Source organism: Mercenaria mercenaria, unplaced genomic scaffold (genome assembly GCF_021730395.1).
Source record: "Mercenaria mercenaria strain notata unplaced genomic scaffold, MADL_Memer_1 contig_4719, whole genome shotgun sequence".
In the NCBI taxonomy this organism is placed as follows: Eukaryota; Metazoa; Mollusca; class Bivalvia; order Venerida; family Veneridae; genus Mercenaria; species Mercenaria mercenaria.
Window position 1 is genome coordinate 999 of NW_026462969.1, and position 72089 is coordinate 73087.

General features: G+C 35.2%; 1 protein-coding gene across 10 annotated transcripts; it reads right to left on the reverse strand.

Moving 5' to 3' along the window:
* Positions 1-1091: 1091 nt before the first annotated feature.
* Positions 1092-43534, reverse strand: LOC128554103 (probable inactive protein kinase DDB_G0270444). 10 transcript variants are annotated; one of them, XM_053535338.1, is made up of 24 exons: positions 43368-43534; positions 42197-42369; positions 41310-41406; positions 40196-40227; positions 38741-38860; positions 33202-33244; positions 32282-32338; positions 31746-31823; positions 31194-31280; positions 30717-30761; positions 29819-29896; positions 29392-29478; positions 28893-28937; positions 24689-24766; positions 24263-24349; positions 23763-23807; positions 19015-19092; positions 18538-18582; positions 16621-16677; positions 13097-13186; positions 11706-11752; positions 10947-11021; positions 1693-1758; positions 1094-1371 (listed from the first exon to the last, which is right to left on the reverse strand). In XM_053535338.1, the coding sequence occupies exons 8-24, from the start codon at positions 31785-31787 to the stop codon at positions 1119-1121; spliced, it is 1305 nt and encodes a 434-aa protein (XP_053391313.1). In that variant the 5' UTR covers positions 31788-31823; positions 32282-32338; positions 33202-33244; positions 38741-38860; positions 40196-40227; positions 41310-41406; positions 42197-42369; positions 43368-43534; the 3' UTR covers positions 1094-1118. The 10 variants fall into 10 exon arrangements, with proteins under 10 accessions (XP_053391321.1, XP_053391314.1, XP_053391313.1 ...); XM_053535337.1 differs by lacking the exons at positions 40196-40227; positions 41310-41406; XM_053535339.1 differs by lacking the exons at positions 19015-19092; positions 40196-40227; positions 41310-41406 and having other exon boundaries at positions 1093-1371.
* Between the last annotated feature and the right edge of the window lie 28555 nt (positions 43535-72089).

Genomic DNA, 72089 nt, shown 5'->3' on the forward strand with positions numbered 1-72089 from the left:
TGTTACAGTTATCTAAATGTATAGAGGTCAAGACAGCCCCTTGCCAATTTGGCTGAATAACCAATTGCCAGCTGATAGACAATATTCTCCTGTTACAATTTACAAAACGGCTATCCAGTTAAAACGAAGTGTAAATATGCAAAATACATTGTAGATTGAAATCATTTTACACTTCAATTTCAAAGTCGTCTTACATGTACACGTACTTACAAAAAATTGCATTTACCATATCGAGGATAATATACCTCTTTCAAAGGGATACAGTCATTTAGTGAAACGTTTAATTGTGATTGTAAATATTAATATTCAACACTTTAAAGTAAAGATCAGCCTCCGCAACGACCAGGACAGCTGTTGCCATTCGCGCAATTAACCAACTGCCTGCTGGAAGGTTGTTGGTAACTTACATTTTGAAAGAAAAATGCACCTCTTTCAAAGGGATCAAATCATCCCATTTCATGCTTGATTTTCTCTAACTTAAAGATATTAATGTGCAACTCATTGAATGTATATATCTCTTCGCAGTGATCAGGAAATACAGTTTGAAATTCACACGCGAATAACCGATAGCCTACAGGTAGGCAGTAGCTGGATATTCAACGTTTTTCAAAAAATGAGTTTTTCAATCGAAAATGAAAAGAAACTCTTCAATTTACCTTTTATTGTTCTAAAATATTGATATTAAGCCCTCTAAGGACAATCAGCAGTGCTTGCAACGATCAGGAGACCCAGTTGCCAATTCGCGACGTGATTCAGAAAATCTTTTTTCAGACATAAAACGATAAAATTATGCAACTGGACGCTTAATTGGCTCTAAGATATTCAGAGCCAACACTTCGATACATAAAACAGTTTTCAGAACAGTCAGGAAAGCCTTCTAGTAGAAAAATTGTTATTCGACATTTTTGTTCAGAAATATTAAAATTAAACTAATTAAATGCAATTAGCAGTGGTAACGCTTTGTTTGCTTATCCATATCTAACACATTAAACAAAAAGCTATGTCTTCAAAGCATTCAGGAGAGCCGTGCGAATAACCAACTGCCTCCTGGGACGCGAATTGGCAACTGGCTCTCCTGATTTTCATGAAGACTGTTCTATGTGTATACTTGAGATGTTCTATGGATCACGATGTTGAATGTCATCTAAGTAATTTTCATTTACGAGAATAACATACATGTACATACCAGCATTCGATCCAGCTAGGCGGTTCATTAAATAAGACTTGCCCGTCCGGTACAATCCAGCTATTGCAACGACAACTAATGGACAATCAATTTTTTTAATCTGGTTCAATGCATTTTCTTCCACTGAAACGTTTCCTTCCTCATTTGTTGATATTAAACACATTGGTCTTTGAAATATCTGCAATCTAAACGACAACACAAACGTATAAAATATATATGCTTTTATTACCAGGCGACAGTACTTTATTGAAAGTTGATTTAGAGATGTCGTAAGTGATTACTTTCTGATACTGTTTCACAAGCTCAGTCTTGCACGATATCATACAAGACATTGAATTTAAAAGCACTTTCGTTATCACAATGCATTATGTCTGCCGCTAGGTTTAATCATCATTGCGCATTTTTCTGCTTTACAAAGTTGATGTTTTATTTTCATTGAAAAATACTTCGGTAAACTTTTCTGAGTTACTTAATACATAATTTATAAGAACGCTTATTGAACTCACTTGCACCATTGTTTTGAAGAAAGCGGTGTATCTACATTTGGTATGTCATGTTTTGTTTTCGATGATCTGAAAAGTTAAATTTTCTCTTATCATGGGGAACATTTATGTCAAGTATTATTGTAATACCTTGATGGATGACAGAGTTCTGGACCGGACAGGAAAAAAACCCTTGTGACGGTTGACGTCAAATTGTGACCTTGACCTTTGAGTTAGGGTTCTGGGTTTTGCGCATGGCAAATTGTTTCATCATGGGAAACATTTGTGCCAAGTAATATTAAAATCCCTTCATGGACAGCAGAATTATGGACCGAACAGAAAAAAGCCCTGTTGATCTTTGTCCCCAAATTGTGACCTTGACCTTTAAGCAAGGGGTCCTGGTTTTGCGCACGACACATTGTCTCATCATGGGAAACATTTGTTCCATGCGATAATAAAATCCCTTTATGAATGACAGAGTAATGGGCCGGACAAGAAACAGACCCTGTTCATGCCATGTTAACTTTTGACTGCTAAGTGTGACCTTGTCCTTTGAGCTAGGGGTCTGAAAGTTGTGCATGACACATTGTCTTATTATGAGGTACATTTATGCCAAGTAATATTAAAATCCTTTCGTGGATGGGAAAGTTATGGACCAGACAGGGAAAAGCGCTGTTGACGTTTGACCTCCAATTGTGACCTTGACGTTTGAGTGAGGGGTTCCGGGTTTTGCACATGACATGTCGTCTCATCATGGGAAACATGTGTACCAGGTAATATTAAAATCCCTTCATGGATGACAGAGTTATGAACCGGACACGAAATTTCGGGCGGACGAACGGACGGAAGGACGGACGGAATGACGGAAAAGCGCATTCCTATAGTTCTCGAAACTGGTTTTCAACCAGTGGGGGACTACTAAAAACGGATATAATTGAAAATTGTGACAGGAAAGGCCGTACCGGCGACAGTAACCATCAAAACAAATCAACACCCTTTACAATATTTACAAATTTATTACATAAGATGATTATTAACAATGAATAGATATGAAAAGAAAACAAAAACTGATTATAAGAAAGAAAAAAAAGAAAGTTCAGTATCTCTAGATACAAAAGTTCTTATAGTCCATTCTAATCTGACGTGACACAGGTCTTTAATGTAATTGTGAACTTTAAGTAGCACAAACAAAACATAGCTTCTAAATTCAAAATACAGTCCCTTTAAACCGTGAATACGTTGATTCCGTGTTGGCTCCCTATGGTGGTAGGTGATTGCATCCCTGAGCTGACTTCAGAGGATAACAAAAATCATCGAAAGCTCTGCGCTGGGAATATCACATCCAGGCGAGTGAAGACAAGTGAACCTCGGGCATTGTACTTCCGGGTTATGACATCACCAGGAAAAATCGTCTGGCGGAAGAAGCTAAAATATATAACATATGGTAAGCACCATAGCAAAACAAATAAGTCAGGGCATATAACTGCTCCTTTGGGTACACCATACCTCCGTAGGCTCCCATAAATAATACGTGCTACTTATACAAAACATATGTGCTACTAAGTTCAAACGTCACATGATTAAAATACGTCACTTATTACTTCCATTATTACAAAGATTACTTACTTAAAAGACTAAAGTTAAAGTATGAGAAAAATATGAAAAGTATATGATGAAACATTATAGATACGGACATGATAAACTGCAGCCATTATTTACAACTACAAATTAACAAATTCACTGTCAATCAAGAACGTTATATGATAGTGGCATCCATATAAATATCTAATGCCATACACTACAACGGACATTAATTAGATGTGCTATAGACCTGGCAACACACTTACAATTACAATAATATATTACATACACATACTAACTTTTTGCCATATAGATTTATATACATAACAATACAAGGCGTAATGGCGTTTCCATAATTAACAAAAATGTTTGACATAATTTTTGAAACAAAGACTTTATAAATATCATGTTAACAAATTTCAGTATAAATCTACATCTTATTAAATGAAACAATTTTAGATTCCTCTTCGAAATATTTACAAAAGTCTGAAAAAATTTAATAAATCATCCTGACATAACCGAAACTAGCCAAAATCATGTGCAAAATGTAAATTTACGAATTCTGGTAGAATGCACAAAAATTTACCGAAATACAGAATTCTAATGCAAAAATCGTACAAAAATCTAACAAATAAATTTCTTACCTCGATCGAGCATAAAATTTCTAGCAAGAAAATAATTCAGACATAATTCGTCCTATAAAGTCCGTAAGGTGTGTGCCCAAGGCATATCTAGTCCGTCTATTTAAAGGATAATGTCCCGCCAAATACTAAATTTCAGGGCTTCACGGCTAAGCCATGGTACTCCCGACTATTTGTGTTTCCACGGGATTCATCGTTTATAGCCGGGGAATCTAACTACTTTGGCGCGAATTTTAACATTGACTATTTGAGGCCCATTATAGTGGTTTTGGGGATAAAAACATAAATTTACTGAAGTTTTATAAAATATCAACTTTCTATTACAGACAAATTTGAAATTTACATGGAAAATTTAAGTATGAAATACAGAAAAAATGAGAGATTTTCAGGCGTGTAATCTGACAGTTTACCTCATTACTCAAAAATTTACAAGAAAGAGATGCAATACCGCATTTACACTACATATAAAATAAGGCCCGTATGTCAATTTGTGACACCGTCCCCCCTTAAAAAGAAAATTCTATAATTTTCTTAATTGAAAGCAAAATGACCTACTGAAAATAGCAAACACAAAAAAAAACACACACTGTCACTATCTGTACACCAATAATATAGCCACCTGTCTACACTCTACTCAAATAATCTGCGCCTCCATTTTCTCGACCAGGAATTGCTCTTAATACTGATCCTAATGGCTGCAATGCCAATGCCCATCTCAATCAGCCTGGGAAATGCTAAATTTTCGCTATTCAAATAAGTGAGAGCTGATGATCGTCCTCTAATTCAAAGTCTTTACCGAACCAAATACCGGTGAAACTTAGCAACTTGCATTACTATCGCTAAACACTCCTTCTCTATCACTGAGTACTTTTGCTCCGCTAGGTAGCAATTTCTACTAGCATACGCTACAGGAATTTCTCTCCATCACTTTCCTGAAGCAATACTGAGCCTAAGCCTACATCTGAAGCATCTATCTAGATCTCAATATACAAGTCCTGATCTAAAATCCTGGCAACTTCAAAATAGGCGGAACCCATTAAGCTACCTTCAAAGTCTGGAAAGCCTTTTCTTGACTTTCACCCCACCTACAAGATTTTGGCTGACCCTTTTTCGTCAAATCAGTGAGCGGAACTGGCAATGGCGCCGAAATTTGAGATAACTTAAAAATACAATAAAAATACACATACAAAATAAATATCTGTCAATACATTTGAGAAATGTCTAACAAATCTACTACTTCCTGTTTACCCTATTCTACTGGTAACTTCCGGATTTATCTCTACATCGTTGTACGTGCTGTACCTGCTTTATAGGACACAAAAACTCTATCCTTTTCTACTCTACTCGAAAAATCATCACTACTATTCATATTCGGAGCTAATCTGTCATAATCTCTCTGATCCCCTCTACAATAGCTGCTCCAACCTTTACTTAATATACCCTTATCTGGTATAGACTTACTTCTGTCTGACGTAAACTGCGATCCACAATCGGTAAGCATTTCCTCTGGAACTCCTAATCTACTATGACATTATCTACACTAATGCCTTCTGCTACTCTCCTCATTTCAATACTAGTAGTGCTATAGCTACTGGATATCTAGTAGCATAATCTACCATAGTCAAAAATTAACCTGTTTTTCCCCTATCAGTCATAGGTCGATCGGACCAACGGTATCGACGGCCAACTCTCTTAAAAACGGAGTATCAATCAAAGGCATTTTTTCCTACGGAACTTTACTTACTCTACCCATTAGCTATAGTACGTTTGGACAAATACTACAGGACTGACAGTAACCTCCTAACTCTCTCCATTACTCCTGGCGCAGTAAAATTTCGTCACTAATACCCTATCACAGTTTTCCCTTATACCTAAATGGCCTGACAGTAACGATTCATGTGCAACTCTTTCATCACAGTTTCTCTAAGGGACATTTAGGTAACAATCAACTGTCTACTTTTGTCTAAATTCTGGGCCGGTATACCTCTATATAAGGCAATCTTATTCCGAATCTCAAACCTAACTGAACCTTTACCTCTACACTGCCTTAATCGTACCTTCCTCAGCCTTCTTTCACACAAATCTAAAGTGCTTATCTTACCTGTTTGCTTTTCTAAGAACTCCTCTCTAGATTATCCTACAAATCTGAGACGGAACTTTAAGCTTTACTTGCTTCTTAACTTTGGCTTGGCGCCCTAGTATTCTACTGCTGACGCTTAAACTACTAAACTGAGGTTTCTACAGCTCCCCTCTACATTACCAATTATAACATTAGAACATTGGTAGGATTAATCTACAACCAACGCCTCTACGTACCCTTGAAATACGGACAATCAATATATATTCTAGCTACATCTAGCTAAGTTCACTGAAGTCCCATCTTTGTACTAACATCTACGGGTTTTCTCTAAAAACTGACTTGCTTCTACTAAGTCCCGTTTCACCTATCACACATGTACAAAAAACCTGTATCTCGCATAGCGAATACATCCCTACCAATTACAATACCTGGGTTTTGTAGGACATGTACTTTATCAGCTAAGCATACCTAACTCCTCTACTTCACTTTAGTTCTATAAAACTATTTCACTCTCTGACCTAAGTGACTTCTCCTATCTCTATCTCTATTTCTTCTCTAACCTCCTACTTCCTAGATCGGTCACGCCTCTACCACTATTTCTACTTTCCTACTATTTCTATTCCTCCCCTTTACTACTGCCTGTTCTGCTCTACTTCTAACTCTCTGCTGCATTGCACTGTTACCAGCCGTACTTTCCACTCCTACAGTAATTGAAAATTAGCCCTATTCGACCACACTTATTACACTTCAGTAACACCAAAGGGTTTGAAACCTCTACATCTATTAAGCAACATGCTACTACCTCAATTACTATGCCTACATTACGACTAATAGGATACTGTCTCTGAGGTGTTTTCATATGTTTATAGCTCCGGTCCTTATTGGTTCGATTCACGACATACTTGGGACCGTTCCACGAAGTCTTTGCAAACAACTCTGCATCTTTTTCTGCTACATCCCTAGCTTTACTAAACCTCTTTTACTAACTCACACAATCTGGTATAGTTCTCTATTCCGACATCTAAAAATGGGTCCCTAAGAATAAAATCTAACAATCCTTCGTACGTTTTATCTACCTTACTCAGTCTAAGCCAACCATCTAAATATCTACTTATTCTGCTAGAAACACCACAAAGTCGCATTAATCCGAGGCCTTTCAGTTTCTAAACTTGTTTCTTATAGCCATCGTCATGAGTTCGAACTGACGTAGCAAAGCGGCTTTTTCAGGTTAACATAATCCTTCATATCTTCCAACGGAAGCCATCAAAAACCTCTCTTGCCGTACCCTTTAGAAGGAAACGGTTTAAGTTAAGTGTCCATATGAATCTCTTTAATTCCAATCCTGCGCATCAGCGTACGTTTCGTACACATTCAAGTACGCATCCAATGGAAATCAATTTTCTCATCAAAGAGCCATCTTAACCATTTACCTTTTTCTTACTCATCTTTTCTAAGTCTGTCTTAAACTTATGCTCTTTTTCTAATCTCCTACTTTCTGCTTCCTCCTTCTCTGTTTCAAACTTCTAGCTAACATTAACTTCTCCTTTTCCATTTCTAACTTATCCTGTTCTAAATTACGACCGTATTCAACTTATCTAATTCTAACTTACGTTCTAACTCTAACCTTCCTACTCACCTCTAAGCTACTAGTCGTCATATTCTATCTTTTCCTTCTGCAACCAACTTTCGAACTCTAATCTTTCCCTAGGCTGCTTCTAATCTATTCTTGTCTGCTTCTACTCTTAAATCTCTTCTGCTTCTAAACTACTAAAAACCCTTTAAACTTTGGTTTTTCATATCTAGTTCTTTTCTTTCTGCACACCTACCTCTAAACTCTAATCTACTTTTCTCTGCCCTGCTCTAAATTTCACTGCCTCTAATCTATCTTTCTCTGCCTCTAAAAACTACTATGGTCTTTCCTCACGTTCCCTACCTTGCTCTTCCTAACAAGTTACGTATCTCATCATCCTTCATAACCTAACTCCTTTCCTACCTCCCGTTACTCTACTACACTAGTCATGTTTTATTACACAACTACGTTAACACTATATAACCACTACGCACGACAGCTACTATAACAACCAGAACACTATAATAAACAATCGTGAGGGAATACTAGCCTTACACTAGTTTTACACACTAAGGCTCTACATGTTACCACTGAAGCCAAACAAAATACTATAACTCTCACGTATATACTACACTAACGTCCTCACTAAAATAATAACACACTAAGTTGCGCAACAGTGACTAAGTTTGTCATCCAAGTTGCATAGGCAACAATCACCAAAGTACAAGGACAGTAGGCTGTAACAATAACCCTAGTACCTTATCAATTATCAATCAACTGTAACCTAGTGTTAACACGTTAGTGTAACCAATAAACACAAATAAATCAAGTGCTTTATCCTATGATAAATTAAGGTATAACACAACTTGTGTAGCACTAAAATTCTTTAAAAGTAAGGTAAAAGTATATGCAAGTAAACAAGCTTGCTAACACACACAAAGAAAAAAAATAATACTGTATCTGGTATGTATACAGCATCACTAATACCTAATACGATTCACTGGGAGAAGTAGGGCGACGCAACAACGTAAGAGTGGAGTAGGATAACTCTCCTTGTCAAGGGCGGTCACACTCAGCCACAGATACTATGATGCTTAATCATAGAGTGACACAAAAACCCAAAAAAAAATAAAAGAACGAAACTCCCTCCCCAGAATCCAAGTGTCGTAAACAACTGTCTATCATCCCTGTGACCACATAAGCTGTTTAGCTGAAGTTACGGATCTGTCTTGTCTGTCGGAGGAAAGACGTCACTCTGAAAAAATGAATAAAACTATTATATGTGTTAACAATAGAACAAAACAAGAGGAATCTTTACAAATTATTGCTGCCGTTAAATGGGTGTTAATAATGTTCGAATAGCTACTGTGTCTGTCCGAACCAATCCCCCTTCCTGACACCATGGACAGGAAGGCCGTACCGGCGACAGTACCAGCACAACAATCAACACCCTTTACATATTTACAAATTTATTACATAGGATGATTATTAACAGAATAGATATGAAAAGAAAAAAAAAACTGATTATAAGAAAGAAAAAAAAAGAAAGTTCAGGATCTCTAGATACAAAGTTCGTATAGTCCATTCTAATCTGACGTGAACTCAGGTCTTTAATGTAATTGTGAACTTTAAGTAGCACAAACAAAACATAGCTTCTAAATTTCAAAATACAGTCCCTTAAACCGTGAATACGTTGATTCCGTGTTGGCTCCCTAATGGTGGAGGTGATTTGCATACCCTGAGCTGAGTCAAGTATTAACAAAAATCATCGAAAGCCCTGGCGGCTGGAATATCACATCCAGGCGAGTGAAACAAATACCTCGGCATTGTACTTCCGGTTATGACATCACCATGAAAAATCGTCTGGCGGAAGAAGCTAAAAAATATATAAACATATGGTAAGCACCATAGCCAAACAAATAAGTCAGGGCATATAATAACTGCCTCCCTTTGGTACAACCAACCTGCCGTAGGCTCCCATAAATAATACTGCTACTTTATACAAAACATATGTGCTACTAAGGTTCAAACGTCCACATGATTAAAATACGTCACTAATTACTTTTCCATTATTACTAAGATTACTTACTTAAAATACTAAAGTTAAAGTATGTGAGAAAAATATGAAAAGTATATGATAAAACATTAGATACGGACATGATAAACTGCAGCAATTATTTACAACTACAAATTAACAAAAAGCAAATGTAAATCAAACGTTATATGAAGTTGGCATCTCCATATACTCATCTAATGCCAAACAACTACAACCGGACATTAATTAGATGTGGCTATAGAACTGGCACACAATTACAAATTACACTAATATATTACATACACAGTACAAGACTTGCCATATAGATTTATACATAACAATACTATGCAGTAATATGGCGTTTCCATAATTAACAAAAATGTTTGACAGAAAGTTTTTGAAACAAAGTACTTTATCAATATCATGTTACAAATTCAGTATAAATCTAACATCTTATATAAATGAAACATTTAGATTTCCTCTTTCGAAATAATTACAAAAAGTCTGAAAAATTTAATAAATCTTCCTGACAACCGAAACTCAGCCAAAATCTAGTGCCGAAAAGTAAATGTTACAGAATCTCTGTAGACTGCACAAAAATTTCCAAATACAAAATCGTAATGCAAAATCTTACAAAAATCTAACAAATAAATTTCTTACCTCGATCGAGCATAAATTTCTAGCAAGAAAATAATTCAGACATAGATTCGTCTATAAAGTCGTAAGGTGGTGTGCCCAAGGCATATCTAGTCCAGTCTATTTAAAGGATAATGTCCCGCCAAATACTAAATTTCATGGGATTCACGGCTAAGCCATGGACTCCGACTATTTGTGTTTCCACGGGATTCACGATATAGCCGGGGAATCTAACTACTTTGGCGCGAATTTAAATTGACAATTTGAGGCCCATTATAGTGGTTTTGGGGATAAAAACATAAATTACTGAAGTTTATAAAATATCAACTTTCTTATTACTGAACAGAATTTAATGAAATTTACATGGAAATTTAAGTTATGAAATACAGAAAAACATGAGAGGTATTTCATGCGTGAAATCTGACATTTACCTCAATAACTCAAAAATTTACAAAAAGATGATGCAATACCTGCATTTACACTACATATAAAATAAGGCCCGTATGTCAATTTGTGACAAAAATGTTAGCAATATAAATCGTAATAAAACGACAACTGTGACATAGAAATGACAATCGCAATTAATTCTGAAAATCCGGGGCAATATTTATTCATTTAGGAAAAGTAAGGCAGATTTCGCTATTGATAAACTGACATATACATGGCGTACTATAATTGGCAATAAACACCCGTGGAGGACATTGATCCTATAAAAGAATATAAAGTTATACTCACTTAAAAGGTTTAGATAAAAATCCTTTCATTTTCTTCCACCTAGACCCTTTCTTTTGAGGCTTGGCATCACCGTATCTAGAGTGTATTATAAGCGGTTAATCCTATTTAGTAATATTTCACATACTTTAGATTTTCAAACATTCTATTACAAATTTATTTAACACTAGGTATGGCTCTTTACATAGTAAAAACTGTGTAGTTTATTCTAATTGAATCTTCTCAAATTCTTTAATATCACGCTTGCTAACAGTAATTTGTTAATGAAATGGTACTAACTTAAAAGTGTAGAAACACATTAGATTCGATGCATTGGCATTTCTTAAACTCGTTTCTATTTGAACAGCTTTCAAAGTATGAATGTAAAATTTTGGATATATTTAGATGAAAAACCTTAATATCTTACCACATTTGCTTTTCGCTTGCTATAAGCAAGCGTGTTGAAAGAGAATATTGATGTTTTCAAATTTTAACCAGATTTTCTGTTGTATTTTCCTTTACTTCTCTAGTCAGAATATATTTGGATGTGTAAAGAATAAACTGATGGTTTAACATTCTATTTTAGTTAGGCTATCACTCACGAAACATGAGAATCTTTTATCACTTCCTTTAATGCTTATATTACGTAAATTGTGTATTAAATGCACATAACACGGTGGACCATCAACTGTAATTAAGATATATTTGTACATTAAGTGTTGGTAAGGAGCCTCAGTGCAATAAGTGAAGGTCATTTGTTCCAAGAGAAATGTTACATTATACCCTTGTATGCTTTCCGAAGTGCTCATATCACCTGCAGTGGCGTCTTCCTGAAATTAGTAGCATGCTGAATAATGCCTAAATATGTACATGAAATATTTCCCTATATATAATGGGTCCAAATACTTTAAACTTTCAGCTCTCGGTAATGTTTAAAAACATTAAATAATGATATGCAATATAAGAGTTGTGCTATGTTTAAAGCTCTTTCAAAAATGAATATGATATATTTTAAGACTTTTATGGTGCATCATATGAAAATTGTTCATAGCAAGTTTGCATATATTTTCTTTCATAAACCTTATTGATGATCCATTTTAAACAGGTATACGATAAATGTGAGAACTACATGCACGTATTTCTTTACATCTCATGCTATTGACATTGTACTGTCGTTATCATGTAACGATACAACATCACAAATCTATTCTAACCACCTCGGTAGCATAATGGTAGAGCGCCGCTTCGGGTATGGGGATCGTGGGCTCGCTCCCTTGTAGTGTCATACAAAAGACATGAAAATTGGTACTATTAGCAGTCTCGCTTGATGATAGTGCTTTGACTGGGCAGACCGTTGTCAGTACAATGTGACTGGGTTGAGCAGTATAAAACTGGACACTATGCTCACTGCTATGTGTATTTCTTAAGATTTTATAAGAGACACCTGTCTGTTTTACAAACAGAATAAAACATTGTCATCAGAAACTGTTTCAAATATCAGATTGCATGTCAAAATACGTGCTGTGTTGTGGAGCGAAGTCAACGTAATCAATTAAAATATGGTTAATTGTAAATGGTTCTTGACATAGTATATATTCAGACTGATTTTTCTTTCGTCTGAAAATAAGAACTGATATAACTATTCCACAGCGAGAAATGACAATTTCCTCCCTGCTAACTGACTATTCCCTTAGTATCATTCAACGAATGTTGAAAGTTATACCAAAGTTTATTGAAAGAATCATTGTGTCATAACGATTAACATTTAAACAAGACACATGCGTTCATATTCGATTTTAAACCAGTACATGGTCCGTTTGAACTAGTTTGCGGTAATGAAAGCAGATGCTCTGAAAGTTCCCTTCTAATAAAATGTCTAATATTGTCTGCCCCAAAACAAGTTTCCTTTTATAGAAAAATATCGATTTATTTAATTATTGATATCAATGATTTATTTTCCGCTACGTGTCTACATCGATTTTCAGAATAACCTTATCTGGTAAGTATTGTCATTTAACAGTCGTGAATATAGGTGTTTGTGATATTGCACATTCGCTTTGGTGCGAGTCATTGTGGTGAAAATGCAGAACAGCATACTAAATATCTTTAATAAGTTTGTATATATTTGATTCACAGAACAAAATGCATAAAACTGAAGTAATAGAAACAAATACCTCTGAGTCACTATAATCAAAGCTTGCATCCTGACAGTTTTCATAAGTACTTCTTTCAAAGTCGGAAGAATGATACGTATCATTATCTCCCTGAATAACAAAGAATGATGCAGATACACAGAATCATAATCACAGATTTTGATGTTCATATCATAAAGCCGTTCTATAAGTTTAAATGTAACAAGAATGCAAGACTGTCACAAAATACGCCTGTCTAAATATTCAGTTATGTGTCAAAAAGGTTATAGTGTTGATGTTGCCTTGTTAACCCCAAAAAGAGTAAGAAGAATCAAAAATTGACAATCGGATCAAAATTGTTTGAATGGACAATGCCAATTCCGCAGATTTCGAATTCAAGGGCCGTAAACCATGAGTGCCTGGGGCTTTTTTGGTAGTTATCGAACTTGGCCGAGATATTATGCCCTAAAACATAGTCAGCAAGTTTGGTGTAGATCAAATGAAAACTCTTCGACTTAAGAGAGCGGCGAGCCTAAATTCGCAGTTTATCGAGTAATTCAAGGGCCATAATCCAAGAGTGCCTGAGGAAATTTGGCTGGTTATCGAACTTGGTCGAGGTATTATGCCCACAAACATTGTCAGCAAGTTTGGTGAAGATCGGATAAAACTGTTCGACTTAGAGAGCGGACATGCTTTTGGACGCCGACCGCCCGCACGCCGTCCGCCACGGGTGTTAACATAATACGCCCCAATCTATCAGAAACGGGCGTAAAAAACAAATGTTAAGCGATTTGAAATGTTTGCTATCCTAAAAAAGTTCTTAGCTATTTCCCCAAAAAAATTCCCCGAAAATGTTTGAATATACTTATATAAATGCCTAACCTTCATAATATGTAAATGCTATGTGCATCGAAAGTTTGTTCTTAATTTATAGACTTGTAAATCATGAAGTCATTTCCACGTATTTTTACACCGGAAAAAATCATGGTTTCACTTCATTTATCATGAAAGCTGAAATTAAACCTGGGTCCAAAATAGGGACTCATACATGTATATGATACCATATGATTTTATTCTACATGTGTATTTTGTTCACTTATAGAGCGAGTATTGTTTCAGTCTTTCTCAGGCTTTTAGCTTTCTAAAAATAGTTGTAGGACATGTCCAAATTGAATAATAGTATAGGCGTTACACGTTTCTTTTCACGTACATGTATTTTCAGAATATGGCTGACAAAATAAAAAATCTTCCGTTTATGGACATGTAAATTGTAATTCAGCTTCGTTTGATTTGTAAACATAATATAGAAAAATGCCAAAAGTCGCACAATTTTAGGAAATATCAGTCCACATGATCTATTTTGAATACTGTACAAGTTCATGTTCATCAGAGATGATGATTCATGAAAGTACATGACGCTTTTTTGAAAAAAAGTAATATTCCGTATAATGAACGTTAACATTAATTAATAAACAAATATTTCAGGCCTTTCAAAGATTCTAACAGTGTGTGCTTCTATTGATTATGAAGAATTAAATACATTGTCGGTTGGTAAATAAGTTTTCATAATATATTCACATTTGACCAGGTAAAACAGATTTTTCGGTCTCAATCGCTGTAGGGTATTTTTTTAAACATAAATAGCAATATTTGAAAAAACTGACGTCAAACGCGTAAATTATGTCCCTACATAAGGTTGCAAAACTAGCATAAGAATTTTCCAGTAATTCAACAATTAAGTTTCCTTACACATTTAGAAATAATAAATCTTCAGTAACACAGCATCGATTTAAAGTACCGTGAACGATAGATAAATTCATTTTATATCTCCTATGGTATCATAATGAACTCGCTCTTTACAACTCAAGAAACTGACGTTTATTGTTGTATTTCTCCTTTGCTATGATCATATCCTTCTTTAGTGATATGTTTATAACTTCAGACAATAAAAGTATAATTGATACAGGCATTTACTGGTAAAGATTTTATTAAGTAGTAAATACACACGTGTGTCCAATGTACTCACTCTGATTAGAAGTGCAAACTCCTAAATCGCTAATGTGCCATTTTTTTTTTTTAAATTAGAGTTATTTGTGCAAAAAAGATATATCCAAGTAAATTATTTTTGGAAGTTTACCAAAATTCCTTTTGAACTTTCAAAAATGTAAAGTTTCTTGTTTAACGTGAGTAGCCGACGAAAGACCCAACCAGGAATGAATTGAACTACTTATTTCCAGCCAAGCCCACGGCAGGCGTCATATTTACCTCCACAGCATCAAGTCTAAACAGATACTGCTGCAAACAGTACCAATTTAAGTAAATCACCCAGCACTGAATACTTGTATGGATATTATCTGCGACCGTGAATCAAAACCGGACCGCTGGTGTTGTAGTCCAACCTGCTAACCACTGCGCCACTGACTCCAAACTTTATCGTTGTTTTAAAGTCTAAATCTTTAAAGGGAGTTTTAATATCAAGCAAACAATGCATTGATTTACTTCATAATTACCACTTATATTTTAGTACAACTGGTCAAAGATCAGTGGTTTACTGAACCTCAAATATCGAGTATAGGTATGTCCTCGGAAAATTGTGACATTTCATATACTAAAGTTTATCAACAAGCAAACAAACTGTAATAAAAGCACAACGGAAATACACTGGTTGAACTATGCTGATGAATAAAGAAAAGATAGAAAGAGATGTCTGCTGCCGATATATATAAGTAAACAACTAATGCGAGAAAATCTAATGATTAGACTTTCACATTGATTTTTCCATAGGCGTGCATTGTAATAAATGACTCTATAGGACCCACCCCAAAACTTTCTGATCTAGGCTTTACTGTCCACGGTTGATATGTAAATCTTTGTGAATACCATGTGGAGGTTTTTAATTTACGACACAAAACAATGATTATATTTTTTTAAACATCTCAACATGGGTTGTAAAATGTGCAACTGCATGTCCATTGCTCGGTATTCAAGCAATGCATAAGAAAATTATCTAAATACGTTCTGTAGCAAAACGACGTATTCTATTTTAAGTTTGAAAAAAAAAAATCTAAACTGATTAGGTTTCCTTACGTATTTAGAAATAACAAATATTCAGTACCACAACGCCTTTTTTTTAAAGTACTGTGAATGATAGATAAAATCCCTTTTACTCTGCGAATATCATAAGTAATCGCTCTTTAAATCTTTTGCACAAGTTATATAAGACAAAGCGCGCGCACATACACACATACACACACACACACACACACACACGCATACACACACACACACACACACACAAACGCACACGTGCACACACACACACACACGTGCACACACACACACACACACACACACACACACACACACACACACACACACACTGTCTAAAGAAATATAAATTTGAAACTGAAAATTTACTTTCAAGAAGGGAAACTGGTTAATTATAATATGAACAGGTAGACTGCTACCAATTATGCATCAGCTTTAATGATAAGTATTTTTCCTCTATAACAATATATACCTAAAAGTAGTCGTAATAAATGTATGTATGAAAAAAGAATATTTACCTGATGTATCTCATTGTGACCCTGATTCTTTTCCTCTTCAACTCTACCTTCGGACTCCTGTGTACGAGAAGCTGGATTATTTTTTTGTCTATGTGCGATAGTATGTTTCAAAAACAGGTAAAATGATAAAGGTAAGAAAAATCTTGATTTCATTGTTTTAACTATTTGTAACATTTCTAACTGACTCCAGACATCATCATATCTGTATCATAGTCATGTTAAAATAATTGCAAATACTTCGAATAAAGTCAAGTATTTTAAAGAGATTATACATGTATGAATAATTGTCCTTGAGTTTTACAACAGAATTGACTATATAATCTTTGAAATCTTAGTAGCTCCTATGAATGATAGTTATTTCTTTGTTATGCTTTTACTGACTACCATAACTATGACGTGCAAATTGTTGTGCCATTTATAATTACCTTTCCTATTTTCATTTACTTTAGATAAAGTGATGTATATATGAAACGCTTGCCGAAGTACACATCTGTCAGTTTATTCAGATGTTAAGTTGTTTTAATTTTCAGACCTTTTAATGCATAGACGATCACATGTCATGAAAAATATCAATTTCGGACATGACTTACCAGACATGGATTTTCCTTTCAGACCATTAATCTCTTTCAACTGTGATCTTTGTATTAGACTGACTGGATCAATTATATATAAATGCAAATGGGTTTTGAAAACACATTTTTGCATTTAGGGAAAATTTGAAACGTTTTATGCTGTAAGTTAACAACCTTTCGAATAAAGTTAATGATTTTATAGAGATTAAACATATATGTATATATAATTGAATGCTAGTTATTTCTTTATTATGCCTTTACTCACTACCGACTACCTTATTATGACGTGCTTAAAATTGGCGCGCCATTGATGATTACCATTCCTGATACTTTCGTTTACTTTAGAAAAAGAGATGTATTTATGCAACGCTTGCTGAAATACCCATCTTTTAGTTGTAATTCAGATGTTTTGTTGTTTCTTTATTTTCAGACCTTTCAATGCGTAGGCGACCATATGTTATCAAAATTATAGATCTCGGACTAGAACTACCAGACATGGATTTACATTTCAAACTATTAATTTCCTTCAACTGTGTCTGGAAGATTTTATTAAGTTTTGAAAACATAATACTTGATATATCTACTTGTTCATCTGTTGTCTTTTATAAGTAAAAACTCAAATGATTGCCAAGTAAACCTTTAATTAATCTATCTAATAGCTACCTAGTACTGCGGAGTGTTTTGTTTTCTATGAAATGATTGAAGAAATATTTCCTCCATTAGGTTTGCGTTTGTTTTACGCTTCGAATATTTAGACATATTTTAATATTCACATCACTTTACTGAAGAAACCTAATGCACACACACATGCACACGCAAATGCACGCGCAGGCGCGCGCGCACACACACACACCTGCCTAATTGAAATTTGCAATTTGCTTACAAGAAGGAAAACTGGTTAATGCGAACTGATAGACTGCTACCAATTACGCATCAGTTTTAATAAGATATCGTCCTTATATAACACTATGTACCTAAACAAAGTAGTAATAAATGTATGTATGAAACAAAGAATATTTAGTTTAAACGTAATTTATTTTAGGTCGATTGTGAAGGAAGTACTACAACTTACATTAATCACTCTCGACACCTCATTCCTGAAGGAATCCATAGCCACGAGGGTATGAAAGAAGAGGCCAGTTTCCCTTTAAATGCAGAGCACCAAGCAAGGGAGCTACTGGTACCATTTTTCACGTCTTTGGTTTGACGCGGTCGGGGATCGAACCCACGACCTCCCGCACTCGAAGCGGAACCTCTACCACTAGGCTATCGAGGCGGTTAAAGAATATTTACCGAACGGTAATAGTAATTTTAAATGTATATATGAAACAAAGAATATATTTACCTGTTCTGTTTCATTGTGACTCTTATTCTTTTCCACTTCAGACTCCTGTATATGAGTAGCTGGATTATTTTATATTTGCAATAATACGTTTCGAGAACATGTAAAATGCAAAAAGGTAAGAAAAAGCTGATTTCATCTCTAGACAGCGTCATATCTGTATCATTATTACGCTACCAGACTTGCAAATACTTCGAAAAATATGTCATTGATATTCAAGAGACCATATGAAAACATGTCCTCGAGTTGTACGACTTAATTGACTCTTGAACTTTTGAAATTTAAGTAACTCGCATAAATGCCTTTTACTTCATTTATGTTTATTGCTTACTACTATTATTTTGATGTGTTTAATGTTTCTATATATTGTAGATATATGCACATTAATCTACACTTTCTGAACGATTATCTTTAGTTTCGAAGACATTATAATGTTATGTTCTGCTTGGAAACAGCTTTATGGTAAATAAACATGGTTACATGTTTAATTTCTTCTTGACTCCGCTCTTGTATTTCGTTCATGTCTTCTTTATGTTCAACTTGATGTTCACCTTTTACCTTTTATAAAGACACAAATGTTGGCTAAGTAAAATCTTTATTTATCTATCTAACAAATGTACGGTGGTATGTTTAGAACATATGTTATTTTTTTTAAGATTAAATTATCTCGTGTGAACGACATCTTATCTTGAGCGATCAACATCTTATCTCGTGCGCACGACATCTTATCTCGAACGATCAACATATTATCTCGTGCGCACGACATCTTATCTCGAGCGATCAACATCTTATCTCGTGCGCACAACATCTTATCTTGAGCGATCAACATCTTCTCTCGAGCGATCAACATATTATGTTGAGCAATCAACATCTTATCTCGAGTGATCAGCATCTTATCTTGAGCGATCAACATCTTATCTCGTGCGCACGACATCTTATCTTGAGCGATCAACTTATCATCTTGAGCGATCAACATATTATCTTGAGCGATCAACATCTTATCTCGAGCGATCAACATATTATCTTGAGCGACCAAAATTGTATCTTGAGCGATCAACATCTTCTCTCGAGCGATCAACATATTATGTTGAGCAATCAACATCTTATCTCGAGTGATCAGCATCTTATCTTGAGCGATCAACATCTTATCTCGTGCGCACGACATCTTATCTTGAGCGATCAACTTATCATCTTGAGCGATCAACATATTATCTTGAGCGATCAACATCTTATCTCGAGCGATCAACATATTATCTTGAGCGACCAAAATTGTATCTTGAGCGATCAACATCTTATCTCAAGCGATCAACATATTATCTTGAGCGATCAACATATTATCTAGAGCGATCAACATCTTATCTCGTGCGCACGAGAACTTATCTTGAGCGGTCAACATATCATCTTGAGCGATCAACATATTATCTTGAGCGATCAACATCTTATCTCGAGCGATCAACATATTATCTTGAGCGATCAACATTTTATCTTGAGCGATCAACATCTTATCTCGAGCGATCAACATATTATCTTGAGCGATCAACATTTTATCTTGAGCGATCAACATCTTATCTCGAGCGATCAACATATTATCTCGAGCGATCAACATCTTTTCTCGAGCGATCAACATATATTCTTGAGCGATCAACATCCTATCTCGAGCGATCAACATCTTATTTCGTGCGCACGACATCTTATCTTGAGCGATCAACATCTTATCTCGAGCGATCAACATATTATCTTGAGCGATCAACATATTATCTTGAGCGATCAACATCTTATCTCGAGCGATCAACATCTTATTTCGTGCGCACGACATCTTATCTTGAGCGATCAACATCTTATCTCGAGCGATCAACATATTATCTTGAGCGATCAACATATTATCTTGAGCGATCAACATCTTATCTCGAGCGATCAACATATTATCTCGAGCGATCAACATCTTTTCTCGAGCGATCAACATATATTCTTGAGCGATCAACATCCTATCTCGAGCGATCAACATCTTATTTCGTGCGCACGACATCTTATCTTGAGCGATCAACATCTTATCTCGAGCGATCAACATATTATCTTGAGCGATCAACATATTATCTTGAGCGATCAACATCTTATCTCGAGCGATCAACATATTATCTTGAGCGATCAACATCTTATCTCGAGCGATCAACATATTATCTTGAGCGATCAACATCTTATCTCGAGCGCACGACATCTGATTTATATATATTAAGGCCCTTTGTGTGTGCATTTAGGTCATCAGTAAAACATACGGACAAGTTGTTAATTAGCGTCCCGCCTATTCCGCTGTTATTTGAACTTCCCACAAGTACATGTACAAGTTTATCACATCATTTGGGAGAGCAATGCATATAATTGGTCATCCTATCTTCTTTAACATATGGGCGAAGCCTACATACTAATATTTTTTTGTAAAGGACGTAAATTTATTTCTTTGCATCATCACTGATTTTTTGCTGCCTTTTTTATCAGTTTGCGTTTTTAAATTTCTAACCCTTCAAACATGTGAAACGGTTATAAGTATAATCGAAACAAAAACAAAAACGGTGGCAGCCGTATGTTTTTACTAATTATCTGAATTCACACAAAGGTCCTTAATATATATTGATAAGATGACCGAGTAAAGATGTTGATCGCTCGAGATAATATGTTGATCGCTCAAGATAATATGTTGATCGCTCAAGATAAGATTTCGTGCACACGAAATAAGATGTTGATCGCTCGAGATAAGACGTTGATCGCTCAAGATAATATGTTGATCGCTCAAGATAATACGTTGATCGCTCGAGATAAGATGTTGATCGCTCAAGATAATATGTTGATCGCTCAAGATAATCTGTTGATCGCTCGAGATAAGATGTTGATCGCTCAAGATAATATGTTGATCGCTCAAGATGATATGTTGATCGCTCAAGATATGTTCTCGTGCGCACGAGATAAGATTTTGATCGCTCAAGATAAGATGTTGATCGCCCAAGATAAGATGTTGACCGCTCAAGATAATATATTGATCGCTCGAGATAAGATGTTGATCGCTCGAGATAAGATGTTGATCGCTCAAGATAATATGTTGATCGCTCGAGATAAGATGTCGTGCGCACGAGATAAGATGTTGATCGCTCATGGTACTTTAATCCTAAAAAAAAATAATTGCATGTCCTAAACATACCACCGTATAAATGTCTAGTAGTGCGGACTTTTTTTCTATGCCATTACTGCGGAAGTATTACCTCCATTGGATTTGCTTTGTTTTACGCTTCGAATTTTCAGACGTTTAGTTATGTTACTAAATGTCCTCATCAATCGACAATGCGCCTAACAGAAGAAACATTTCTTTAAAGTCGCACGCTGTCAAACACGCACACACACACACACGCACACGCACACACACACACACACGCACACACATGCACATGCAAACGCACACATACACATACACTCATACAAACACAATCTAAGAATGATTTGAATTTGGCAATTTGCTTTCAAGGAGGCAAACTTGTTGATTGGAACAGGTAGACTGTTACCAATTAAGCCTCAGTTTTAAAAATATGTATTTCTTCTATATGACAATATGTACCTAGTCCTAATAAATGTGTGATTGTATGAAACAAAGAATAGTTACCTAAACGAAGTTGTAATACATGTATGTATGAAACAAAGAATAGTTACCTAAACGTAGTAGTAATAAATGTATGTATGAAACCTAAACGTAGTAGTAATAAATGTATGTATGAAAAAAAGAATATTTACCTTAACGTAGTAGTAATAAATGTACGTATGAAACTAAGAATATTTACCAAAAGGTAATAGTAATTATAAATGTATGTATGAAACAAAGAATATTTACATGTTCTTTCTCATTGTGACTCTTATTCTTTTCCTCTTCAGACTCTTGTATATGAGTAGCTGGATTATTTTATATTTGCAGTAATACGTTTCGAGAACATGTTAAATGCAAAAAGGTAAGAAAAAGCTGATTTCATTGTTTAACTATTTATAACGTTTCTGTCTGACTCTAGACAGCGTCATATCTGTATCATTATTACGCTACCAGACTTGCAAATACTTCGAATAATGTCAGTGATATTCAAGAGACCATATGAAAACATGTCCTCGAGTTGTACGACTTAATTGACTTTTGAACCTTTGAAATTTTAGTAACTAACATGTATGCCTGTTACTACATTTATGTGTATTGCTGACTACCATAATATTGATGTGTTTAATGTCTTTATACATTGTAGATATATGCACATTAATCTACACTTTGTGAAAGATTATCTTTAGTTTCGAAGACATAATATAATTTTATGATCAGCTTGGAAACGGCTATATTGTAAATAAATATATTTACATGTTTAATTTCTTCTTGTCTCTGCTCTTTCATTTCGTTCATGTCTTCCTTATGTTCATCTTGATGTTCACGTATTGCCTTTTTATAAAGACACACATGTTGGCTAAGTAAAATCTTTATTTATCTATCTAACAAGTGTCTAGCAGTCCGGATGTTTTTTTTCTATGCCAATACTGCGGAAGTATTATCTCCATGGGATTTGCTTTTGTTTTACGCTTCGAATTTTTAGACGTATATGTTACGATATGTTAACATCAATCGACAATGCGCCTAACAGAAGTAACATTTCTTTAAAATCGCACGCTGTCACACACGCACACACACACACGTACCCGAACACACACGCACACACACACACACGCACACGCACACACACGCACGCACGCACAGACGCACGCACGCACACACGCACGCGCGCGCACCCATACACACACACAAACTACAGAATGATTTGAAATTGTCAATTTCCTTTCAAGGAGGCACACTTGTTGATTGGAACATGTAGACTGTTATCAATTATGCCTAAGATTTAAAAATAGATAGTTTTCCTATATGACAATATGTACATCAACGTAGTCGTAATAAATGTATGTATAAAACAAAGAATAGTTACCTAGACGCAGTCGCAATACATGTATGTATTAAACAAAGAATAGTAACCTAAATGTAGTAGTAATAAATGCATGTATGAAACAAAGAATATTTACCATAACGTTGTAGTAATAAATGTATGTATGAAACAAAAAATATTTACCTATACGTAGTAGTAATAAATGTGTGTATGAAACTAAGAATATCACCAAAAGGTAATAGTAATTATAAATGTATGTATGAAACAAAAAATATTTACCTGTTCTGTCTCATTGTGACTCTGATTCTTTTCCTCTTCAGACTCCTGTATATGAATAGCTGGATTATTTTATATTTGCAATAATTCGTTTCAAGAATATGTAAAATGAAAAAGGTAAGAAAAAGTTGATTTCATTGTTTAACTATTTATAACATTTCTGTCTGACTCTAGACAGCGTCATTTCTGAATCATTATTACGCTACCAGACTTGCAAATACTACGAATAATGTCAGTGATATTCAAGAGACCATATGAAAACCTGTCCTCGAGTTGTACGACATAACTGACTTTTGAACCTTTGTCCTTTAAGTAGCTCGCATGAATGCCTGTTACTTCATTTATGTATATTACTGACTAACATGATTAAGATGTGTTTAATGTTTTATACGTAGGAATATGCACATTAATCTACACTTTCTGAACGATTATCTTTATTTTCGAAGACTTAATAATTTTATGTTCTGCTTGAAAACGGTTATACTGTAAATAAACATGGTTACATGTTTAATTTCTTCTTGACTCTGCTCTTGAATTTCGTTCTTGTCTTCTTTATGTTCTTTATGTTCAACTCGACGTTCACGTATTGCCTTTTAATAAAGACACAAATGTTGGCTAAGTAAAAGTTTTATTTATCTATCTAACAAGTACCTAGTAGTGCGGACTATTTTGTTTCTATATCATTATTGTGGAGGTATGGTCCTGAATTTTGTTGATGTCTTCTTTATATTCAATATGTTTAACTTGATGCTTACCTTTTGCCTTTAATAAAGACATAATTGTTGACAAAGTATTTTTTTCATTTGTCTATCTAACAAGTACGAAGTAGTCCAGACTCTTTTGTTTCTATGCCATTAATTTGGAGGTATTATCTCCGTTAAACTTGCCTTTGTTAAATTACTGATTATACAGTAAATAAATATATTTACCTGTTTAATTTCTTCTTGATTCTGCTCCTGCATTTCGTTCATGTTTTCTTTATGTTCAACTTGATGTTCCCCTTTTGCCTTTTATAAAGACACAAATGTTGGCTAAGTAAACTATTTATCTATCTAACTAACAAGTGTGTAGTAGTCCGGATTTTTTTTTGGTTTCTATGCCAATACTGCGGATGTATTATCTTCATTGGATTTGCTTTTGTTTTACGCTTCGAATTTTAAGACGTATATGTTACGAAATGTTCACATCATTCGACAATGTGCCTAACAGAAGAAACATTTCTTTAAAATCGCACGCTGACACAAACGCACAAACACGTATCCGAACACTCACACACACACACACACGCACATACAGACACAAACACGCACGTCCGCACGCACGCACGTGCGGGCTCACACACACACAAACACAAACTACAGAATGATTTGAAAATGTCAATTGGCTTTCAAGGAGGCAAACTTATTGATTTGAACATGTAGACTGTTACCAATTATGCCTCAGTTTTAAAAATAGGTATTTTACCTATATGACAATATGTACCTAAACGTAGTGGTAATAAATGTATATATGAAACAAAGAATAGTTACCTAAACGTAGTTGCAATACATGTATATATTAAACAAAGAATAGTAATCTAAACGTAGTAGTAATAAATGTATGTATGAAACAAAGAATATTTACCTTATCGTAGTAGTAATAAATGTATGTATGAAACAAATAATATTTACCTAAACGTAGTAATAATAAATGTATGTATGAAACTAAGAATATCATCAAAATGTAATAGTAATTATAAATGTATGTATGAAACAAAGAATATTTACATGTTCTCTCTCATTTTGACTCTGATTCTTTTCCTCTTCATACACTTGTATATGAATAGCTGGATTATTTTATATTTGCAATAGTTCGTTTCAAGAATATGTAAAATGAAAAAGGTAAGGAAAAATTTCTGTCTGACTCTAGACAGCGTCATATCCGTATCATTATTACGCTACCAGACTTGGAAATACTTCGAATAATGTAGAGATATTCAAGAGACCATACGAAAACGTGTCCTCGAGTTGTACGACTTAATTGACTCTTGAACTTTTGAAATTTAAGTAACTCGCATAAATGCCTTTTACTTCATTTATGTTTATTGCTTGCTTCTATTATCTTGATGTGTTTAATGTTTCTATATATTGTAGATATATGCACATTAATCTACACTTTCTGAACGATTATCTTTAGTTTCGAAGACATTATAATTTTATGTTCTGCTTGGAAACAGCTTTATGGTAAATAAACACGGTTACATGTTTAATTTCTTCTTGACTCCGCTCTTGTATTTCGTTCATGACTTCTTTATGTTCAACTTGATGTTCACCTTTTACCTTTTATAAAGACACAAATGTTGGCTAAGTAAAATCTTTATTTATCTATCTAACAAATGTACGGTGGTATGTTTAGAACATATGTTATTTTTTTAAGATTAAATTATCTCGTGTGCACAACATCTTATCTTGAGCGATCAACATCTTATCTCGTGCGCACGACATCTTATCTCGAACGATCAACATATTATCTCGTGCGCACGACATCTTATCTCGAGCGATCAACATCTTATCTCGTGCGCACAACATCTTATCTTGAGCGATCAACATCTTCTCTCGAGCGATCAACATATTATGTTGAGCAATCAACATCTTATCTCGAGTGATCAACATCTTATCTAGAACGATCAACATATTATCTTGAGCGATCAACATCTTATCTCGTGCGCACGACATCTTATCTTGAGCGATCAACTTATCATCTTGAGCGATCAACATATTATCTTGAGCGATCAACATCTTATCTCGAGCGATCAACATATTATCTTGAGCGATCAACATCTTATCTCAAGCGATCAACATATTATCTTGAGCGATCAACATATTATCTAGAGCGATCAACATCTTATCTCGTGCGCTCGAGAACTTATGTTGAGCGGTCAACATATCATCTTGAGCGATCAACATATTATCTTGAGCGATCAACATCTTATCTCGAGCGATCAACATATTATCTTGAGCGATCAACATTTTATCTTGAGCGATCAACATCTTATCTCGAGCGATCAACATATTATCTCGAGCGATCAACATCTTTTCTCGAGCGATCAACATATATTCTTGAGCGATCAACATCCTATCTCGAGCGATCAACATCTTATTTCGTGCGGATGACATCTTATCTTGAGCGATCAACATCTTATCTCGAGCGATCAACATATTATCTTGAGCGATCAACATATTATCTTGAGCGACCAACATCTTATCTCGAGCGATCAACATATTATCTTGAGCGATCAACATCTTATCTCGAGCGACCAACATCTTATCTCGAGCGCACGACATCTGATTTATATATATTAAGGCCCTTTGTGTATGCATTTAGGTCATCAGTAAAACATACGGACAAGTTGTTAATTAGCGTCCCGCCTATTCCGCTGTTACTTGAACTTCCCACAAGTACATGTACATGTTTATCACATCATTTGGGAGAGCAATGCATATAACTGGTCATCCTATCTTCTTTAACATATGGGCGAAGCCTACATACTAATATTTTTTTGTAAAGGACGTAAATTTATTTGTTTGCATCATCACTGATTTTTTGCTGCCTTTTTTATCAGTTTGCGTTTTTAAATTTCTAACCCTGCAAACATGTGAAACGGTTATAATTTTAATCGAAACAAAAACAAAAACGGTGGCAGCCGTATGTTTTTACTAATAATCTGAATTCACACAAAGGTCCTTAATATATATTGATAAGATGACCGAGTAAAGATGTTGATCGCTCGAGATTATATGTTGATCGCTCAAGATAATATGTTGATCGCTCAAGATAAGATGTCGTGCACACGAAATAAGATGTTGATCGCTCGAGATAAGACGTTGACCGCTCAAGATAATATGTTGATCGCTCAAGATAATACGTTGATCGCTCGAGATAAGATGTTGATCGCTCAAGATCATATGTTGATCGCTCAAGATCATATGTTGATCGCTCGAGATAAGATGTTGATCGCTCGAGATAATATGTTGATCGCTCAAGATAATATGTTGATCGCTCAAGATGATATGTTGATCGCTCGAGATAAGATAACGTGCGCAAGAGATAAGATGTTGATCGCTCGAGATAAGATGTTGATCGCTCGAGATAAGATGTCGTGCGCACGAGATAAGATGCTGATCGCTCGATATAAGATTTTGATCGCTCAAGATAAGATGTTGATCGCACGAGATAAGATGTTGATCGCTCGAGATAAGATGTTGATCGCCCAAGATAAGATGTTGATCGCTCAAGATAAGATGTTGATCGCTCAAGATAATATGTTGATCGCTCGAGATAAGATGTCGTGCGCATGAGATAAGATGTTGATCGCTCAAGGTACTTTAATCCTAAAAAAAATAATTGCATGTCCTAAACATACCACCGTATAAATGTCTAGTAGTGCGGACTTTTTTTCTATGCCATTACTGCGGAAGTATTACCTCCATTGGATTTGCCTTTGTTTTACGCTTCGAATTTTCAGACGTTTAGTTATGTTACTAAATGTCCTCATCAATCGACAATGCGCCTAACAGAAGAAACATTTCTTTAAAGTCGCACGCTGTCAAACACGCACACACACACGTACCCGAACACGCACACACACACACACACGCACACACACACACGCATGCACACGCAAACGCACGCACACGCACGCACGCACGCGCGCGCACACATAAACACACACACACACACAAAATACAGAATGATTTGAAAATGTCAGTTTGCTTTCAAGGAGGCACACTTGTTGATTGGAACATGTAGACTGTTATCAATTATGCCTCAGATTTAAAAATAGATAGTTTTCCTATATGACAATATGTACATAAACGTAGTCGTAATAAATGTATGTATGAAACAAAGAATAGTTACCTAGACGCAGTCGCAATACATGTATGTATTAAACAAAGAATAGTAACCTAAATGTAGTAGTAATAAATGCATGTATGAAACAAAGAATATTTACCATAACGTTGTAGTAATAAATGTATGTATGAAACAAAAAATATTTACCTATACGTAGTAGTAATAAATGTGTGTATGAAACTAAGAATATCACCAAAAGGTAATAGTAATTATAAATGTATGTATGAAACAAAAAATATTTACCTGTTCTGTCTCATTGTGACTCTGATTCTTTTCCTCTTCAGACTCCTGTATATGAATAGCTGGATTATTTTATATTTGCAATAATTCGTTTCAAGAATATGTAAAATGAAAAAGGTAAGAAAAAGTTGATTTCATTGTTTAACTATTTATAACATTTCTGTCTGACTCTAGACAGCGTCATTTCTGTATCATTATTACGCTACCAGACTTTCAAATACTACGAATAATGTCAGTGATATTCAAGAGACCATATGAAAACCTGTACTCGAGTTGTACGACATAACTGACTCTTGAACCGTTGCCCTTTAAGTAGCTCGCATGAATGCCTGTTACTTCATTTATGTATATTACTGACTAACATGATTAAGATGTGTTTAATGTTTTATACGTAGGAATATGCACATTAATCTACACTTTCTGAACGATTATCTTTATTTTCGAAGACTTAATAATTTTATGTTCTGCTTGAAAACGGTTATACTGTAAATAAATATGTTACATGTTTAATTCCTTCTTGACTCTGCTCTTGAATTTCGTTCTTGTCTTCTTTATGTTCTTTATGTTCAACTCGATGTTCACGTATTGCCTTTTTATAAAGACACAAATGTTGGCTAAGTAAAAGTTTTATTTATCTATCTAACAAGTACCTAGTAGTGCGGACTATTTTGTTTCTATATCATTATTGTGGAGGTATGGTCTTGAATTTTGTTGATGTCTTCTTTATATTCAATATGTTTAACTTGATGCTTACCTTTTGCCTTTAATAAAGACATAATTGTTGACAAAGTATTTTTTTTCATTTGTCTATCTAACAAGTACGAAGTAGTCCGGACTCTTTTGTTTCGATGCCATTAATTTGGAGGTATTATCTCCGTTAAACTTGCCTTTGTTAAATTACCGATTATACGGTAAATAAATATATTTACCTGTTTAATTTCTTCTTGATTCTGCTCCTGCATTTCGTTCATGTTTTCTTTATGTTCAACTTGATGTTCCCCTTTTGCCTTTTATAAAGACACAAATGTTGGCTAAGTAAACTATTTATCTATCTAACTAACAAGTGTGTAGTAGTCCGGATTTTTTTTTTGTTTCTATGCCAATACTGCGGATGTATTATCTTCATTGGATTTGCTTTTGTTTTACGCTTCGAATTTTAAGACGTATATGTCTCGAAATGTTCACATCATTCGACAATGTGCCTAACAGAAGAAACATTTCTTTAAAATCGCACGCTGACACAAACGCACAAACACGTATCCGAACACTCACACACATACCCACGCACATACAGACACACACACGCACGTCCGCACGCACGTCCGCACGCACGCACGTGCGGGCTCACACACACACAAACACAAACTACAAAATGATTTGAAAATGTCAATTGGCTTTCAAGGAGGCAAACTTATTGATTTGAACATGTAGACTGTTACCAATTATGCCTCAGTTTTAAAAATAGGTATTTTACCTATATGACAATATGTACCTAAACGTAGTGGTAATAAATGTATATATGAAACAAAGAATAGTTACCTAAACGTAGTTGCAATACATGTATATATTAAACAAAGAATAGTAATCTAAACGTAGTAGTAATAAATGTATGTATGAAACAAAGAATATTTACCTAAACGTAGTAGGTAGTTATAAATGTATGTATGAAACAAAGTATATTTACCTTATCGTAGTAGTAATAAATGTATGTATGAAACAAAGAATATTTACCTAAACGTAGTAATAATAAATGTATGTATGAAACTAAGAATATCACCAAAATGTAATAGTAATTATAAATGTATGTATGAAACAAAGAATATTTACCTGTTCTGTCTCATTTTGACTATGATTCTTTTCCTCTTCATACACCTGTATATGAATAGCTGGATTATTTTATATTTGCAATAGTTCGTTTCAAGAATATGTAAAATGAAAAAGGTAAGGAAAAATTTCTGTCTGACTCTAGACAGCATCATATCTGTATCATTATTACGCTATCCAGACTTGGAAATACTTCGAATAATGTAGTGATATTCAAGAGACCATACGAAAACGTGTCCTCGAGTTGTACGACTTAATTGACTCTTGAACCTTTGCCCTTTAAGTAGCTCGCATGAATGCCTGTTACTTCATTTATGTATATTACTGACTACCATAATTAGGATGTGTTTAATGTTTTATACGTACATTGTAGATATATGCACATTAATCTACACTTTCTGAACGATTATCTTTATTTTCGAAGACATAATAACTTTATGTTCTGCTTGAAAACGATTATACGGTAAATAAATATTTTACATGTTTAATTTCTTCTTGACTCTGCTCTTGAATTTCGTTCTTGTCTTCTTTATGTTCTTTATGTTCAACTTGATGTTCACGTGTTGCCTTTTTATAAAGACACAAATGTTGGCTAAGTAAAAGTTTTATTTATCTATCTAACAAGTACCTAGTAGTGCGGACTATTTTGTTTCTATACCATTATTGTGGAGGTATGGTCTTGAATTTTGTTGATGTCTTCTTTATATTCAACATGTTCAATTTGATGCTTACCTTTTGCCTTTAATAAAGACACAATTGTTGGGAGAGTTTTGTTTCTATGACATTAATTTGGAGGTATTATCTCCATTTAACTTGCCTTTGTTAAATTACCGATTATACGGTAAATAAGTATATTTATATTGCCTCCTACAAGTTTCTTGCATTTCTATTGGTCAATAGACGTCGCGTGGAGACAGGCGACAGGATACGGGATATACTGTCTCGAAATAGCTTCGCTCTCGCCTGATATGGATTTCCTCGACAGCGTATATCCCGTATCCTGTCACCGACAAGCAGTGTAACTAATATTACCTGTTTAATTTCTTCTTGATTCTGCCCTTGAATTTCGCCCATGTCTTCTTTATGTTCAACTTGATGTTCACCTATTGCCTTTTATAAAGACACAAATGTTGGCTAAGTAAAAACTTTATTTATCTATTTAACAAGTGTCTAGTGATGCTGACCTTTTTTATTTCTATGCCAATACTGCGAAAGTATTATCTCAAATGGATTTGCCTTCGTTTTACGCTTCGAATTTTTAGACGTATATGCTACGAAATGTTCACATCAATCGACAAAGCGCCTAACAAAAGAAACATTTCTTGAAAATCGCACACACACACAAGCACACGCACGCAACCGAACAGAAGGATACATACACACACATACGCGCACACGCAAACACAAACTATAGAATGGTTTGAAATTTAGCAGGCAAACTTGTTGATTCGAACAGGTAGACTGCTACCAACTGTGCCTCAAATTTAAAAATAGATATTTCTCCTATATGACAATATTTACCTAAACGTAGTCGTAATAAATGTATGTATGAAACAAAAAATAGTTACCTGCTCTGTCTTATTGTCACTATGATTCTGTTCCTCTTTACTTTTACCTTTGGACTCCTGTGTATGAGTAGATCGATTATTTTATTTTACATTTGAAATAAATTGTTTCAAAAACAGGTAAAACGAAAAAGGTAAGAAAAAACTTCATTTCATTGTTTTAAGCATTTATTACATTTCTGACTGACTCTAGACATCATATCTGTACAAAAACAGGTTAAATACTTGCCAATACTTCAAATAAAGTCAATGATTTTAAAGAAATTATACATGTATAAATAACTGTCATTGAGTTTAACGACAGAATTGGCTCTTGAACCTTTTAAATCATAGTAGCTCCCGTGAATGCTAGATATTTCTTTATTTTGCTTTTACTGACTACCATAGTTATGACGTGCTAATTGTTGTGCCATGGTTGATAACCATTCCTGATACTTTCATTTACTTAAGACAAAGAGATGTATATATGCAACGCTTGATGAAATACACTTCTTCCAGTTGTATACATCACACAATGCGGTTCACACATATACAGACGCACATGTAGTCTGTGTTCAGACCGTATGTTTTGTTCATAGGAGATAACTCCTGAGGCTATTCAAATTTTGTATAATTATGTCCCTTTTCTTCTCTAAACATAGATAATCAGAGCCAAGACTGATGAAGTCAGAATATATAAAAGAATTATTTTTTTCTAAAACAAAATTATTATCTAGTCGGTAGCCAGACTAATGCACATGCACCAGCCCACGCACGCGCACACAAATAAAATTTTGAAATTTTCAATTTGCTTTCAAGAAGAAGAACAGGTAGTCTGCTGCGAGTTATGCATTGCTTTTAAAAAATAAATATTTTTTCATTTATGACAATATTTACCTAAACGTAGTTGTAAGAAATTAATGTATGAAACAAAGAATATTTACCTGTTGAGTCTCATTGTGACTCCTCACCTCTACCTATTGACTCCTGTATATGAGAAGCTGGATTATTTCATACATGTAACTATGTGAAATAATACGTTTCGAGAACAGATAGAATGTAAAAGGTAAGATACAACTTGATTTCATTGTTTTATCTGTTTACAACATTTATCCTTCGAGTATTGTAAATACTTTCAATGAATTCAGTGATATTCAAGAGGTTCTATGAGAATTGTCCTCGAGATTTACGACAGAAGTTGCTCTTGTACCTTGGAAATCTTAGTATCTGCCACGAATGCTAGTTGGTTCGTTTTTGTGCTTTAATTGACTACCATGATTATGATTTCCTTATTGCTTTTGCCATTGATAATTACATTTACATATACATTCTTTTAATTTAGACAAGGAAATGGATATATGCAATACTTACTAAAATACCAGATGTAAAACTTTTCACAAGAGAAAAAAAAACACTATAATTCCGGGTATCATTCTTTCAGACATTCATGCGATGGAAAATGCACCACTGGTAATTTCAAAATCATAGAAGGTGTTGTTACGGTCGGTGACGCATAGCCTGTATGTTTAAACCCAATCTCTGACTCACTAGCTCAGTGGCTAGAGCATTGGACTAGCACTCAAGCGTTCTCGGTTCGAATCTCACCACAGGTAGTTGGTATTTTTCGTTTTAAAATGCTATGATCTTTGTAGTCCAGTAAAATGGTGTAAAAATACTTCAGAAAATGGGAAAAGCACAAAACTTGGTACATAAAAATTAAATCCAATATGGCCGAACAATCCAAGATGGCCGCCATGCATGAATATATTTTCAAAAATACCTAATATTATCTATAAAACTTCTATAGACACTTACAGTCATCAGTATAATTAGCTAAAATCACATGTTTGAATAAATTCAAACAAATTATATTAAAAAAAAATACCGCTCTTCCAACAAAAATGAAAAAAAAAATGTCTCCCTTGGATAAAGTTTTCTATTAATCAGAAGAAAAGTCAGAATGCAAAATTAAGTATATAATGGTAACTCGCATATCAAGAATGTTTAAAATGGCCACAGTCCTGTGCAGAACTTTACAACAGTTGTAAATTATTATAAATACATTCGAACTTTGTTAACTGGAACCCGTCAGGACCGGCAAAATGTATTCGAGTTATCGGTAGTTTGAGTGATCGGATAATATATTATAAAGGAATTTGGTTGGGACCTCACGATAGGTTCAAGTGAGGTATGGTGTTCGAACTATCAGAGTTTAAGCGAAAAAAGTTTGTTTGTAGTGTGTATTAGTGAATAAATGACATGTGTTTCACTTTGTCATTAGTTTTTCGCGACTCAGAATTTGTTAGTGTTGCTTTATTCATTTCAGTTTATTTACACTAAGATAACTAATGACACTAAGTAAAACTATATAATTCATTAACTATGTTAATGCAATAGACCATGTGAACATCCTTGGCCTATCAGACCATCATGATGTCTTTGGGAAAAAGTCATTGCCGTTTGATCAGCGTAATCAAATTTACATTGGCATGTTCCTGTAATGTTCTGTTTTGTCAAATTGTAGCACATTGTGCCATAACAATAGTTTTATAGTTTAATGTCATCCGCATATAATGTACAGTCACTAATGCCCTGATCACTCTCAGAAGAAGTCAATGAAAATCACACTGCTTCCTTAGAATTTTGACGCGGTGGGGACGGGGGTCAAACTCGAAAAATGTGCAGTTCTAAAGTTCATACTGTGCCCTTACAACAACGGCGTCTAACACGTTCACGCTAACTTTCTTACCACGCGCATCTTCACGTCCAATGCGTTCTTACTACATTGTTAGTTTGGCCAGCCAGTCTCGCTTACCATGCTTTAACTGTGCGCTTATCACCTTCTCACTGCGTTCGTGGGTTACTTATAAATACTACGCCACGCGCTTCTTTTTCATTCCTCCTGCAAGTTATATTGTGTCCGCATCTACACCCAACAACAATGAAATACAATATACGACAAGGTGAGCAGTCTTACAGAGAGGTCATGGTGGAAAAAAGCAAAGGCAGCATGAAGGGAATACGAAGATCCAGAAGTCCACTACAAGCTGCCAGTGCTGCTGAGTCCGTGATTATGTGGTAATTCCTGAGGATGTGCAATCATACCCACTGCTGGTTGAAAATGAAGTGATGGGGATTTGGATCCAGTATTCATACTCAATTCTCAGAATCTGAAAGAATCTGAAACAGACACGTTAATAACCTGCTGCAAACGTGACATAGACATGTTAAGCACCGAAAGAACGCATTGATAACCTAATGCGGTATTCTACAACGTGGCATGGGTGTAGCATGGTCATAGCACACAAGCGTAGATAAGTCGTAGTGAGAACTCAATTGACGTAGCAAGAACGCAATGACAACCCAGTGACAGTGCAATGAGCACGCCATGCAGTCTTTCCCGTCCGCACCACACTTGTACTATGTCCTACTAGGTTTTAGTTACATCATAACTACGTCCTTTAAGTTCTACCTGCTTTCTGATATGAACACATCCTCACTACTTTTGTTTTGAACATGTCCAAAGTTCGAACGCATCCTCCACACTCGTGGAGACCATAATTATCATGTTCTTATCGGTGTCTACTGTATTCCTTCTACATCGTACAAGTTCTTACTGCGTCCTGCCAGTTCTTAGGACGTAGCGGGAAAGTGGCTGAGTGTCATGGGGGTATAAATGAATAGTTATTAAGTGTTGTCCATGAAAGCAACTTAAATATTTTCAGCCTTACTTTTCTTTGTTACACAGTTAGCATTACATAATCAATGATTATGTGATCAATTTATTATGCAGATACTGTGTGACTGCGGGTGCATAATAAGGAACGTTGTTTCATTTGATCCTACTAGCCCGTCGCTATACTCTATTCTTGCATTTCGAAGTCCCAAACCAAAAGGGGTAGTTGTCGTACTTGGTGTCATAGGAACTACAATTTTATATAGAAACTATGTTAATTGACCTTCACATTCTCCGTATTACCTACCATCTATAAATAAGGTTTCATAAAGAAGTCTTTAGAATTTGCACTTTTTTAAGTTATTGAAGAATCCGCCATTTGCGAATGATGGACAGACATACAGACGATGAAAATGATGTACAAAAGGAGAAAATAAGGTAACAAGCATGTTTTCAGTTTTTCCTCCGATCTATGTACAATATCTCAAGAAACAATCTCTCTTAGTTTTGAAGAAATGCAGGATGACACTTTTTGTCATATTCGTGCACTATTTGTTGCCATAGCAACAACATTTGTTGCCATAGGGACAAATTGAAATGACACTGGCATTCTCCACATTGCCATCTATCAATGTACCACGTATCATGAAAATATCTGCTGTAGTTTAACAGTTATTGCAGTATCCCACATTACATGGCTGACCTATTGACATGCATATGGGGGCAACCCATAAGCCCCCTCTGGCTAAACACTGGGCGGGGGTGGGGGGGGGGAATAACAACAATGTTTCAATATGCTGCTGTGGAGGGAATGCAAGTAAAATAATATAAATTACATATAGTAAAACCAAACATCCTTTAAATATAATGACCTTTCATTAGAATCTTGTAAGGTAAATATTGAGTTTTGGCGGCCATTTTGGAAAATGGCCGCCGTATCGGCCATCTTGACAGACATCAAATGGGTCCCATGAAAAAAATGTTTTTTTCTATGCTTTAATAAAACGCTGTGCCAATTTTGGTGCTTTTCCCATTTTCTGAAGTATTTTGGTATTTCCTGTTACTAATTGATCGGACTATTGATTTGTTATGGCTAAAAGGAATAAGATGGGCCCTTGTCCGGGATCCAGATCTTATCCCGTACCGAAAATGGCACTTTCTTTTCCATAAATTTGTGATGACTTCCTTGAAGACGCAAAGTGTTACCGTCGCCTACGTATAGCATGTAGGCTTAAAACCTCTGACAACTGCATAAGGGCGTCGACTCTTTCGTTCAGCGGTTAGAGTCATAAAATGCTATGACCTTTGTTTTGTTATGGCTTAAAGGCGTAAAATTAGAACTCGTCCGGGATACAGACTTTATCTCGTGCCGATAGTGCCATGGCTTACACGTCATCATAAATGATGACATCCTTGAAGAGGGGAAGTGTTACGATCGTTTACGCATAGCCTGTACGTTTAAAGCCAACCTCTGACAACTTCGTTTTAGAGTCGACTATTTGGCTCAGTGGATAGTGCATTGGACTAGCACTCAAGTGACTCGGGTTCCATTTCCGTCACAAGCAGTTGGGATTTTTCGTTATAAATGCTAAGCTCTTTGGTTTGTTACGTCTGAAAGTTGTTTGTTATGTCTTAAAGTTGTAAGATTGTAAAATTTATTTTGGCATTTAAAGATTTTAATAGTATTTGTGTTCGGATATGAACACCAGTGATAACTGAAAAACGGTAAAAGAAATGAACTCGTAATGACTTTTCGGTTAAGAAAATATTAGAATTATAACCAATATTTCAAAGTCATAAATGTCCAAAATTGTAGAATGAAATTTGAGACATAGAAAAATTAGTCGTTATGAAATCCGTTACATTTTCAAAAATGGCATTAGGTTAATATTGCTATATCAATAATTTTTTCAATAAATATCAACTATTTTGTGGCCAAATAACACTTATTGCCAAAAACAAGTTTAATACAGAACAGAGATATCATCTCTGTGAAATTCTATCTTACTTTCTTTTCCGATGACGGCAAATAGCACTGAAATCATCTCGAAATCTGTGACACTTTTCCCAGAAATCTTTTACCAAGGTCGGCTCGAAATGATTTCTTCATGACTGACATCCCAAAGTGTGTTACTGTATTATAGGATGTATCAGTGACACAAAGCTTTATTGCAATTTCTACATTCAATTTCGCTGTGACCGTCTTTTGAAAATTAATGTAAAATGCCTAAAGGTTTGTTTTTCTTCAATAGGAAACAAATATTGTTTATCATTTCTATGTACTTTCTTTCTTCACATGAAATACACTTTTTTACTATTTAAATGTAGGGATTAATTTCAAAACTTAAAATTCATAAAAGGAGATCTTGAATTAAGATGATTTCTAAACAATTAAACACATTTTACATTTTCAAAGTAACATTTCCTAGTAAAATGTTGAATCATGAAAGGGCTCAATATCATACTCTTCTGGAAATTAACAATCTCTCTCTCTCTCTCTCTCTCTCCCAATTATTACTTGTCATTGGTAGGATAGTTAATTACATTACAATCGATAATAGTTAATAAACTGTTTACATGATTACTCTAGGGTTACAATTACCAACTTTCACCAGGCTGTATGGTTTAGCCATCAGATAAAAAAAAAATATGTTATTTAAGAGGCTTAAAATTAAGCAGTATTTACTGTGCTCTTCTAACACAGGCTAAGAAAATGATTTTTATTTTTCTAAACTTCATGTTTACTGCATAGTTATCGACATTTCTCACGGTGTAGAATTTCAGAGTGATAATTGAAATCAATTTACTTTTTTAATCTCTGCTTGATCCCGACTTCTTGTGTTTTCGTCTTCATTTCGTTCATTCATGTTTTGTATTATTTGATTTACAAATCAAATGAAAGGCCGATGCAGTCTGAACTCGGTATCCTGAAATCAAACCAAACGTAAACTAAGCAGAAAATAATTATAACAAATTAAAACCATTTCTCTATTTAAAAGGAAATTATTAACACATTTTGACGGTACCGAAGAGTCACGTGGGTTAATCACATTGAAAATGTATGAAAACTGCTTTCCTTGCATTGGTGGCATTTTTTTCCTTATATTCTTTCAAACTGTCAATAATTTACATTACATCGACAAACACATTCCTATATGTGGGCCTTAGGCCTGATTTCTTCTGGGTCATTTACAGTTGAAAAGTATTAGTTAGATTTACTTGATATTAAGTGGAATGACAGTAATAATGAACTGTGATGATGGGACATTTTAAGTACTAATTTTCTCTAAATACTTTTAATTGCACCGGCAATGAAATAAGTTGTGTATTTTATCCTTGATAAAATGGTTTAATGGCGTGTTCGGCCCTCATAATTTGCTTATCAGATTTAAAATAAACGATTTGAGAATATTATTTCAAAAGAGCGGTGCATTTTAAAAAATAACAAATAATGTATTTTTTTGTAGGTTTTGTCCTTACCTACAACCAATTAGATTGGAACATCGATCCGAATCTCCACTTATGTCAATTACCTACTGAAGGTATAGAAAATGATTAAATTGCACCAAGGACCTGGTGATTGTATGGTTTAATTCGTTCGGTTTGAAGTCACACAAGTATTTTATAATCCATACGGCGATTCGCAAGATTTATTTGTGAAGGAAGAAATCAAGTTTGCCATTTTGGGCATTATTCCATGAAAAAGCGGGCACTTTGGTAAACCCATCCTAGTTCAACAGCTTTTGAAGATAAACATATTCTACATATAACGATTTTAATGTGATTTAGAAGATAAGATATATGATAAAAAAAGATACTTCAACTTTGACATCGTTAACTACATCTAGAGCTGCTTCATACGGAGTGTAAATATGACAAACAATTACATGATTTAACTCGTAAAAGTCAATATACTGACATCAGTCCTTAGAGTCCTTCGAAACAAATACCTCTACCATAAAATCCTCTTTAGTAGCACTCTCTTGAAAAAATTAAAATATTTCTTATCTCTGACTCCAACGGCTTGACAAAGGCGATCTCAACACGATTAATTATCACCTTGGGGCTAGAATGCATATTACTGATACGCACTTCCTGCTAGGATTGTAAAAGGCAGGATGTGCTCGTTACAATCATTTAAATAAATTCTAACAATAATCTATTCATTAAAAAAAAACAAAAAAAAAAAACAAAAAAAACGGGGGTGTGGGGGCGGTAGCCCCCATAAGAATAAATGTGGAGTACTTATTGAATGTGCATACCGGTAAAGTGCAGGTGTTCCTCACCTTGAAATCTGAAACAATTACAAATTTGTTTATGATGTAACATAACCTTTGATTGATCAGAGAATCCTTAATGGCCTTCAAAGTCTGTATATCAAAATGCTTGTCAATGGGGGCTTTTATTACCAGATGAATAAGAGAGATGTTAATCAACTTTACATTCAAAACCTTTCATAATTGTTTAATCTTTATAATTGTATAATTTTTAAAATGTAAATAAAATAGATATGACTAATTGGAAGCAAGATAAAGAGTTAAATCATTTTAGACAAGAACATATTAAAAGTTTATTGTTATGAAAAAAGTATTGCTTTAGAAACATTTACAGTACAAACACCAATTTTGGTGCTCCTATTAAACTTTGATTATTGATCCTATCTTATCTTATGATATATAAGTCTATAAATATGCAAAATTATAGAAAATCTGTCCGCTATAAACAATTGTGATATTTTAATACGAGAAAGTTATTGATGAAATCAAACAGTGAAAACAATAGCTGGTGGTCAGTATATTTAGTAACTTTCATGAAATACTTTAATCATACTTCTGAATAGAAGTGGTTTTGTCACAATATTTATTTGAAATTTTAAATTGCACAGAACACTGTGCCACTATTACTAAATAGGGAAAGACATTTATCGTATAAAAATAAAGTTATGAGTGTTTAAATTAAATTAGTAAATCGTAAGTAGTATATTGTGCAACTATAAACTATAAGTATTTTTTAATTATTTTACTAACTGTTAAAGGCAGACTTTGTTAATGGCAACCTTGATCAAATTTCTTCTGATGAAAATTTTGAGTACTTTCCATTTATAACGATTTCATAAAGTCAAACTAGCAATTTCAAAAACAAGTTTAATGATATTATGATAAAACCATAAACTCCTGTGACATTGTCTACAATAATGTAAACAACTAAAACATTTTGAAGGACTTGAATGTTAAAAACGTTCAGCAACTATAAATGTGTTTAAGCATACTTATGCAGGAAATTTACAAAGTGGAAAGATTTTACTTTCTTTCAATACTATAGAAAAATCAAACATCTGGTACAGGTAATTTAAAATAGTTCAATTAATCTTGTTACCGGTTAGTTCAGGCTGGCTATTGGCAGTTGGTACTAATTGTTCTTCATGAGGTTATATAACCTCAAAATCGCATTTTATAAGTCTGATGAGATGTGCCTAGAGATAAAATGATTTTCTGTGAAAATATTTTTATGAAGAAAGAAATGTACATTATTAAAGATTATTTCGTCTCAACATGCTTTGTAAGTATTTCTATATACGGAAGGTTTACACTAAACTCTACCCAGGTCCGCCGAACTTTACCCCCAGAAACACATCAGAACACTTCTTAAACTTTGTTTATGGACTTCTGTGGCCGAGTGGTTAAGGTTGCTGACTTCTTAACAAATGTCTCTCACCGCTTTGGGTTCTAAACCTTGGTAGGGGTATATAATTCTTTCTTGTAAGGAAGTCATCCGGATGCCTTACGGAAGGTCAGGGGTTTTACCCAGGTGCCGCTCGTGCCTGAAACTATTCCAGGCGTAGCACTTAGGTTCTTTCTTAACAACGCAAAGTTGAATTGTCCTTATATCACTTATATTTGTGTCTGTGAAACGCTAGACACAGCAAAGAAAATTGTCTAGCACCCGTGAATACTATGGGGATGTATATAAAGTACAAAATGTTAAAAGTAGCAAGTGTTTGTGAAGACAATAAGAACGAATAAAAGGGATACAATACTAAAATCTTGAAACGCAACCAATATTTGGTGCCAGGCCCCTCTATAGTTAGTCACTACTCAATTTGATGGCCAGATGATTACTACTCAAGTGTAATCTGTGATATTCTTACATCCTGTACATTACGGTTTTTCGCTTGCAAGCTGACCAGTCGTGTTACGAAATCCTGTTCGTGCCACTTTTATTCTCGCCTCAGTAAAAAGCTACAATAATTATCGCAGTGTTACCTTGTCCAAAAACGCTGCGCAATCGGAAGGTCGAAGGTTCGAGCCCTGTCAGAGGCGGGACTTGTTACTGAAGAGAGACCTGTTGGTGAGCCACCAGCTAGTTAAATAATGGTTTCCAATGTATGTAGGTGTCTCATAAGCCAACCTGGCTGGCCCTTTCAGTAGGGGTGACACTATAATAAAACAAACACCTTATATACATGCGAGATTTAACAATCGTCGCGAGGTTTTTGAGTATATAATTATCGTCTTAATTTTCGCATCAGGAATTTGAAAATTCTGCACAATGCGCAATTTCGCAAAACCCTGCCTTGTCGATTTGTAGCACTGTCGCTAGGAATGAAACGTCTGGACAGATAGATCGATATAATTCTTCCTGGGTATTATGTATCAATACACCGAAATAAATTTCTTATGACAGTCTCTACCGATGCCATTTCCCTTTTTAATTGTGTAGCAGAAAATTTCATCCACGATGCTATAAGTAATAATCCCTAACATCGGGCGAGGTTTAACTGATTCTCACAGCTATGTATCATTATTTAAGCGGAATTTCCATTTCCCGATGCGAAAATTAAGAAAAACATGCGATAATTGAGACGGCAATTATAGTCCTTAAAAGTCGCGAGAGTGCTTAAATGTTGTATATAAACGATAAAAGGTAAGGGTAGATTTCTCGGAAGCACAGAGCACTACAACCACGGATAAATATATAAAGAGAAAATAAATAACATTACACGGTTACTTAATATTTCCCTTGTAATGTTGTTTTTTCTTTTCTTTATAATTTACTTGCTCCGGTACAGACTTTTATATTTATATATACTAAAACTAGAGCTTATCACGTCGAGAGTAATTATAAATATATATACACGTTTCTGTGTAAACAGTTGAGAAAAGGGTGATACCCTAAATACGTTCGACTCTCCATCAGTTGTATGTTAGGTGTATATTTATGTCGTCTTGTATGTAAGTCTTTCGTAAGAATTTATCTGAAGACTAGTATTTAAGCAAATTATGTCTCTAATTTCAAAAGAAACTTACGTTGTTAATGTTTTTTTTCACATATTTTCTGGAGAGCGGACAAATGTTCAAATGGAAAAGTTTTTGAAACTCAAACAAATAATATTAAGAAAAGAAAACTGATTGGTTTTATATAAAAAGAAATTACCTGTAAAATTATTTCATTCCATAAATTTGCTCTATCACAATTCTATCGGTAAGTAGTTAAGTTCGTCTTTTAGTATTAAATAAAGAAAATAAATAAAACTACAATTAAGTAAGATTTTAAAAATAATATCCCATTGAAAGAGAAGACACGCACTCTTCGACTTTCATTACAAGTCGTTTGCGGTTGTTACATTATATGTGTTTCGGGTTGCTTGGTGATTGACGTCATTTGTTCAGGTCTATTGCACTTGTGTTATTTTGAAAGAGACAAATGTGCACAATAAATGAAATTTGCAAAAGTTAAGTTTCTTTTACATACGTAATAGTTATTGTTCGAGGAATATGTATGCATGGCGTTTTTATGCCCCCGAAGGGAGGCATATAGTTTTTGAACCGTCTGTCCGTCCGTCGGTCTGTCGGTCTGTCCGCAATTTTCGTGTCCGGTCCATATCTTTGTCATCGATGGATGGATTTTCAAATAACTTGGCATGAATATGTACCACAGTAAGACGACGTGTCGCACGCAAGACCCAGGTCCGTAGCTCAAAGGTCAAGGTCACACTTAGACGTTAAATGTCATTTTTCATGATAGTGCATTCGTGTCCGGTCCATATCTTTGTCATCCATGGATGGATTTTCAACTAACTTGGCATGAATGTGTACCACAGTAAGACGACGTGTCGCACGCAAGACCCAGGTCCGTAGCTCAAAGGTCAAGGTCACACTTAGACGTTAAAGGTCATTTTTCATGATAGTGCATTCGTGTCCGGTCCATATCTTTGTCATCCATGGATGGATTTTCAAATAACTTGGCATGAATGTGTACCACAGTAAGACGACGTGTCGCGCGCAAGACCCAGGTCCGTAGCTCAAAGGTCAAGGTCACACTTAGACGTTAAAGGTCATATTTCATGATAGTGCATTGATGGGCGTGTCCGGTCCATATCTTTGTCATTCATACATGGATTTTAAAATTATTGTGCATGAATGTGTACCACAGTAAGACGACGTGTCGTGCGCAAGACCCAGGTCCGTAGGTCAAAGGTCCTAAACTCTAATATCGGCCATAACTATTCATTCAAAGTGCCATTGGGGGCATGTGTCATCCTATGGAGACAGCTCTTGTTAAACCTGTGAAGAAATTGTGAACACAGCGAGCGATTGAGCGATTTATTTAATAAACTATAATAATGTGGCAGTTGACCTCAATACAATCGACACTGTTTATTCTTCAATACAGGTAAATCCAATATTTGCTTTACAATGGATCTATGACGGATTATCTTTGAGCACCCCTGGACTTATTGGACTCAACTGCCACATTATCAAAGCTTATTAGTACAGTCCGTGTTTGATAACTGCAGAGTGACGTCACGTTTGTTTATGTTTTCTGGACTTATAAAACTAACAAAATAGGTAAAGCAGCTTACATAAACAATAATATTGGGTATATTTTATTGCATCATGTCTGTCAGTCCCGGTAGCTCATTGGTTAAGCATTGATGTTTGAAATGTCTGATTATGCTGGCCGTAGGTTCGAATCGAGATAGGTTATAGGTTTTTTTTGTTTGTTTTTTTCTTTCAGGGTAACCGCCATAATCATTCATTTTTCCTGGAAAATATTAATATATTTAGATAGAAATATTATCAAATTATTTTTTGTTTGAAGGTGACCAGTCATCAGCTCTGTGTAAACACATCGTATTATAAATAGTCATGAAAACACTCGGAAATTTCGTGCAGGTTACATTCCTTTGTGGTATATTGCCAGTATTAGTGTAGTCAACATGTCCGAGGCGTCCACGTCTGTTGTTGCAAAGAGAAACATTGTTCAGTATAAGAATGATGCTAAATGCATACTACAAAATATTCTAAAGCTTATTTCAAGCAAGATCATTTTTCCATATTTCAGTTCGTCATTGTATACCGTACTGCTGTATTACTGAATTTTGAATATTTTCAATTGTCTTTGAAAAAAAATGTAATTAAAACATAAATAAAAAACAAAGATTTAAAAAAAGTATAAATCACGGCGGGTTCGAACTAACGCGACAATGGAAAAACAAAATTCGCACATGTAAGGCTAACTCTCTACGGCCGGTACTAATCTTCGTCTTCAAAGTAAGCGTTCCAGTTAGTAATGTAATATAAAAGTGTGTACTTAGATAATGATAATTCTCGATTACCTTCCTGACTTGGACTCGTCCAAATAGTCACTCCGAAGTTATCAGACACGGACTGTATATCTATACGCACATGTAAATATGTCTGTAAGCATAAGGAAATGACATTTGCGTAGCATGAAAACCCGTGCACATTTGTTTTTCATTCAGAAAGTCATAGTCTCTCTCTGAGATCAGCAAACATAATCTGTCAGGATTTGACACGGATTGTATTACCTTTCTGATTTTTTAAAATTTTTTTTTTTTAGTTTACAACATAAATATCATTATCATATTATGATAAGAAATGCTTGACGTCTGTAACCCAGTAATTTGTCTGGCCCGCACTGCATGTGCCCATTACGTGACGCACAAATCGCGCAACTGGGTTATCTTATTTATTTTTGGGAAGATAATTTTAGTAGGTTGGGCACATCTACCTGGGGTATATCATTAGAATCGGAAGATATTTTATTCACCGATTGGTGTACACCGATCGGGGTAACGGGCGTATCATACCACTGTTTGTACTGATTATATAACAGCTAGGATGTACCGGAAATATCCATTTCATAAAATATAAATGTTTGCACTTTACTAGAGATACTGAAGCCTTTGTTTTTTCTGTTGTTCTTTCACATTGTAATGTTTCGAGGAATAGGTCTACACAACAAAATCCCTAATCGGTCAGTTCACATTTGTATTACTATTTTGTTAATATTGCATATATTTGCACGAAATTTCACACGCCGACATTTGAATTAGTGCTACAGCTAATTATTAATTTATTTTTGGCGACCTACGGCCAAAGTAACCGCATTAGGCGTTCTGACTAATACTGCATATTTTGCACGTGCAGGGCATGTGCACCAACATGCACGTGTTCGTTTACACTTTTGGCATTACTGAAGAAAATTCTACTAGAAAAACACATATCATGGCGAAATTGACACAAAAGCAACGCGATCGAGCTGTCGGAATGTTGCTAGCCGGGACACATTTACGACAAGTGTGTAATAATTTTTGCAATTTCAAAAGAATTCTGATATAATTTGTGTGTAGCTGTTACTTTGATGATTATTTCCATTTTTAACCTTATTTCCTTTTACAAGAACCTTCAGTTGTTGGTTATCTACCATCCGCGCTCTTTTGGCGAAATTTTACCAAAGTACAATTTATTGAAGTGACCGATTTTGAATTTTGTTGTATAATTCCAACAGCACGGGCGCGTTGCTTTTGTGTCAATTTCACGCTGATATGTGTTTTTCTAGTAGGACTTTCGTCAATAATGCCAAAAGTGTTCATTAACACGTGCATATTGGTGCACATGCCCTGCACGTGCAAAATATGCTATTTTGGTCAAAACGCCTAATGCGTTACTTTGGCAGTGAGTCGGTCAAAAATAAATCAATAATAAGCTGCAGTACCTATTCAGATGTCAGTATGTGAAATTTCGTGTAAATACATGCATTATTAACAAAATAGTAATACAATATAAACTGACCGATTAGGAATTTTGTTGAGTGTACATTGTGTTTACAGACCACTGAGTAAACCGTGCGAGCGTAGCGAGAGAGGTTTTTCAATTATCCTCATAGGTTTGTAAACACCATGCAGAGTTATTCGGAGAATGACAACTGCTTTTTAAAACGTTCGTTATATATACGTATGATTGTAAACAAAATTTAAATGAAAGATGGAACACACCTTAAATATTTTTGTCGATAATAAGGACATTATTTAAGACTGCATAAAACCAATCTACATCTGGTAAACATTCTCTCCCTGAAATCAGCAATTTGTGACTTTTCAGTTGTTAACTGGTTGATCTAACGAGCATTTTTTCAAATGGTTTAATAAAGGCAAATTTCTATAACATAATTATGGTACAACGTCAAAAATTGATAAAAATAATGGTTGATAAAATCGGCAAAGTTATATTTTTAAGCCTAAAGCTTTTGAATAGGATAATTTGCTGAAACGTATTTTGCAGACAAAATTTGTCTCGCTTAATGATTATAACATAATTTCAGATATCATAGATATATCTTATAAATATCGCTCCATGGGTTGTAGAAAAAAAAACACTATAGAAATCAAATGATTGCTACGAGTAGGCCTAATGTCAAGGTATGACTACTTACTTATGACAGCGGTGTCAAGCCATAAGATATAAAAGTATTTGAATGATATAAGTGTGCTTTTTTTATAATTGGTGACAAAATATTTTTAGTGGCATAATAGGTAACTAAATTACATGTTTCATATTTCAGAAGACCTTAAACAACATTCCTAAAGATTATAAATGTTATGATTGGTTTTAAATATCGTTGAGATATACCAACAATTACGGTATCTTTTTAAAATTTGTTTTAATTTACGGTAAATTGTCCACCAGATGCTTATGTATAAGCCTTGTAAATAGCTTTTGAAAATGACTTTTCAGGCTTTGAATACATTTCATTGTCCCTATGTTATTTCAATGTATTTTTTAACTTTCAAATAAATCCCAGGACCTGTTTAATAGTAAATATTTAAATTTTATTGCAAAGTCAGTTTTGAACACATGTCCATAAACTGGACGAAAATTTATATATAAGTGTATCTAAAACTCACTTTTGTGAAACAGCCGATAGTCTTATTTATCCGGTCGCTCGTGGACATGAGTTAATACGAATTGGCTCTATGGTATTGTAAGCAACAGAAGTAGGACAGATTATACATAGATCTCTTAATCGGTCTACAAGTTATTTCAGAACTAAGGAGCCGGTAGGTAAATATTGATTATACTTTTTCTATCACAATCACCTTTCGTTCGTGATGTGCATTTACAATGTCGTGCAGGTGATAAGTCAGTTCGTGATGTGCATTTCACATTTCGTGCAGTAGATAAAATAGTTCGTGATGTGCATTTATATGGCGTACAGTAGTTAAGTCAGTTTCACATTTCGTGATGTGCATCTACAATTTCGTGCAGTAGTTAAGTCATTTTGTGATATGCATTTCACATTTCGTGATGTGCATTTCACATTTCGTGCAGTAAATAAAATAGTTGGTGCTGTGCATTTTTATGTCGTTTAGTAGTTAAGTCAGTTTCACATTTCGTGATGTGCATTGACAATATCGTGCAGTAGTTAAGTCATTTCGTGATGTGCATTTCATATTTTGTAATGTGCATTTACAATGTCGTATAGTAGTTAAGTCATTTCGTGAGGTGCATTTCACATTTTGAGATGTGCATTTACAATGTCGATCAAGAGATACCCCAGTTCGTGATGTACATTTCATATTAGGTGATGTGCATTCCGCATTTCGTTCAGTAGATAATTCAGTTCGTTATAGGCATGTAACATCTCGTGATGTTCATTTACAATGTCATGCAGTAGTTAAGTCAGTTTCACATTTTGTTATGTGCATTTTTAATGTCGTGCAGTAGTTACGCCAGTTCGTGATGTACGTTTCACAATAAATGCATTTCACATTTTGTGCAGAAGATACTCGCAAGTGAGTTGGTGATGTGCATTTCACATTTCGTGATGTGCATTTCACATTTCTTGCAGTAGGATAAGACAGTTGGTGATGTGCATTTCACATTTCGTGATGTGCATTTCATATTCCGTTCAGTAGATAAGTCAGTTCGTGACGTGCATTTTATATTTGGTAATGTGCATTTCACATTTCGTGCAGTAGATAAGTCAGTTGGTAATGTGCATTTGAATTTCGTGGTGCGCATTTACTATGTCGTGCTGTAGCTGACTTGGCAGCATTTATTTGTCGTGCAGTAGTTAAGTCAGATTCACATTTCGTGAAAGTTAACATTCAGGCTTAAACTAGATTAGTATAATCTTTAGTTGGTTTTTTCAGTTAACAGCACAAATCTAAAAGACTGGATGATACACCAAATGTTTAGTTTAGCTAGATAAAGAGTCCCTAAGATTATAAGTTAAAGCGTTCAATATGGCCGCATATATCCTTTCCGCAGCTGTAACGTAATTAAACGTATTAGCGTCCATCGAATCAACATTTATTACACGAAATTCATTTTGGAAATATTTCTGAAATGTCTGGGTCTGCAGCTCTCAAATACGGAAATATCTTATATCCGAGGCATATACTGACACTTTTAGACAACATCAAAAAAGACCTTTTGAGCGATTTGACGAAGTTCCAAAAATCTCTATGTACACTTGTTCCGTTACGGAACCCTATGGGATTTGTGTTTGTCCCGAACTCAAATATGTTTCCGTAGATAAAAAGCTAACATGTCGTGCTAACTCAAGCCCAGGTAATTTCAGATCGTTAGAAAATGCTGAAATTTGACTCCCCATTAGCATAACACCCACAAAAAAAAAAAAATGAAGTCCACGCACATACATATTGACAGGGTGACCCCTGCGCGTGACCCCCGACTCTTGACGAATCCAAATACGACTTTTGTTTTCAAGTTTGGCATGTCTACTTTCATTTTCTTTAAATCCGGAAATAGCTGAAGGTCGAGTGACGTCATTTTCTGTGTTGTCAAACACATGCATATGTTGTGTAAAAAATGTGCGGGTACACTACAAAACCTATATGTAAAAGAAGCACACATACATGTAGGTATATAGTCACCCTTGTGAACCAAGGGGGTGACAAATGGTCATCCCAGAGTGTCACCCAAGAGTCTGTCAAATGGGGGTCACTCTAGAGGTCACAGTTTTAGCCCAATCTTAATGAAACTTGGTCAGAATGTTACCCTCAATAAAATCTTGGACGAGTTCGATATTGGGTCATGGTGAGATTGTATAAAAATGTGCCCGCTGTCCTAAGTATATGAATATAATGTGTATGTCGTAATAACCGGAATCTGTTGACTTCAGTTCTACAAAATGTTTTGAATTGTTACAAGCAATAAAAGGATCCGAAGGCTGTATGTTATCAATTTGCTATTTTTTTGCAATTTTCGAAATGACGCTATATCAACAAAAAATATGACTTGATTATTAATAACCTACGCCAGCTATGCGAACGATTTCTGCAGAATACTGTCTCATTGACGAGGAACCTAACATTGTCATCTCACCATTGTGACTATCTCCTTTAAAGAACATTCTAATATGCTTGTATCTGTTAAAACACGTTTACGCTAGAATAGCGTCGCGTGAACGTGCGGGGACGTCAAGATTTTGTTGCGACCAAGAAAGAGCGCTACTATATTTTATCTACTGTTTTAGATTAAAGGCATATTATAATTGAAATAATTTATAGCAAGTCCGTGTTTTAACACTATTTATACACTCGGGCGATAATACGTCGTACAAATAATTTCACTAAGGCTGCGCCCTCGTGATATTATTACGCCCGATGTATAACCGCCCATCGTGCATAAATAGTGTTATAACACTCTTTTGCTATATATTATTTCTTAAATCACAATCAGTGCTACAGCCAAATATCAATAAATGCATTTAAAATATGTTCTCTTGTGTGAAAAATGTGCACTAATTTTCATGTTGTAAGAAGATGACTTGTCCGCTATTATTCAACATCAGTTGTATTCCGGATCCGTTTACATTTTAACTCGTAAATTTATAAATCTGCACGCTTGGCGGCAAAAATAACAAGAAGTCCGTGTATATATTCGCCATGCCCTCGAAGCAGATTGCTAGATGAAATCGATAAAAAATATTGCTGTATAATGTATTTCTGTATGAAAGGTAGATATACTTCATAAGTGGCTACATGCTCTCTCTCTCTCTCTCTCTCTCTCTCTCATATTGTCGATTCATCTCTCGAGTGTTATAGACAAAGGAAGCACGTGGACTTGCTAGTTAAGGTGAAAAAGAGTTCTAAAAGACTGATGGGTCTAACATCAGCTAAAATGAGAAGGCTAAAAGAATATTAGTATGGTAAATATGATTAAAAAGAACAAGCATTAAAAGATTAAAAACACAGCTCTCTGGTGTAGAACATATACAGTATGGTTGCTACAGCCACCTCGAAAGCTTCAAGGTAAGGGGTGGTCAAGGTTATTCCACAGTACAACTGAAAATTTGTGGTCAGGTTATTCCACAAGGTCAAGGTTATTCCACAGTATAGCTTGAGTACAAGATGGTATATGTGTATTCTAGCTGTAAACGGACAAGTGTTTTGTATGCTAATGTTTTGACGTTTTCGTTGGTTGTTGTGGTGTTTCCTTTTATGATTATGTAATTAAGCGTTTTATTAGCATTTGAAGATATTTTCGTGATATGTGTATTCCATTTTAGATCTGTCACACTAAAATATTTTGCCCTGGCAAGTAACTCTACAATATGGCCATGAAGTATATATTTGGTTTTGATGACAGCTTTGATTTTGTGACATGTAGGGCCTAATTCAGAAGGATTAAACTCCACGTCACACTCGTATTCCCATTGTTCTAGCTTGTTAAGATTTTCCTTGAGGATTTTATTTTTGTCGAGAGAATTGATATCATAATAAGACTACATTATCGTCGGCAAAGAGTCGGACTTGAGACTTTATTGAAAATGGGAGATCGCAAATATAAAATAGAAAATACTGAGGTCCAAGGATGGAACCTTGTGGAAACCCAGGTTTCATTGGTACTACTTTGGAATGTCGCCCTAAAAAACTACAAATTGACTTTCTGACAAGTAGAAATGCATAATACCACTTGAAGACTTGTGGACAGATACCATAATCTGGAAGTTTTGGAAGCAGCCTTATCAAAAGCTTTATTGATGTCGAGCAGAATTAAGTCAGTTTGTTAACGATCGGAAATGTTGTTAATCAGCTCATCTATTAACTCAATTAGTTGAGTGTCACAATATCTCCTTCAGGAAAGCCATGTTAGAGGTCATAAAGAATGTTACGTTTAGAAAGGTCGGCAGAGACATTTGAGGCAAAGATGTGTTCTAATGGATATAACAGATAATTTGCCGGATCACGTGGGTCCGCCTTCTTGAATAGCGGGCAAACAAAATCTGGTCTCCATTCTGTGGGAACAGTGCCTGAGGAGATAGATCATTGGAAGATTACCACTAGAACATCAACAATTTCATCATTAATTTCTTGAGGACAACTGGACAAAAATGGTCTGGTCCTGCAGCTTTGTCTGGTTTTAGGTTAGCTAGCAATTTGAGAACATCCATTTTATCAATGGAAATTTCAGATATTATGGGGACAATGTTTAGAATGCTATAGAATTTTAAGTTTTTGAAGTCAATTTTTTTTCAGAGAAAGTGATGATTTGTTGGTAAATAAGGACTGATAATTATAATTTTGAAATGTAATAGATTAGTACAGCGTTTCTGGTCTTATAAACCAGTGAAACGTCAGAAAGGTTTTTCAATAACCCTGCATAGTGCTGGTAAGTATAAATTTACCGACTATCACCATAACTGAGGGGTTACATTTACATGCTCTTCACCAGTGTGGATTTTAAGTCCAGCTGTGGTGTAGAAATCTTTCACTTGAAGAATTCATCCTGGTACATGGAAGGTTGGTGGTTCTACCCAGGTGTCTAATTAGATAATACCCGCAGGCACACCTTATGTATTCCTCCAACAACATCAGATGTTTGAAAAATACCAGTGAATGTATCTCCATTCACAATACAATGAAAAAGAAAATTTCCAATGTAATGTCACTGAATATTCACGAATAACCACAAAATTAGGTCCATGTCTATGTCAAGAGACAAGAAAAAAAATTGTACAGCAATAGACCAAATCAGTTATTACCATTTCTGGAGTTCAATCATGAAGTCTTGGAAAAATTGTAATCATAGTTCTTGTACAATCCTAGTTAAGGTGTCTTGTGTTATGGTTCTGGCTGTGTAGGCAAAAAGCGACATGTACTCCAGTTCGTTTTATAATCTAATCCATTGATCTGTCTTAGCAATACAGAGTTAATATGTAGTATAAATGCATGTAATAGGTTAGGTAGTTTTAGTTACCACGCCACGATAAATTAGTGGCTTACTACCGTTTGCGAAACCAGTCAAGCTTTGGTCAACCGTAGTTCCGTTGCATATAATGGCGGAACGCAATGCCTTGAATTTATATCTGTCCTCAGACCAACATTTTAAGATTCTTTAAAAAGCGAATTTCGACATATAGTTGATATTTTTATACTCAGAGAGTGCTACTTCAGAGATTTAAAGCAGCAAAATTTGGGTACCAGCTCATTTACGAAAAAACTACCATCAGTGCAACTAGGTGCCTGTGACCTCGTCGTATAAAAATTAAGCTCTTACGTTGGTTTGAGGGTATTCTAATGAGGAAATGGTTGCTGGGACACGAAAGTGCAGATAAGTTTATATAATTTATTAGTTTCAACTGTCCGTCCGTTAGTTCGTTAGTTAGTTCGTTCGTTCGTCACAATGTTAACTTTTTGCATGAAGGTACTTTACTCGCGAACTACTGCACCCAGGACCTTTAAACTTCACTTGCTGAAAGTACATATTGAGTACACCACCCCTACTGACTTTGGGGTCACCAGGTCAAAGGTCAAGGTCACAGGGGCCAACGTTAACTTTTTGCATGAAGGCACTTTACTCGCGAACCACTGTACCCAGGACTTCAAACTTCACCTGCTGATAGTACTTACTGAATACACCATCCCTACTGACTTTGGGATCACCAGGTCAAAGGTCAAGGTCACAGGGGCCTACGTTAACTTTTTGCATGAAGGCACTTTACTCGCGAACCACTGTACCCAGGGCCTTCAAACTTCACGTGCTGATAGTACTTATTGAGTACACCACCCCTACTGACTTTGGGGTCACCAGGTTAAAGGTCAAGGTCACAGGGGCAAATGTTAACTTTTTGCATGAAGGCACTTTACTCGCGAACCACTGCACCCAGGACCTTCAAAATTCACATGCTGATAGTACTTACTGAGTACACTACCTCTACTGACTTTGGGGCCAGCAGGTCAAATGTCACGGTCACAGGGGCCAACGTTAACTTTTTGCCTGAAGGCACTTTACTCACGAACCACTTCACCCAGGACCTTCAAACTTCACATGCTGATAGCACTTATTGAGTACACCACACCTACTGACTTTGGGGTCACCAGGTCAAAGGTTAAGGTCACCAGGGCAATGGTCAAGGTGCTGCTGGAGCATTTGTCACCATTAGTGACAGCTCTTGTTTGCCTTTGTCATGCATTTTAAGGTATATTTTGAACAAGAAAAATCTTTGGTTATTCAGCAATTGCATCACTATTCATTCAAAACCTCCAGCTCTGCGTACATGTATGATTATTAACAACTGAACAATTATCATGTAACAAAAGCATAATTTACTGAGATTGGAGTGGCAAAACAAATCGATATCAAAGGGGGGAATTAAGGGGGACTTCTCCTTGTTAAGTTTCATTCGTTGTTTATCCGTCTTTGAGATAGTAATTGGGGAGTTCAGTGAGTCTAGTTTATTATAGTTACATTATATACATTTATTTTGCTTGGAGCTAGGAAGTACAGCAGTTGATAGAGCAAGGGAGGTAATCTAACCATTTGGGATTGCAGTAATTTTTTCATTTCTTGATCAAAATTGATGTGATAAGTCGCAAAAAGCTTTTGTTAATATACTGGTTGGCGACCCAGAATTTCGGACGACCCAGAAAATCGAACAATCGCGTAAACGCTTATTTTGGCGTAATGTTTGATCATTTCTTGACAAATACATAGACGTTTGCATTATGTGCAACATCATCTGCAACAATTGCAAATCAGTAAGTTAAACTTTCAAAAATGGAATATTTACATTTGTTCACGAAATGTTGTGACAGCTCTCACAGGGGGAAGCTGTGTGTGCTTTCAGTGTGCATGCGCATACATGTTTTGATGCCCCAACATTATTCAAGGGGAACACATCTACAATCTGCTAAATGCCGACGAGAAAATTGCGTGTTATAAAACAAGTATCAATGTTTTCCCATTAATACCACGAGTTAAATGCGTTTAAACCAAATTGTTTTACCTAAAATTTTGTGTTGTATGTAGGCCAGCTGGATTTTTCAAACTCTCAGCGGCATGAAACATTTACAGTTGAATGTAAACAAGGTTAACAATACTTAAAATGTCTTTTTACCATTAAAACCGACCTAAACGTGATTCTGCCAAACAGAAGTGATGATAATTAGTATTTTCCTACTGTCCGATTTCTGGGTCCTGCAACACGCTGAAAACGTTAAATTTATGTACCCTCTATCGGGCCTCAGTGACGTGTTCAGTTTATTTTTATATACAAACAAATTTGTGTTTAGCGACACCGAAGAACTGAACTTGATTCAGGTATCATTTCATGAATCTTGAATTAAAAATTAAAATATGACAGATGAAAAGGTTGTGAAATTGTCCGAATCTGGGTCGGCAACCAGTAGATATAATCTCTATCAAAATCATTGAAATTGTCTTGAAAATAAATTTTCTGTTGATATCGATAGATTAAAAGAGTGTGTAATCATCGTTGTGTTATCTATGTGGTTTCAGTTTCACAGCATTTTATACAGTGGTGGCATGTTTCGTAAATGATGATGATGATATGTTGATAATATGGTTCTACCTAGGTACCCGCTCGTGATGAAATCATAATCACCATCATTATATCATCATGATATCAGCATCATCATTACCATCATAATAACAATATAATTTGTTCATTTATTTTGTTGGGTTTAACGTCGCACTGACACAATTGTAGGTTCCAGCCTTGATGGTGGAGTAAAACCCCAGAAAAAGAGATAGATATTCTGCTCGTACATTCATATTTCACTTCGTGCCTTAACTAGATTTCATCCATTTTATAGTTTCTAGCCACTGGAAAACATATTTTGATATTTTTCACTGCGAAAATACTTCGCTGTTCTGTTCCAATATTTTACTGAAAAAAATGTAATTAAACTGTTATTTATAAATTGATTGAAGGTGACGAAAATTGTTCGATGAAATCTTATAAGTTGTTGTCTTAAAAGATTTGTATCTTTTCTGTTAGAGAGTGTGTAAACCTATACAATTTTGAAAGGCCTTTCCAAACTCAAAACAAATGAAAGGCAAACGATCAAAGTGTCTTTGACTGCAACACGATATAGATCACTAAATGTAACGTTATGACGTTAAATCATAATTATTTAAAAACGGCATAATGCAAGGGTACAACCCTCTTGAGCAAAACCTTAAATACCTGTTTCATACCTAAGAAACTGTATTACCTTTTTATGTAGCTATAGGGTATAATACGAAACACCGATGGTGACATTCCAATTTCAAGAATTCACGATTTCTGAGTATGAATTCGTGAAGTAGAAATCATGAAGTATTTAAATGAAATCGAGAATTCTCGAAGTGGTATTCGTGAAATCATGAAATCGTGAATAATTGAATTCTGGATAATCGGATGTCATGAATTCTTGAAATTGAAATGTCACCACCGGTCTTTCGTAGTATAAGCCTATGTCACTGCTCGTATAAAAACTTTCAATTGTTTTGAAGACAGATTATCACAATTCTGTGACACTCTCAACTCAAGCTTGGGTTAGGGTTTAAACTTTTGAGTGTACGTGGATAGGCCTGTACGACCGGTTTAAATTTTTATGATTGGTAATACATGTCATCTCATTGAGTGACCTAAACAGTATATCCTTTGCAGCCATAGGCACCGTGACTAGAATTTGTTTGGACACATTAAAGATTTATTTAAAAAAAAAAAGGTATAAATTTACATACGTTCTAGCAATTCTAACAAACCGTTAAAGATATAATCCAAAAACATTTCATTGATAGAAGTCGTTATTTTAAAAAGAAAGCATTTTTCTTGCTATTTCTGGTGTGAGCAGCTTTACCAGATAAACTTATCTTTTTATAAGATATATATCTAATGCAACTTTGATAATTCGACTAGCAGTGAAAATAAATCTGTGGTAAATATCATATATAATAGGCATAGAAAATATAGATCAATATAATTGCACCTTTACTAATCCTACCTGTTCTGTATTACAAAAGTGCTTCTATTGTGACATTTTGATACAAGCAAAACTGTATTATCTGCACTATAAAATACTTCATGGTATTTCAATTTATAATCGGCTTGTTAAAAGTTAATTTTGTACTATAAGTAAGCTGACAAAATCAAGCAGGTTTTAAAAGGGTACATCAAACACATAGGAATAAATCGTAAAAGTTTTTGTTGTGCAAAAAATGGTATGATATCGTGTCTTTACCATTTTCATTTCCCACTCAATTGTGTAATTGCAAAGGGAAGTAAACTAATAAATATCTCTGCTTATAAATACTGGCCTTAGGCAAGTGTTGTCATTCTTTGTTGATCATAATTTTAAATTAAATATTAAAACTTCTGTTACTGATATTAACAAAACCGTATTAAATTTCACATTATTTTGTAAAATCATTGTTGGTTATTAAATCAATTTCTAGATTGTATTTAATGTATTTCTGTCGTTGAAAATTTTAGGGTCTATCGCTACATATAAACGTGAACACACATTTTTGAGGCACTAATCAAAGGCAACCCTTTTTAATTTTAAAACAATATGCACACACATTGATAGCATAAATCAATTAATTGTGCATAAATACAGTTCACCAAGTGTTCAACAACACATGAATAAAACATATCAAATTTTCTAATGTCTTCTACTACACAATTTTAAAATCGAACTTCCGGGGTTGTGGTGGGGTTCGGGTTAGGAAGTGCTACTGTCTCATATTACCTACTCGAGTTCTTGATATATAGATGATTTAGCTAGAGTCTTGCAAGAGTAGAAGAGACGCATGACAAAAAGGGTGGGAGAGGGGAAGGGATATAGCTATTATCGAAGGATAGAACTCTAAAATTCTCATTATTCCTCTTAACACTAGTCCTGCCTACAATGATTCGTATCGACAGCAGACTAAATATTGTGTAAAGGACACTAAAAGGTAAAATTGAAATGGAAGTACTCAAAGTCAATGCGTGGAATTATCCAATGCCTGATCTAAACATTGCAAGTAAGACGGACGACAAAAGGTATGATTCCTACAAAACGTATTTCTTATCTTATCAAGTACAAAATATCGAAATATGAGTAAGAAATCGCCAAAAAATGTGAACTTTTTGAAACTAAAATATATTTGAAATAAAGGTCAAACCTAGAGTAAAATATCCAAAAGGAGGGGTCCTCATAATTCCAGTTGTATATTTATGACCATATAGGAACTTAAGTCTTTTAGGTCGAACAGATGGCACTTACGTCAAATATAAAAAAATACACTTATGACCAGTAGATTTTTAAAACATATATGAAGCACCCTTGAAAGCATAGAACGCAACCAAGCAAACTAATTATAGCTGATGTGGTCTAACTTTGTCTGTTCATGAGAGGTATTGAAATGTGCAGAATCCCTTACACACCTATCACCGACTTAAGCGGGGTTCTATTTAAAGTTTGATTAAATGGAAAAACATTTTGACAATTTTGTCCCCCTGAGTTGTAATTATAACCAATATGATTAGTGTTCTTTGTTGGTCATATTTTCACAAACCGCTTTGTTAAGTTTAAGTAACATGAACATTCTATTTGAAGTCAAGAAAAAATTCTTTGACTGATTTCTAAAATGTTTTTGACAAATACTAATTAGAACTTGTATGTGATCTGAATTTTTGAAGTCTGCGAAAAGCCATTAGTTCCTTTTGTTTGCTCGTTGATAATCTTTCAGTGTTATAATACAAATTATTTTGAACAAAATATAGATTACTTTATTTTTCAAGAAAAACTGTTACAGCGCTGCCTACGTCGTTCCTACGCCGTTGACATGCGATTCGGAACACCTCTAAACAGTAACTATGCATTCGGATACATTTCCTTTAACCTTGCCCGAGGTTGGTTCCAATCAAGCAAGCCGTATATGTCCATTTAGTTCGATTAAGCCAGGGCAAAACTCTTTTGCGGGTAACGGTATTCAAGCCTGAAAACCTAATGCAAATCCCTCATTCTGCTTTCAACCGATACACAACTACATTAATTGTTATATACAGTGTTCAGGAACGATATAAACTTTAGAGAACATGCCACGTGGTTGAGGAGTACGGTGAAGGGCTAATGTAGGCTTACGCCAACAGGGACCTGCTAGGAGGGCTGCTGCAGCCCGTCAGCCTAACCAGGACGCTGCCGTAGATGCCGCAACTCTAGCGAACGAAGAAACCGCCGCCGCCAGACAGTCGAAAGGGTGTCAGACCCGCCGCCCATGGGACCCACCGAAAACCCTCGGGGTCAGAAGCGGACACCAGACGAACTTACTGGGCCAGGAGACGACATCTTGCTGCAGCCTGACGCTAGTATGTCAAATTTTATTGATTTTGCTGATGTAATTAGGGAATCTGGGTTATTATCTCCTGAAACCTACCAATCCAGGCCGGATTCCGATGTTTTGAAACCAGGTCGCGGCGTAAGGAGCCCAGGAGGTCATACTGCTAACTTTCCCAAGTCGTTATTCCAGCCCGCTTCCAATGATTTATTAAGCCCACCAGACATGCGTTTGTCGGGAGATGACCTTGCAGCGCATGTTCCCTCTTCGATTAAGCAGCAGATTTGTAAAGGGGAATATGTTAACTTAGCTCTTATTTTAAAAGGGGCGGTAGAGTTAGCTGAGTTTTGTAGCGGCAATGTTCTCAGGTTAGTAGGTCTAGACGGCCATACTGAGTCTTCTAAAAATGAGTATAAGGAGAAAATAAGCTCTGTAGAAAAATGGACAGATGCTTTTATAATTTACGCATCACTTTACCTGTCTACTCATTCTGACAAAGTTTATGAACTCTTGCATTATATGTACACAATAAGGGACTGTGCAACTCGTCAGAGGGGAGGGGATAGGGGTTACGCATGGAGGACCTGTGACGAACAGTTCCGTCAAGCAATATCGCCTGGTGGCGTTGCATGCAGGTGCGGACATTTCCAGGCCTTAACATCGTTCAGTTATAAGTGTAATGATTTTAATCAAGCTAGCTGTAGATGGCCAAACTGCAAATTTGTTCATAGTTTTAAAATATGTGGCCATACACACCCAGCTGTGACCTGTCCGAGAAATCCATTTCGAGCCCGCCATTACTACCGACCATTCAGTGGTCAGGGCCAGATTCAACCAGATAAATAAATCTCTCACGGAGCCATGTAATCTCGATGTGTCTAATTTATCCTTTTCACCAGTTGACGTCTTAGTTTTAGAAAACTATCTGCGGTCCTACGATGAACACGAGGCAGCATTTCTGTTGAAAGGTTTTAAAATTGTTTCCTTTACAGTATAATAGGCCCCGTAAAGCTAGAGATTCGCCAAGTCTGAAGTCTACAAAACTGAACACTGATATCATTCAAAAACAAATAAACACTGAAATTGTAGCGGGTAGAGTTGCGGGACCTTTTAAGGATCCACCTTTTTCTAATTTTGTTATTTCGCCGATAGGCCTCGTTCCGAAGAAAAGCCCAGGGGAGTTCAGAATGATCCATCATCTTTCCTTCACTCCTGGGAGATGGGGGTGGGGGTGGGGGTCGGTTAATGAATATATTGATCCGGATTTATGTTCCGTCCAGTACACAAGTTTAGATGAGGCTGTCAGGCTTGTGCAAAACTTGGGGAAACTTTGTAACTTGTTTAAAGTAGACATTAAGAGTGCATTTCGTTTAATCCCGGTCTCTCCATCCGACTTTGAATTCTTAGGGTTTCGTTTGGTGAAAATATATATTTTGACAAAGCTCTTCCTTTTGGGGCGTCAGTTAGTTGCATCGATCACTTTCGAAAGGTTTGCTACTTTTTTTAGAGTTTTTGGCTAAATTAAAGATGAAATCGGAAAGTTTGATACATTATCTTGATGAATTTTAGGCGGTGCGAAAACCACCGAATCTTCTGCCTTGGCCTTAAACATCTTTAAAGCGACAATGCTTGAGTTAGGGGTGCCTTTAGCACAAGACAAAACAGTAGGCCCTGTTGAGATTTTGGTATTTTTAGGCTTAGAATTGGATTCGGACGAAATGGTTGTTAGAATTCCCCTTGAAAAATTACAAGAAGTTGTTAAAAAAAATCAAGGATTTGCTATCTAAGCCTAAAACAACTTTAAAGGCGATGAAGCCCTTAATTGGCTCTCTGAACTTTTGTTGTCGGGCTATTGTCGCTGGCAGACCTTTTATTCGCCGCTTGATAAATACCACGTGTGGCCTTTATAAACCGCATCATCACATCCGAATTAAAAAGGAAGTTCGCCTTGACCTTGAAATGTGGTTTACTTTTCTTCAAAATCATAACGGTATATCCGTATTTCATGATCGTTACTGGGTCACAAACGAGGACGTTCTATTGTTTACTGACAGCGCGGGTGGCGAAGGCATGGGGTTTGGTATTTATTTTAAGGGACAATGGTGTAACGGTTCATGGCCAGATTCGTGGCATAATTTCAGATATTACAGCACTGGAGCTGTTCCCAATTGTTGTAGCTCTATTCATCTGCGGTCCAGAATTAAAAAACAAACAAAAAATCAAGTTTAATTGCGATAATTTCTCAGTGGTTCACATTTTGAACAAGCTTACTGCAAAATCTGAACGTGTAATGTGCCTTGTGAGAATTCTTACTTTAAGGTGTTTATAGCAAAATATCCTTATGAAGGCTAGCCATGTAGAGGGCCGTTACAACACTGTTTGTGACGCATTATCTCGTTTTCAGTGGGACAGGTTCAGGCAAGCCGCACCCCAGGCAGATACAATACCGCGCTAGGTACCAGGGTTCCTTTGGGATATCTTCAGATTAGAGCCGGGAAGTTATTACGGGCTGGTGTAGCACAAAATTCTCTGTCGACTTATCAAGTAGCATTGAACGTATTTAAGCAGTTTAGATGAATTTACAATTTAATGAGTCTTGGCCAGCCCCGACAACCCAGATAAGTCTGTTTGTTTCGCATTGTTTCGAGAAGGAGCATTTCAACTTATATTTCAGGGTTGAACTATTACCACAAAATATTTGGATTTTACGACATCTCCGATGTTTTTATTATCATGAAAATAATCAAGGGCTGCCACAGGGAGCGTATTTCTCGGGACAAACGGGCACCTTTGACATGGAATGTATTTGTGGCAGTTTGCAACTATTGTTCCCCGAGTCACTATAAATCATTACGAGGCCATTTTATTTTTGCCGTTGTTTTTATTTGCTTACTATGACCTTTTCAGAGTGAGAGAATTAGTAACTCCCAAACCCGGTTTGGGTGGCCAAATGCAGTTTGATGACGTGTTAATCTCTGGAACAGACGATCATATCTTAGTAACGTTAACTCATTACAAAACTAACCAGTGGGCAAATCCGGTACGCATAAAGCTATCTAGAGTGAATAATCAGCTTTGTCCTGTTACAGCTTTTAAAAATTACATATCTATAAGGCCAAAGGTCCGAGGTGCCCTTTTTTGTCACGAAAACGCTTTTCCAGTTACGAGATCTCAGTTTGCAGGGGTTCTGAATAAATGCATTTCAAATACGAAGTTTCATTATGGATACCACAGATCACATAGTTTTAGGATAGGTAGGGCCACGGACTTGGCAGCTTCCGGCCTGTCCACATATAAGATTAGGCAGATGGGACGCTGGTCTTCCGATTCATACAAGGTCTATATCCGACATTAATACGTTTTGGACATTTCATTACAATGTAAACTAAGGGAGGTAACTACAACAAATTTTTGGTTAAGTGGATTTTCGAGTTACTCCCCCTTTCCTTTTTGACCGTTTTTCTTTACAAATAATTCCAGTTTTTAGTAGTATACCTGGTATTATTTTTGCGTTACTGTTGCGCTTGCCAAGTTTTCCATGTTGCGTTTTTAGGTTTTGCCCATGAGGTTCTGGCAATCCTAGCTTGCCTATTACTGTTACGCTTGCCAGTTTGCTCGACTTGTTAAGATCCAAGTCAAAATAGCATTTCTCGTAAAGTGTTGCCGTTTGCTTTCATTATTCGCAACAGTGTCTCATATTCGTTTAATTTTATAGCTTTGGACTGTTTGTACTTTGATCGTCACTTAAAGTTTATAGCTTTGGTCTACTCTCGGCTGATAGGCTTTTAATGCTTAGTTTCAAGACAGTTGCTTCGGCATACCCTGTCAATGTTTTAACATTAAGTGGCCTGAAATTCCCACACTTGAATGTTCCATGCATTTCATGATTTATAAACATTGCTATTATGTCTGTAAAGCTAGGGTAATTACTTAAAAATTAAAGATATTTGGTATTTTTGTGTTGTGTTTTTCGAATGAAAAAATAATACAAATTATTTTGAACTAAAAATAATTTACTTTATTTTTCAAGAAAAACTGAGTATTACAGCGTTGCCAACGTCGTTGCTACGCCGTTGACATGCATTTCGGAACACCTCTAAACAGTTACTAATTCGGATACATTTTCTTTTACCTTGCCTGCGTTTGGTTCCAATCAAGCAAGCCGTATATGTACATTTAGTTCGATTAAGCCAGGGAACAACTCTTTTGCGGGTAACGGTATTTAAGCCTAAAAACCCCGTGCAAATCCCTCATTCTGCTTTTAACCGATACACAACTACATTAATTGTTATACACAGTGCTCAGCAACGTTATAAACTTTACCCACCCGCCCGTCCGAGTTTTCATTTCTTCATTGTAACTATTAGCAACTTCGTTAGTCGTAATTGTCAGATTAGCATCTTAGATATAAACTGAGCGTCATTTCAATTGTGCTGCTGTGTACTTTTGTGTTTTTCAGTATTGTTATCGTTTTTGCCGATGTTGACTTGGGAAAACGCTTAGAGACAGAGCATGGCTAGTTCAGCGCGCACTGGTGTTGGATACAGTCGTTACATGAACTCGTACAGTTAACATAGGGTGCTCCTTGCAGCTGTTTTGATATAGACTCTACAATAGTTGTGCTGGCTAGTTTACAAGCTTTATTGTCATAATAGGACTTTCAAAGTAAATACAGTGGTACATTTCTAAATCTCTCATTTTACAGAGTATAGTTTAATATCTCAGTTTTGTCTTTTTCCTGGATACTTTCGCATAATTATGTTAGCTGAAAGAATAATTTAAATGTCACTTAATCAGCGGAAACATTCTGTCAGCTGAGAGTAGATCGTCAAACTTACTAAATTATCGGTCGGTTATATTATTTCCTCGAGATCGATGTTGAAGTTACAGCTTCATTCTCGTCGGTTAAGGGGCATATATGACCGTTTTTCTTTACAAATAATTCCAGTTTTTAGTAGTATACCTGGTATTATTTTTGCGTTACTGTTGCGCTTGCCAAGTTTTCCATGTTGCGTTTCTAGGTTTTGCCCATGAGGTTCTGGCAATCCTAGCTCGCCTATTACTGTTACGCTTGCCAAATGCTCGACTTGTTAAGATTCAAATCAAAATAGCCTTTCTCGTAACAGTGTTTGCTTTCATTATTCGCAACAGTGTCTCCTATTCGCTTAATTTTAGCTTTGGACTGTTTGTATTTTGATCTTCACTTAAAGTTTATAGCTTTGGTCTACTCTCGGCTGATAGGATTTTAATGCCTAGTTTCAAGCCAGTTGCTTCGGCGTACCCTGTCAATTTACCCGAACAACATCAGCGCACATATAAGTAAAAAATCATCTGCACACGTATAGCTTATCGCGTGCGCACGTATTAGTTTAAAAAACATCACCGCACGTATTGGTATAAAAATATAAGCGCACATATTAGTAGAAAAAACATCTGCGAAGTTGCTTTTTATACTAGTATGTGCGCACGTACTAATATTTGCGCTGATGTTTTTGTACTAGTACGTGCGCACGTATTAGTTATTACATGCGCACGTATTAATATAAAAAACATCTATGTCACCTCTGTGCCACCGTAATATACCGTGGCAGGACTTTTGATATTTTTAAAATGTCGAAGGCGGTCCAGTACATGTGGCCCAACGATCTTTCCATCAACAACTGTATCCTCCGAATAATCAAAATATCTAGCTGCAAACATTTAAGGGCATATCAAAATATAAGTTTAGCGAAAATTGTATTAATAAGCATACTAGCTAAAAGGTCCAAGATGAAAACCAAAATACAAGGGTACGTTATTTTTCAGTAAGATGTTTTAAAACGATCTAAAACGATCTCTAAATACATGTGTATTAAAATGTTTGATGACATGAAACATACATACCATGCTCGGCGACGTCATATTCCTTTCCCAGCATTTTTGATGCTTTGTCTCTAAATGCGTTCGGTGACATTCTAAAACTTTGTAATTCTTGAAATAGTAAAGATAACTTTTTAAAGTTTCAGATTTTAAAGGTATGAGAATGTTCTTCGTGATTATTTTGTTATCATCTTAATCTTGATTTTTTATCAAAGAAAGATTTTGTCATGGAATGGCCTATTTTAATTTCTTTCACAATTTTTAATGTAATTTTGCTGGTCTGAATGTTTTGCAGAGAAACGATGATAAAATTATCATTAATTTGGATATAGGGTATATCTGCTCCATTCACTATATTTGAAATATGAAAGAAATTATAACCGAATATATATCATAGACTCGAAGCTACAGTAACCTTACTTTATCTACTGTTAAAAATTATTCAGAATAAAGAAATTTAAAAAGACATAGTGGATTAAAAAGAATACTTGTGCTTGAACAAAATACGTACAAAGTGCTAGATAATTATGTTGAAGTTATGGCGATCATCAAGCCAAAGTTTTAAGTTTTATCATTCGAAACACACAACACAAAAATACCAAACATTTTTATTTTTTTTAAGTACAAATGTAATGTTGTTCGTTCGGCTTTTAATTGAGCACTAGGCTACATGTATAGACTAGACACTAAACTGATAATTGAAAAAAAGACATGCGCCGTCCCATGAAAAAAATCTGTATTAGTGACGTGATGTAATTATTTCATAATAAATGGTTAAAAATACTGAATATTAATTGTTTTTCATGTGTTAATTTAGTTATCCGAGGCAAAACAAATTCTACGCTATTTTACAAGTAAGTGTTATTCATGTTTTCATGACAACTGAAATATCAAAACACCTATATACAGAGTACCATGAAAAGACAGATGTTATCAAGAACATTTTAAAACTATTTTAGGTAAGTAAATGATTTATACTGAAAAAAGAGAAAAGTAAATCTCTGACACACACACGCACGCGCGCAAGCTCGCAGAACGCACACACGCACGCACACACATATATAAACTTTATTTAATAGCCTCAAATGCAACTGTCAGTAACAAAGCAGATAGAAAGCAAATAATTACAACAGAATTCCTAATTCCTAATTAAACTACACCTACATCTTACACAAGTAAACATCATGTTTCAATAGTTCTGTAAGATAGAATGACAATGTTTTCAAGAAGAAAGCGCAAGATATCGTTCTTTGTATACTTGTTTAAACTGACCGTGACTTAGGATATGAAGGTGTTTCAAATTGTTTAAATCGCTCACATGAAGTAAAATGAACGGAAAGAGTATGAAATAATAGTGATTTACATGACATGATTTGACATGACTTGACATGACATAACATTATAGTACATGTAAATATGATCATAATGATAATGATGAACAACAAGTATTTCAAAGCACAGCAAAAGCTTGGTCATCTTAAAACATGCTTGATTATGATTAGCAAACTAATAAACAATAAACTTTGCCGTAAAACGGCAATTATTACTATATTTCTGTTTAGGATGACAAATACTATAAAGTTTGAACAATAATTTCAAGAAAAAGTAGATTTGAAATATGTCTACAATTAAAGATTAATTGACTTACGGTAACATATCACATAGTCGTGGGAACTTAAATTATTTATTAATAAAATGAACATTGTCATCCTGGTCATAGCCTAAATATTTGACCGAGGCTTTGAATATATATTAAGTCACAAAAAGTAAGAGAGTGTTTGAATATAATTAAATAAAAAAAAATCAACTAGACCTTGTTTGTCTCCCGCAAATTACATTGCAGACATTCTAAAATGCCACAAATAAAGGGTCACAACTCCAGTGAAAATCACTGAACCATACCATTCCAAGATACACACAACTAGCATTGGCACTGATCACTCATGATGTTTGGTGAACTTCAGCCCAATGGTTTAGGCAAAATAATTCACAAGAAATCAAGGGCCATAACTTAATCCGCTTGAAGTCACTGAATCGGAATATGCCGATGATTTGCTGAGTAATACTTGGCATTGACCACTTTTGAAGTTTGGTGTATTTCATCCTAATTGGATGGTATCAACGCAGTTGCACAGACAACCAAGCTCAAATCAGTTAACCCGAACATGACGACAATATGCACAATGAGGCTTTGCACTGATTACTCCTGTAAAGTTTCGTCAGAAATCTGCCCAATAAGATAAGAGAAGTGGCAAAATCATCATAAAATTTGACTAATCAAGGGTTATAACTCCACTCAAAAACATCGAACCGGAATATCCTGATGATATGCACAACTAGGCTTGACACAGATAGTTTTTCTGATGTTTGATGGAAATCTGCCTAATAATATAAGAAAAGTGGCAAAAATCATACCTTTGAGGAATCAAATACCATAAGTCGACTGAAAACAACTGAACCGGAAGATCCCGACGATATGTACAACTAGGCTTGGCATTTATCACTTTGTGAAGTTAGATGTAGATACATCTAGTGGTGTCAGAAAAGTTTATGGCACGCCAATTGTCCAATAATTACGTGAACCCAGGTTCACGGTCGAAAAACTAGGATTAACGATCGATAAACCAGGTTTTTCGAACGTAAAACGAATACTAACCTATATTTTCGAGCGAAAACATAGGATAACGCCATAAACCCAGGTTCACGCCCGTAAACATAGGTTCATGCTCGTAAACTTAGGATAACGACCGAAATTTATAGTTCAATCGGGAAACCTAGTTTATCGAACGTAAACATGGGTTCAAGAGCGTAAACTATGGTTTACGCCCGTTATCCTATGTTTTCGCTCGAACATATAGGTTAGTATTCGATAATCCTAGTTTTTCGACCAATGACGTAATTATTGGATAATTGGCTTGCCGTGAACCATAGTTTATGGACGTGAACCTATGTTTACGAGCGTGAACCTATGTTTACGAGCGTGAACCTATGTTTACGAGCGTGAACTTGGGTTTACGAGCGTGAACCATAGTTTACGAACGTGAACCTAGGTTTACGTTCGATAAACTAGGTTTCTCGAACAAAACTATGATTTTCGGTCGTTATCCTATGTTCACGAGCGAGAACCTATGTTTACGTTCGTAAACCCATGTTCACGGTCGTAAACCCAAGTCCACGGTCGTTAACATAGGTTCACGTTCATAAACTATGGTTTACGCTCGTGAACCCAGGTTTACGCCCGTAAACGTAAGTTCACGCTCGTGAACTTAGGATAACGACGGAAATTCATAGTTCAATCCAGAAACCTAGTTTATCGAACGTAAACCTGGGTTCACGAGCGTAAACTATGTTTTGCGCCCGTAATATTATGTTTTCCCTCGAAAATGTAGGTTAGTATTCTAAAAACCTGGTTTTACGTTCGAAAAAAAACTAGTTTATCGATCGTTAATCCTAGTTTTTCGACCGTGAACTTGGGTTCACGTATTTATTGGACAATTGGCGTGCCAAAAGAGTTGCGTGGACAAACTTTGTTGAAGACAGACTGACAGACAGATGAACAGCATTAAATCAATTTATCTCCCCCACTACATATGGGAGACATAAATACTCTTAGTTGTATTATACTGTCTGTTCTTCAATAAAACCACTATTGAAACATTTGAAATTTGAACGTGTATCAGTCTGTAACGTAAAACCTAATTCAATAGCAACAAACTTTACAGATCAATGATATGTATTCAATTGCACGATTATATAATTACCTTTGTGTATCAAAGATTATAGATAATGCGTATTATTTGTCGCTGGCAACTTTTCATGGTAATAAGACAATTGTTATTTCCACAGACCAAGGTTGTACAAAACAAAGAGAATTGCATAGCTATAAACATATTTGAACAATTTGATTACTTCAGTGGATTCATTATTCAATGAAGGCAAGCATTGACAGGCGTTGAACCTTCAAATTTATTTTATGCTTTTTAATGAAATACTGGAATATATCAGTGAAATAGAATTGATATTTTCACTGAAACGGAAATACACTCGAATGCGAAAGAATATGAATTTTAAGTAATCGGAAATTCTTTGCAAAATGCTCTTCAATAAGAAATAGATGTTTATGAATACTTATACGAATATAAAGATATACGTTCAACCGTTATAAAATGTAAAAGGAATCTAGAAACACCATACAACTATTTTACAATTACTCAACATAGATAGTGCAACATCACAGCACTGTGACGTCATGACACAATGCACGTGACGTTGCGGGGGTAAAATGGGCATAATTTAGTGAAAATCATAAAATAAAAAGAAAATTTGTTAAGTTTTTCATGTAAGATTGAAATACATTTCACTCCTGAACACCATTATTCACATTTTCACTCGTGGGGTAAGTATTGCATAAAGTGTTCACTTGGTCAAATATATTTCAATCTTTCATCGAAGCAAACAAATATCCCCTATACAAACGACATGTTATCTTTGACTAGCCAGTTGAAAATACTTTCAAACTGAACAGGCCTTAAGATTCGACGTTTTTTCTTGAAATACCTTACAATATTACACTTTATATATATAACTATATTTAATGAAAACATTTCTTTACTCATAACTTCTGTGGATAAGTTAACTGAAGTAGTTAAAGAAGCACTTTTTGAACAGAAAAAAAAACAATTATCGACACAGTCAGCCCCGCCCTGGATCAAATGACTCAAGTTATAACGCAGATTTCAGAAGAGGCCAATGTTTCAAAAACTCCAACAAATGAAGAAGCAAGTTCAAATGAAACATCTGATATTATTTTTGAAGAGGCACTGAAAGTCAAAGCTAAAATTTCAAATATATGGGACAACAAAATGCAAAGAAGGAAAGAGGCGTATTGGAACATGACTAAAAACAGCGGCCACAGAGATGTGTATAGCAAGTGGATCCAGAATAACCCCATTATAGTTCCAAGATATTTACTCCGTAAAGAATTTCAAAATGAACATCCTGACCAACGAAAATTGAGGGAAGAAGCAGCCAAAAAGGAATTTGATTCCGAAATTGAATTACAGAGCCTTAGAGCGCAACACCATGAAGAACGATTCAATAAGATAGATTCGGAAATAGAGATGATTATTAAACAAAAATGCAGCGGTACTGTTATGAAAACATTGTTAGCTATGTGGAAAGAACAAACAGACATTAATGAAAACATCTCCCGTAAAAGATGGATGAAAAACCAGAAGTGGCTGGATGAATATGAACAGTCTTTCCAGACAACTCACAAAAACAAAAGTTCTTTCTTCAAAGAGCAAGAAACAAGAAATCGAAAGTCTTATGCTAATGCTAATGCAGACAACGAAAAGAAGCCAACCAACGACACTCAGATTCAGCCAAAACGGCTAATGGGCCACAACTAATCAACATCGAGACATTGAAAGACATCCTGAACGAAATAAACACCAGTGCTCCTCAAGCTGAAACAGCAAGGCGACAAAAGAAGCAAAGAAACAATTACAGAAAAAGCAAAGAACCGGTTTTAATACAGTCCGATTCTGATAATGATTTTTTCGACAGCGGGAGCGACCACACATTAACATAACGCCGACTAATCTAGCTGATAACTCTGACAAAAATTATATAAAAATTTTCAATTTCTCAAACAGACAACTTTCTGAAAATGAAATCAAAGTCTTATTAAAGGGTCTCAAATTTACACCATCGCCAGAAACTAAAAATACCCAAGAGCTAATCACAGATGTTAATGAATTTCATCGAAGATTAAGATTAAAGGAATTTTTTCATAATAAGGACATAATACAAGATGATTCATTAGTAAGAAACAAAAGTAATTTTGAACCCCCAAAAGGAAGAACTCAAATCCTTGAACAATATATCTCTACATCTAATTCTTTAATTTCAAATGACAAAACGAATTATGTACATCATAATATTTCTTTAAAAGAACGTAAAGCATTAAAGTCATTAGCAGAGGATAAATCTATAATTATTAAAGAGGCTGATAGAGGCGGTGGCATAGTAATTATGAACATAGATTTTTATAAACATAAGATCTTAGAAATGCTGAATGATAATTCATTCTATAAAGTAACGACTGATAAATGCAAACAGGATACAATGAAAAAGTAGCTTATTAGTTCAAATAGTAATGTCATGACCAAAGACGAAATAAACTACTTACTGGACTTTGAATATAAATCTAGTTACTTTTACGGCCTACCTAAGCTTCACAAAAGTAAGCTAGTAAATGACAAATGTAAGAAAACAAAAGGTGAATATTTAGAATTATTTAATCCATCAGATTTAAAATTTAGACCTATTGTAGCAGGACCAGCTTGTGAAACACAGCGGCTCAGTAACTTAATCGACATTCTGCTAAAACCATTCATCTTTAAAG

Excerpts from the sequence above, each read along its gene's own strand:
- LOC128554103 (XM_053535337.1), bottom strand. The coding sequence starts at position 31,787 with ATGGGCGAAATTCAAGGGCAGAATCAAGAAGAAATTAAACAG. Across the intron at positions 29,479-29,818 it reads ATCAAGAAGAAATTAAACAG|GCAATACGTGAACATCGAGT; the intron begins GTAAATATATTT and ends CTTTATAAAAAG. Across the intron at positions 28,938-29,391 it reads GTCAAGAAGGAATTAAACAT|GAGTCTGAAGAGGAAAAGAA; the intron begins GTAACATATTTA and ends ATTCATATACAG.